The 71,720-nt window shown below is 51.4% G+C and overlaps 1 protein-coding gene across 1 annotated transcript; it reads right to left on the reverse strand.

Annotated features, from left to right (window-relative positions):
• Positions 1–13,930: 13,930 nt before the first annotated feature.
• On the reverse strand, positions 13,931–42,577 carry IRS2 (insulin receptor substrate 2). Its single transcript, XM_052650124.1, is given in 3 exon segments — positions 13,931–14,631; positions 38,585–39,353; positions 39,355–42,577. Coding segments are annotated over 3 exon segments (3,963 nt in total). The 5' UTR covers positions 42,544–42,577; the 3' UTR covers positions 13,931–14,626.
• Positions 42,578–71,720: the final 29,143 nt, after the last annotated feature.

The following is a 71,720-nucleotide window of genomic DNA, read 5'->3' on the forward strand; positions in this document are numbered from 1 at the left end:
AGTGATGGTGGGGGTGGGCTAGTCCCCAGCAAGGTGCCACTCTGTCCCCACCCCCAGACCTCTAAGGAGCCACCTTTCCCAGGCGAGGGATGGTCCCAGAATGAAGCCATCTTCCCTCAATATCCCACTTTTATTCCATATATTTTATGTAGAATATAAAGGCAGGCAATGTGCTGACTGTTTTAAGCAGGTGATATTTCTAATGACCCTGAGATGTAGTGTTGTTGAACTAACTGGGGTGATATTTCTAATCCCCACAATGACCCTGGGATGTAGTGTTGTTGAAAAAAGTGGGGTGATATTTCTAACCCCCGCAATGACCCTGAGATGTAGTATTGTTGAACCAACTGGGGTGATATTTCTAATCCCCACAATGACACTGAGATGTAGTATTGTCGAAAAACCTGGGGTGATATTTCTAACCCCCACAATGACCCTGAGATGTAGTGTTGTTGAACCAACTGGGGTGATATTTCTAACCCCCACAATGACCCTGAGATGTAGTATTGTTGAACCAACTGGGGTGATATTTATAACCCCCACAATGACCCTGAGATGTAGTATTGTTGAACCAACTGGGGTGATATTTCTAATCCTCATGATGACCCTGAGATGTAGTATTGTTGAACCAACAAGCTGGATAAGCGAGGCTCCTGGAGACTGAGTATCTGGCCCAGCTCAAGACACATGGACACATGTAGCATTTTGCTCACCCCAAGTTCCTTCCTCTCCCTAGGATTCTGAATGCAGGTGGACAGAGAGCTGTCCTGTGGGGTGGACTCTGAGCCAGGCTGCAGAACCAGGTCCTGGTGTGGGTCTGGTCGACCAATTGGGTAACAGTTGCAGGGTTGGGCTTGGGGCCTTAGTTCCTGTCCTGTGTTATCTCCAACCCTCAAGCCACCCCAAATATATATTGGATATATATAATCTAGAACATAGTCCTTTCTGGGCTTCCCAGGTGGCGCTTGTGGTAAAGAACCTCCCTGCCAATTCAGGAGATGCTGAGAGATGTGAGTTCGATTCGTGGGTTGGGAAGATCCCCTGGAGGAGGGCACAGCAATCCTCTGTAATATTCTTGCCTGGAGAATCCCATGGACAGAAGAGCCGGGCAGGCTACAGTCCATGGGGTCTCAAAGTCAGACACGACTGAAGGGACTTCACATGGCGTGGCACGTGGTCCTTGCCACGAAATTCAGCTTCAGGATAAGCGCCCTCCCCAGCTCACCACCCCCCAGCAGTCCTTCCTGTGGAAACCTGAGGCTGCCCCTGCCCTGGCCGGTCCTGAGAGGAGGGCCCAGACGACAGAAATGGTGCCTGCAGAAGCCCAAGGTCGAGGGCAGAAGGCGCTCAGCCACCAGTGAGAACACTGAGCAGCGTAGGAGGCTGACCGGGTGGTGCTCCGGGGAGCACGCGCGTCCCTCGGAGCAAGGAATTCCCAGAGGGAGTGAGAGAGGCCCGCATTTTAGACAAACCGGGGACTCACACGGGGCCAACGGGAAGTGTGGGGAGGTCAGGAGGGCCGGGTGGCCGAGTGTGGGAAAACCCGAGGCGCTTGGCACACCCAGAGGAGGGGAGGAACTCAAGGGGCTGTGCTGCCAAGCTGGCGCTGGGGCTTCATTGTAAAGGCCATCAGGGGCCCTGGGGCTCAAGGCAAGACACCGGCCAGGATCTCGGATGGGAAGCTAACAAGTGCCAGGGCTGGGGGCAGGGGGTGAGAGTAACCATCCAGGCAACAGCCAGGTGGCGAGTGGAGTTGCCAGTGGCAGCGGTGACCGAGGAGAGGGGACAGAAAGCTGGTGGAGACACCTTAACTGGGCTGGAACCGGGCTCTGTGAAAAACTACCTGGACGTGGGCAAATTTTGCACACAGGCAAAAATATGGTTTTCTTCCTGGGGGCGGAGCTTCAATTATGAAAAGATGTCCATGACCCAAGAAAACGTCCCTATCTGACTTCGGAGACGAGCGGCGTCCAGCGGGCAGGACGGGGTCCTTGACCGGATAACGAGAGGTAAGTAGAGGCCATCACTTGTGGACAGGCTTCTCCTTTCGGGGGGTAGCCTCTGAGGAGGGCGGCCTACAGACGCGCCAGAGAGCCGGCCGAGCCAGGAGGGCACACGCGCCCACTGGCCCGCGCGTCTCAGCTACGCCTGCTCTTTAATTGGGTTAAGCGGTCCAGCGCCAGGGCAAGCGGGGCCCGTCCAAGCCAGGGAAGGCTCCAGCTCCTTCACACACCTCTCCCTGGAGGGACCACGTGATGCTCAGCACAGGGCGGACGTGACACACTCCGCCCAGGATTGGACACCTCCGCGGGGGAATGGAGCTCCCCTCTCAGCCCAGACAGGGAGGGCCCCCTCTGCACATTCCGCAGGTAGAGGCAGCCGCCGAGAGACGCAGGCAGCAGGACAGAGAACGAAAGGCCGCCACTCTCCCCCCTCAACGCGCTTTCAGGCTGGTCCTAGCAATTGCCAGCAGCCCCTGGGAGAAAGCGGAGGGCGCGCTGCAGATGAAAAACAACAGGCTGCCCGGCCGAGGCAACGCTGCTGAGCTCGAGAAGAGGAATGCCACGGTGGGGGCAGATCAAAGGGCCCCGGGCACCTCGGAGGCGGCTCCCACACTTACAAAAGCACCTCTGTGCCTTTAACTGCAACCCCGGGAAGGGTCCCCGGGTTTCACAACCGGAATGCAGCCGGCAGTGATGTGGTTTGGAAATTAACCTGGCTGCGCTTCCCACTGCTGTTTTACATATTAATTAAAGTGTTTTCCCCGATCAGGAATGCCTGCAGGCTGGCAGGGTTCAGCAAAGGCCCTTCATGCCTGCCACCCCGTGGAGCCCCTGCCTCCCTCGTGCAGAGTTCAAGGAGTAAACCTCTCCCGAGTCTGCCCTGGGACCCTGGCCGCCCTCACTGGCATCATGCTGGAGGAGACACACCTCAACACAGCTTTTCAAAATTCATCCATCACCTCCTCCCCCTCCCCCACCTACTCCCCTGCCAAGACAGGCCGTCCAGTGCGATTTAACGGAGCTAAGTTGCAGAAGGACCGGCCGGAAGGGCGTCCATCTCTTCCCGAATCCGTAGGCATCTCATCCACGAGCTGTTCCTTTCTTCTTGTTTCCTGTTCCAGCAGTGTCTGGAAAATTCACAAACAACTCACATTTCAAGAATAAGGGGACTACATTGAGCTGATTCACTTCGTTGTACAGCAGAAACTAAAGCAACTATATCTTTTTTTTTTTAAGTGAAAAAAAAGGAATAAGTTGACTTGTCTAGATGATATATTTTTAGGGAATCACAGTGGCTCAAAGTTTGAAAACCACAGAAACCTGAACCCTCAACTTATAAAACTGTAGGACAGACTCAGCTTCCAGCAGCCTGCTCCAGTCTCTGACTCTGCATCCTCAGTTTGCAGCTTCTAATATTATAGTATCACGTCTTTAAACTGAAGATTCGTAGTGGTCCTTAAGATATACAATAATGCCAGGACCTCCTCGTTACATACACGTGGTTCATATATCTGCCACCAGGATAACAAAGTTAAGTCATAGTTATTGCCTTAGGTTTCAGATAGTTTAGCCTAACACATCCTTTTCAGTTCTGAATTACAATTTGGACTGTATCCATAAACTGTTTGGATGATGTTAAGGATACGTCTTTCTTTGTGATTTTAGAGAACTTTGTTCCCTATAAAATCAAGGGTCAGGCGATTTAAATTCAACAACTTAAGATATAAGGCTAATTGGTCATCTGTAACAAAGGTGATTCAGTTTCTAAGCCAAAGAGCAGCTTACTCCAAAATTTATGTAACGTGTGGAAGTAGACAGCAGTATAAATAAGGAAATCCAGTTGATTTACTGAAAATAGAGCTACTCTATTTCCTCACTTGGGATTCCCAGGTGGTTCAAGTGGTAAAGAATCTGCTTGACAATCCTTAGGTCGGGAAGATCAGCGTCTATTTATAAAATTCAAAAGACATGAGTGAAGGTCGAGATTCATTGTAATGAGCATTTAGGGGTGCTCATTCACCCCTAAACACAAAGTGCCAGCACAAATTCCATCACTGTCGACTTATGCTTTGAGTATATGTCTACAGTATATGCCCCTCCCCCAGCCTGCCTGGTTAGCGTGAGCCAGTTAGGGCCGCAGGAACCCTGTACCAAACTAGTTTATTTAAGAAGGAAACAGTGCAGAGGCAGGGCCCCTACGGCCTGGAGGGCCCATCAGTCTCCAGCCTCAACCCTCCGGCTCATCTGTCCTGCCTGGCACCTCTTGGAGTCCTAGGCGGACGGCCTGAGAACATACCCACATCCACTAAGGCCTGCGTGGGCATCAGCGTTCTCTTAGAAGTGTCTGTGGACTGCAGCTGGGGCTCTGCAGCAGAGGAACAGGCTGTGTACTGTTTCAAGTCCCTAACCCCCAAACAACGCAAGGGGACACAAGCTCATCGATTACCCGGGATTTCTGCACCGAGAAAATAGGACTCAAGCACTCTGAGGCTCCTTCCAACTCCAAGAGCCTGTGACATTACACCTGTTTGAGATGGTCCCACTTTGCCAGGATGGAAGATTCACCCAGCATTTATTGAATGCCTCCTGTATCCACGGTCTGGAGAACAGGTGTGAACAGGCAGACCTCACCGCCCCGGGTCACTTACGTTCTTGTAGGAAAGATGGACGGCACACGAGATCAATCAGGGAAACACACGGCCTTGGGAAGAGGGACAAGCAAGAAAAAGCAAGACAGAAAGGTGAATATGAAGTCCTGAGGCAACGCTCAAGTTTCCATTCTAAACAGCAGCCAGGGAAGCGCGGACGGAGCTAATAGTTATCTCAGTCTCCCGCCCCCAGTCTTTGAGGCAAAGATCTGGGTTCAAGCCCTTCATCCGGGAGACAGCTCCAGGGAGCCCAGCGGGGAAGTTGGGGGGCGGGGAGCAGGCCCAGGGGGCTGCCCTCCGCGGTGGGCACAGGCAGGTGTCCACGGGCACCAGCCCCTGCAGGGAGACTTCGGGAGATACAGGGCTGGAGTCAGGGGCGGGGAGGCAGAGCCAGCGATGGAGCCGGAAAGGTTTCCAGGACATAGACACTGCCTCCAAGTGACGCAGGGACGCATCTGAGCTGTTTTCTTAACAGGGTCACGATGCTTCGAATGAAGAATGAACGGAAGGGCAGAGAGAGCAGCGAGCGGGGCAGTGTGGGAGCAAGCCCGAGGCCAGGGCGGGGGGGCCTGGGCAGTTCTGGGGACCACGTGGAGAGGTGCTGTCAGGGGAAGGGGGGCCAGGGGGTCCAAGGCAGCGTTAGGTCAAATCTGCATGATTGAAAGGTCCACTGAAAGGTCACGCAGGAAGAGCAAGAGCTGGGGACAGGAGCAGGGGAGAGAGAGAGAGATGCAGGGAGGTGGAGAGCATGAGGAAGCTGGAGGCACGGGAAAGGGTGGACAGAAAACCAGCCTCCTCCTGCGCCTTGCTTGTGCGTCCGCCCTTCCGACGCCAATCCAGGACAGCACACCTAAAGCACAGAGGAAGAATACAAAGTGTCCAGATTACTAGAGTGAGGAGATCCTTGTATCTGCTGCTGATGGGGGAGGAAGCAGGTTTGGGGAGTGATGTCCGTCGATGCATCGGCTTCAGGGAGGGAACACCAGGCCTGCTGCCCCCTCAACCCCAGCGCAAACTGATTTCTTTCCCCTTCAAGTCTCCGCACCTTAAAAAAATGAATGTGCATGTTATGAGTTTTAACATAATGTTCAATGAATGAAAGAATTCAGGGAGAGAGCTTCTCAAACGGCCAATATCAACTGGTTAGATGGTCTAACGAAACATCTAGGAGTTTTCTTACGGAAAGGTGTGTCAAATCCAAACGCCCAAAAAGAGATGATGCGTGCTTACGGTGTTTGTCATAACCCTATCCCCCAAGAACAGACCTGCCCGAGCAGAGAGCAGAGTGTAGCTGCTGAGCAAACTGGGCATGAATGTCGTTTATCAAGCCCCAGACCCTGCAGAACGGCCTCTTCACATCAACCCCCCAGTCCACAAATGATTCTGAAGACCCAAACGTCCACATTCTCTGAGCTCCAGCAGCACAGGGGCAAACTTCTGGCCAGGGAGAGGCCGGCTCCTCGGAAGGCTGAAGCTCCCCTCAAGCTGCTCGTTCCTCCACACCCACAGGTCACTGCTCCATCCACCCTTCTAGAGAATGTTCACACGTCTACAAGGACTATCCCTGAGTTAGGAAGCCACAGTTACTTCCATCCTGTTATTCTGAGTCAATTTCCTGAACATATACATCTGTTGGGGCCGGGCCAGGGGGCTGTTCCCTACACGTAAATGTGTAGGGATGGCCCCTGATTTCTTCTTGTCCCTGGACCACACGGCCCCAGGGATCCTCAGATGAGAAGCTGGACATGGGGCTGAATCGTGAGGGCCTGGAACCCTAAGGAGCAGAGCTTGGACTCCGTTGGGTACCAAGAGGGATCTCCTGAGGGTCTGTGCATCGGGCACCGACATGATCTGAGCTGAGCATCAGAACGACAGAATCTGCAGACACGCAGAGGTGAGGACCGGAGACAGGCTGGAGCAGAGAGTCCACCGGAGCAGATGGAATTAGCGACGTGTTAGGGAAGGAAGGGATGGAGCCGAGAGAGACCCCAAAGACAGAAATGGATGGGACATGGGGAGGGCCACGGGGGCTGTCAGAAGAAAGTGTCAGCCTCATTGACTCAGAGGAAATGGTCAGGAGGCAGAACTGGTTTTCAGGGAAGACAGGGATATGCTTGTAGGCATGTAAGATTTAGGATGCCATTCAGAAAAGCAGGGGCGCGGGAGGAGAAGGGGGTGACAGAGGATGAGGTGGCTGGATGGCATCATCGACTCGATGGACATGAGGCTGAGCAAGCTCTGGGAGTTGGTGATGGACAGGGAGGCCTGGCGTGCTGCAGTCCATGGGGTTTTGCAAAAACTCAGAGGATAAGACTGAGCGACTGAAGAAGAAGAAATGCAGATGAAGGCAGCCTGCAGGCCTGGCAGTGTGCAGTTCTGGCTTGTGGGCTGGGGAGCAGTGCAGAGAGGCGGGAGCAGAGGCCAAGGAGGAGGCCACAGAGCAGGGAAACGCAGACCCAGGAGGTCACGGAAGGCACGCGGGGGTCCACGAGGGCAAAGGGCAGAGGACGCAGGGAGGGCTGGAGGAGGCGGCGGCCAGCTGGGCGGCCGGAGCCCAGGGGAGGCGGAGCCCAGGGGAGACAGAGCCCTGCGTGCGGAGGTGTGGAGCCTGACGATCCGTGCCCGTCCGAGTGCTCTTCAGAACTCACACACCTGGGGAAACGGGGGCAGCTGCCTCCCAGCTCCCCCGTCGTGTTCTCAGGAGAGCTGCGTGAGGATGGCCGCAGACCAGAGGGTCTCGACGTGAGAGGCAGGCAGAGAAGGGGCTGCGGCTCCATCGCCGGTGGGCAGGGCCTGGGGTCACCGCGGGTCTGCCCTGCTGCACCCAGAAGAGAGGGAATCCATCCTCCTTCCAAGACGGAGCTGACGAGTTCTCTCTCAGAAGCCCTCCGTGACTGCAGAGCAGCCTGGGGGGCTCCAGGGTCCCGCCTCCGCCGGTCTTTGCTCTCTACAAGAGGCCCAAGGGGGGCTCGCTGACTCCCTCACCCCAGCCCCCCACCCCAGCTAGCCTGAGAGTGCTTCAAACAAATGGGTACGACGTCCCAGTCCCAGAGCAGGGTCAGCTCGCCCGCTGATCGTCCAGCGAGAGGAGGAAGGAGGGTGGGTGTTCTGCATGGGGGATGCGACCGTGTGGAAACGGGGACGCCCTTCCTGTGCTGAGACAGGGTGCTGAGGGAGGAGGCCGAACTGGGGGAGCATGAGAAAACCCAGGTGGGCATCCTGGGGGGGGCAGGAACAGAGGGCGGGTGTCCCCTGTAGGAGGCCCTGATCGGGGGATCCCCTGGTCAGGAGGTGAGCTGTGTCCGGACTTTCCGGGCTGACCGCTGGACTCTGTAATGCGGATGGAGAGGCAGGTGGGACCACTGGGGTGGAGGGGGGACGGGCTGGGGGCCGGAGGAAAGGGAAGTGCAGCGGTGACTGAGGGTGGGGCAGGGCTGGGGGGAAAGGGGGAGGAAGTGCCGGAGGAGAGCCCCTGCCCCGCGACGTCGCCTACAGAACCAGCAGGGACGCCCAGGGGTGCACACACTCTCCCTCCGCTCCGAAGGGCAGGCCCTGAGTCTGTGAGTCAGCGGGGTGACTCCTCGTCTAGCCTGGGCTCCCGTCCGGGGTGGGGACAACCGGCCTGACCGGTGTCTGCTCCATGGGCTCCCCCGTCAGCCAGGAGACCAGCCCAGGCCTGCTCCACCGCCAGGGCCGGCCCCCGGGAGAGCAGGCAGGAGCTGCCGGGCTCGTGGAGGAGCAGGCCCGGCGCCTGCCACTGGCTCCACGTTCCCCGGACACAGCGGGCCACAGCCAGGCCCAGGTCAGGAGAGGAGGCCCACACTCCCATCACATCTCGGGGGCGGACACAGGGCCCCGTGAGACCTTGGCCGCGGGTCATTTTCAGCTCCCGATACCAAATGAGTAGCTTGGTTGACGTGTTCGTCCGTCTCACAGAATGTTGTTTAGGGAGTCAGGGGAAGCATCTCCAGTGCTTCTTATCTGACTTATCTCCATGCTTGTCATTTATTATAAAATTAGTGAACTTTATGGAAGACCTGTGCCTGCTGCAGTCCTTGGGGTCGCAGAGTCAGACACGACAGCGCGACTGAGCCACGCCTGCTGCAGGTGGGTGCTTAGTCGCTCAGCTGTGTCCCACCAGGGCCCTCCATCCATGGGGTTCTCCGGGCAAGAATGCTGGAGTGGGTTGCCATGTTCTATACCAGGGGATCTTCTGGACCCAGGGATCGAACCCGCATCTCCTGTGTCTCCTGCATTGGCAGGCGGGTTCTTTACCATCTGGGAAGCCCCCAGAGAAAGAATGCAGAGTGTGAAACCCCCTTCCCAGAAGAACTGAACCAACCCGCCGCCCTGCAGCCTCTGCCTAAGCCACTGCCTGGCCCTGCCTCCCGCCTGAGTCACCGGGTGAGCCACGCTGGGTGTGGAGAGCGGCAGGCCTGGCTGTGAGCTGCCCTCAGGGGGCAGATACTTACTCCAGGGCTGGAGCAGATTTTCAGCCACACCTGGATGCCTCCTGGTGATCAGGAGAAAACACCAAGCAAAAGGCAAGCACCTCTTTCACTGAGGGGAGTCTGCGAGCAGGAAGGTTGAGTGGGGGGAGGGGTCCGGGAGTGGCTTTGCTTGCTAACTGGAAACATTTGCTGCGGAAAGCTTCCTCCAGGATCCAAGGACACTTTGGAGGAGGCCTGACAGGGGCCGTCTCCAGAGCAACTCTGGAGTTCCTGCAAACCCTGGAGGGCCCCCGGGAGCCGCCAGCCTGCACGCCCCGGTGGGTGAGGGCAGGTGTGAGAGGCAGGCAGATGCACTGTTTTCCCAGTATGACCCCGTGGCCCCAGCGGGACTCACCGCCCTTTGGGCAAGTCTGCAAAAGTCACCGAACTTAGCGAGCAACCCAGAGCAGAGGGGATGAGGTCGCCTGGCCTCTGCCCGGCTCTAGGTTCTCTGCTGCCCTGGGAAGGGCTGCCCTGGCCGCGGGCTGGACAGCAGATGAAAGCAGGAAGTGAGGTCTGCCGGCCTGGAGCTGAGTGTTTTCAAAAACTAGACCGGACGGGAGGAAGGAGCTCAGGTCTGGGAGGAGCTGACATCTCCCACGGATCCTGCGAAGCCTGGAGTCTGCTGAGCCCCTTCGGGGGATGCTCAGAGGGTGGTGGGAGGGCTGCGGGCCCAGGGCAGGGGCCCCTGCTCCCCCCACCCTCGGAAGAGACAGAGGAGCCCAGGCCAGCTGTGGAGCTCGGAATAAACCCACTGGGGCTCAGCTCCCCGACAGAAGAGGACGTGGAGACTGGCCAGGCGGCATCTCCTGGCTCTGCCAGGACAGGACTCCTGCACGAGGAACCACGGGGTTCCTCAAGCAGCGCCAGGCTGGGTCCCAGCCCGGGCCTCCCTCATCCCTTTCAAGGAGTCTGAGAGGGCTGCGACCACATCCATAAAAAATTTTGTAAAGGTAGGGCCTTTCCTGGGTTATTGCCGTGTGATGCCCTCGTAAATTACTAACAACCTGGCCTCTCTCTCTCAATTTTTAAGGGGGAAAGCGGTTTCCGCACACCAGCATGACACTTATCAAGCAAATCTCTACTGGTGTAAAGTCGCTGCGGGCGTGATGGTTTCAGAGTATCCTCTGGCCTCGCCGGATGGTGGAGGGAGGCAGCAGGTGGAACACGTGTTGAGAGAGCCAGCATCACTTGATTAGAAGCTTATCTTCAGTTATCTTAACGGAGGTGCCGATCTCCGCTCCCCAGCACGCCCAGAAGCGCTCATACCCTGTGAGAAGGAGGGTCATGAGTCGTGTGTGTTTCGCTTTGTCTGGACAGCATGGGGCTTACTGCACTGATGGTCATCGTAACAAGATCACAGCAGTGTGGTAACAATTATACCCACGGATGAGGAAATTACACTGGGCCGATGATGCCATTCAGCCGTGGACAAAACACACAACCCGGAGATCTGGGATCTCGTGGACTGATCCCACGCACGGTCTAAACGAGGGGCGGTGGAGCCAGCGCCGTCAAGGTCTGAACAGGCCACGACCCACTCTGTCTTTCAACTGGTGGCCCTGAGGGTGGAATGGATGAGGAAGTGAAATACCAGCACAGCTCACGGTTAGACACACAAAGCCGCGAACGGCCTGCCCAAGCAGCCTGCAAGCCTGCCAAGTGACCTCTAACGTGGGACTCGGGGCTTTGAGACGGGCCAGCTATGATCCTGCCGGTGAGCTCACAGGTGCTGTCATCCTTGAAGGTGCCCATCCACATCCTCCACGCTGCCCACAAACGGCTCAGAATCAAGCTCTCCCCAGTCAACGTGGGGGGCCTTTAGCCTACATCTTGGGATGATACCCTGTTAATCTAGCATTCACCTCCAAGTTCAGAAATTGGCTTCTGGTGAACACTTCTGGCTTCCACGGGACCTTGATAAAACCCCCTCCCTCCTTTACTTACAGTCAACGTTTCTGGGTAAAGACACTCTCTGATTTTTGCCTTGTATGTCTCCCCTAAAATGACAGTCCTCTCATCACAGATTTCAGGGGCATCAAACCCTGCAGATGATGCCTCCTCCTTGGTGTCTAACAGGAACCCCCAGAACAACCAGTCTGGGCACCAACAGGCCACATGTCATCACCAAGTTCCCAGATGCCGCACAGGGCTTACAGGCTTGAGATTTAAAAGCCATCAATCAAAAATCACCTTCCACATTGCTCTGGTTTTATTTGTTCAAAAGAGATGCCACCCCTGTCACTGCATTTCAATTGATATAATGCCAGTGAAGTGGATGTATTAAAAAGTGATTTCTAACACGGAGGTGAAGTTGTCCGCGATAAAAATCACTGGCGGTCCTTTTCCTGTTTTCTGTACCTCCCGGCTCCGATGCTGACCACCCCACACGCTGGATGCTGTCTGTCTGACACCTGCATCTCAGGAGTTGGGCCACAGCAGGCACACAGGGGTGTGTTTCTGCACCCGAGTCCTGGCTCTGCCCTTCCTGAGCTCTGTGCCCCACCCCCCAGGAAGTCCTTTACCCGTTCTGTGCCTCAGTCTGCTCATCTATAAAATGGGACAGCAATCCCTACCACCCAAGGTTATCAGGAGCCACGAGGGAATTAATGTTTGCCCAGCATTTAAGCAGCATCCAGGACTCCCCTGTGGTCCAGGGGCTGGGGCTCTGAGCTTCCACTGCGGGGGGCTGGGGTTCGATCCCTGATGGGGAAACTATGATCCCTCATGTTGCACGGCCAAGAAAATAACTAAAATCAAATAACAACAACAAAAAAAAATCAAGGCAATAAACAAAGAAAATAACAAAACAGCATCCTGTATGCCTGCAATGATTCTACGCTTGGTAAAGTGAATTTTTGTTGTTGTTTTCTTAATACATTGACTTTTCATGCAGGTTGTGGCATGGGGCAGTGAGGGGGGCGGGTGGCGGGTGTTTTCTGGTTTCCAGAATACAACTATTAAATGAAGATGTAACAAAACGTTTTTAAAGAGCCAAATATTTACTTAATGGCTCCGAACACCAGGAGAATGGCTTGATGTCAAATTCATTATCCACACAGGAAAAAGCATCGCGCAGGCGGTCTTCATTTCATAAATAATGCATTTTATTGTATTGCATATGGCTATTAAGGGGAGCATCCATGATCAGTACAGGCTGAATACAATGCACTAGCCGAGTTCCGTGGAGTCCGGCGCCATGTCGGTCCTTATGTACAGCGGGGGTGGTGGAAGACAGCAGAGGTCAGTCTTTCGTCATGTCACGATAGCAAGAAATATATTTAACATCTCGAGCTCCAGAAACAATGCGTACCCCTGAAAAGAAAACACTGTGTCCTAACTGTTAGAGTTTATATAGCAAAAAATATTTTAAATTTAAGGTAAGTCAGGCAAAATGTACAAAGACCCAATATACATTGTGAAGTTTTAACAAACCTAACATTTATACATTTTGGTTCCATTCTGTAAACTAAATTAAAAATGTAAATATTGCATATGCCTTTTTTTAAATTTTTTTTGAAATGTACAGAAGAAAATTTAGTATATTATCAACTTTTTTATGTCGCTCGTTTGAAGCGGCAAGAGGAACATGACCACGGGGAGGGTGGCAGGACCACGCGGGGAGGGGAGTCTGACGCTGCATCCGGCATTGTCCACAACCAGTCCTGCGGGGAGGGGCGGTTTCCATAGCGACTCCATCCATCCCGAGTCCCAGAACTAAACAAAACTTTAGGACACTTTATACATCTTTTCCATAAAGTCTCTCTATATTACACGCTGAAAATGACCTTCAAACCAACATCAGACGGTCTGTGCACGGTTGCGCTGTGTGATTCCAGAAGCGTGAGACGAGCGACGTTCAGGGCGGCCACTTTACATTCAACTTTGTCTTGCGATACAATCCTCTGTTCTGAAAGGTCAGCATGGAAGGAGAAAGACGTTTGCATTGCGATTAAATATAGGTTTAAGACATTGAATCTTTTTGGTCTTCCTCTAGAAAAGCCTCATTTTATGAATGCATTACTCTATACTGATATATATCTATATATTTATATATATTTTTTTCTCCCCCTACCACCCTCCCACGAAAAAAAAAAAAACACCCCAACTCGTATCTCCAACGAATTCGTGTAACGTCTACAGGACTCTCAGAGAAGAGGCACTGAGGATGAGCCCGTGGGAGTGGGGGGCCCCTGCAGCCCCCTCCCCCGTGCGTCCAGGGAGCACGGAGGTGACCTGACACTCTGCAGCTCAAGGGCGGCGGTTCTTAGGGACACCCTCGGCGATCGCCACAACACTGGTGTTTCCGGAACCCTGAAGACACACAGCAAGAGGGGTCGCCTTGTCGGGAACTTCTCTGACAAGTGACATGCGCTGTGAGATCGCTTTGCTTTCTCTGTGTCCCAGGATGCCTTCTGTGTCAGTTCCTTTTCCTTTGCTGCCTCTTTGTCGTCGTTTGGGAAAGCCTCGCGGCCCGACACGAGCGCGTTGTCGTCAAGATTATACATTTTAGAAGAGGCCTGCCAAACCCTTGACCCCCCCCATCTTGGAACGGCTCGCATGCCTACGTGAATTTTTGGTTAGAGAAATGCAAGCTCAAGGTTAAGGACGGCAGAGACGTTTGAGCTTGTCAGTAGGATCGAAGGTGTCTGCAATCTGAAGTGCCTACATAAACATCTACAGAGAGAAGCTTGAGCAAGTCTCTTAAAGGTAAAAAGAGATACTCACCCCCATCCCCCACCCGGCCTTCCCAGACCCTGCCCCTCCCACCCTCCCCCACCCCGTACAGTTGATGATTTGCAAAAGTAGCTTGCTTCCGTTACATATAATAATTATTATTTATCCATCCATTCTTCGGAGTCCAATCTGAAGTTGCATCTCCGTGGAGAGATGTCAGTCCCACGCGGGGCTCTGTGTGGGAGTAAACACATGGGTCCCTGGGCTGGACTTCGATGAGCAGCTGTGTCCGGGGCTGGGGGATAAGGCAGATGACCGCACTGGAGACTCAGCCAGCAGAGGGGGACTCCCCCCCCCCACCAACCATGCCGACCCAGCTTCACCTGGGACTGAGGTAGGACGGTGGTAGTTTTGAGCGGATGTCCGTAAACACCAGATTTTACCACTTGAACGTGAGCTGGGAGAATCTCCTAGCATGCTGCGGGATACATCTGCTGCGTCAAAACGAGGGCGAGGAGAAACAGGCCACAACCAAGACTGTCCGACCTTCTCGTGAGTCGCTCCTTCCGCTCACGTCGTCGAAAACCAAACGAGAGGAGGCAGACTGCACCCCCAGCCCCCGGAGACGGGGGGAGACGGGCGCGTCCACATCTAACTGGGTCACAGGCGCGTCCACACTCGACGATCGCTCAGATCCAAAAGGAAATGGCAAGCAGCTTCCGATGTGTTTTAAAAAAAAATGCTGAGCATCTTCCTCCCATGGTTTTCTGTGATGCGTGTCGTCACGGGAATGAAGCTGGACAGGTCTTCACTCTGTAAGAGGAAGGAGATCGTCAGTGGGCTTCTGTGCACAGAGCCACCCTGGGTGGGGAGCCGAGGGCCCCCTCTCCACCGTCTTTTGCCACTTTTCAGGAAACGATCCTCTTTGGGAAGCAAAGTTTATTCACTCCATTTTTCCAGAGACAAGCTCGCTGGGTAAACCTCCCACTGTTGCCCCTGGAAGCGGGGCTGATGGATTCCCAGTGTGCTGGTGAGACCCATCAAGTGAGGCTCATGTTTTCAATGCAAGAAAACTAGCCGGGATTCTCCCCTTGGCGGGGGCGAGGCCACGTGACCTGGCCACGGCCCCCTCGCCGCCCAGGGCTCAGATCATCATGTGGATAGTCGGGGGAAGCGGGAGGAGCCACTGCCTTCCTCAGGGGGCTGCGGAGACAATGAAAACCCCACCAGGGTCACAGCGCACTGCCAACCACAGAGGACACGAACATGTCACAGTAAGAAAGGGGGAGAAGTAACAAGTCCTCACATCTGCCCTCAAGGAAGCACTTCTCACAGGATCCTCTACCCTGTTCCTCACTCAGTTCAGGTCAGTCGCTCAGTCGTCTCCGACTCTTTGCAACCCCATGAATCGCAGCACGCCAGGCCTCCCTGTCCATCACCAACTCCCAGAGTTCACCCAAACCCATGTCCATTGCGTCAGTGACGCCATCCAACCATCTCATCCTCTGTCATCCCCTTCTCCTGCCTTCAATCTTTCCCAGCAGCAGGGTCTTTTCAAATGAGTCAGCTCTCCGCGTCAGGTGGCCAGAGTATTGGAGTTTCAGCTTCAACATCAGCCCTTCCAATGAACAGTCCCTGTTCCTAAAATGACCGTAGATTTCAAAACCTCCCATTACATACTGCTTCCTCTGCCGACGACCCCCCCTGGCGCTGACCTGGCAGGATGCCCACCAGCTCCGACTGCTTCCTCCCTAAACTTCCTCAGCTTATCCCGAATTCCCTCAGCTTACTTCCACTGGATGTGTTTGCTCTTTCTTCAGGGGACACACCGACCAGGAAGGCTGACGTGTCGCAGCGCACAACCTCTTTCTTCTCCAGCCTCTTGGCTCTTAGAAACGCCAGGTGGAGCACCCTCCCCACGTTGGTAACTACTCGGCCACATGAGTGCCCAGCGGGTCACGAGCCATCGTAAACAGAACAGTGTCGTCCTGCGAGGCTGCAGGCTACTTAACCAGCATCTCTGCATATTATTCTGAAATCACTTCGAATTCTAATGATCAGTTCACACTCTCAGATTTACTTCTTTGCACACCTACTGTTTTCTGTTTACCTTGAGTTCTGAGTGCTAATCCCAGTGAGACGGAAACGTCCAGGGTGTCCCACGGCCGAGACTGGGCACCTCCTCTGTAGCCAGGCGGTGCCCAGGCCAGAGCCAGCATAGATGTGGGCTGTCTACCCACAATGTAAACACTGTCATTTTTCATGACTTCAAGTTCCCAACCATGTGGTATTTTGAGACAGTGCCACTTTATCTTTACATATTAAAAGACATATCTTTTAAGAAACTTGATACATAAACTACTCAGAACATGAAACAGAGAACAGGGCCCCAGAGTTCCTCCAAAGCAAAGACGTGGCTCCATCTATTTCAGGTTCTCAGCTGAGAACTTGAAGGGTTTGCATCCCTTAATTACAGAGGCAGTTGTTACATCTACCTGAACTACCGAAGAACTGATGCTTACGAACTGTGGTGCTGGAGAAGACTCTTGAGAGTCCCTTGGACTGCAAGATCAAACCAGTCAATCCCAATGGAAATCAACACTGAATATTCACCGGACGGACTGATGCTGAAGCTCCAATCTTTTGGCCACCTGAAGTGAACAGCCAAGTCACTGGAAAAGACCCTGGTGCTGGGAAATATTGAGGGCAAGAGGACAAGAGGGCGGCAGAGGATGAGACGGTTGGATGGCATCATCGATTCAATGGACATGAACTTGAGCAAACTCCAGGAGATGGTGAGGGACAGGGAAGCCTGGCGTGCTGCGGTCCAGGGGTGGCAAAGAGTCAAACGCGACTGAGCAACTGAACAGCAGCAACCGGGACTGAGTCTCCCCCAAAACGAGCCCGCATTTTGTCAATCTGGCCCTGACCGTGGGAAGAGTCCTGTGGCCGCCGCAGAGGTAGTCACCACCCTGCGGGTCACACTTACAGAAAGAGTTCCATTCAGAGTTTATTTTTATACTAATGATTAGCTAAATTTGGCTAAATCATCTCGTGTTAACACTCAACCCCATTACCTTGAAAACAGCTAAGCAAAGAAGTTCTCTAACCCCTCAGGCTCTACACACAGTCACATACATGAGGGTTAATACTTGCTGAACAGCTCACTCGCCTTTACCATCTTCAGGCTCACAGAGCCATGCACACTTCTGCTCTGCTTCTAAGGATGCTCTACGGCTATGAAATAACTCCTACCAGTAGAACTCCGCCACTGCTAACCAAGCTGGCTGTGTCATTTCTCTGAAGCACAAACTGCGTAAGTGTCAAAACTTTTAATTTCTAAGCAGTAGCATTATGAAAGCTGAGAGCTGCTGAGAGGCAAGAAGTGAACTGTGTATTTATTCCCGGTGACCTTCCGGCCTTCTTCCCAGTTCTGCTCTCGAGCAGCGCCTCTGGGACGCTCGCGGGAGGGTGAGGGAGGCGGTTCCCGCCGGAACGGGAGTCACAGGACGGCTGTTTTCCCGGCCTCTTTCACAGGTGCTCTGCTCTCTGCAGACACCCGCGCCCTGCAGGACGCTCAGCTGTGGTCACCAGCAAAGGGAGGAGCAATCCTTCCAAGGGCACAAGCATGGGCCGTCAGCAACCCGGGGACACAGCCAGACGTGGGCACAGTGAGGGACAGGGCTCCCCAAGGCGCTGAGCCGACGGCTAGGCAGCCCCAGGCTTCCAAGGAAAGGCAGGGGCAGGGGCGTGGCCCCGCACGCGGCGAGGGAGCCCCGAGGACAAACACACACACCGCACTCAGCCATCACAGGGAGCAGGGTGTGCTCACGGCACGTGGGGAGGATGTGGGCAGGCTGAGGCCAGAGAGAGGACAGGCGTCAGCTCAGAGATGGGCGTCTGGGCCAGAGGTGTGCGGCGCTTCACACGCGGATGCATCCAAGCGTGTAGACGTGTCCTGGACCGACACAGCGGCACCACGTGGACGCCAGCTGTCTCCCCCTGGAACACCTCGGGTCAGGGCAGGGAGCCTCCACAGGCCCCCCCCCCCGCCGCCCCCAGAATGTCAGTCCAGGCCGCCCACGTCACCTGCCACTGAAACCCCCGAGGTTCACCCCTGACTCACAGGGCGATCCCCCTGCATGTGCTGCGGCAGGAATTCTGACCAGGATCCTCAGGCTTCAAGTGCACTGAGCAAGCAGCCCCTCTGCAGTCGGTGAGCATCCAGAGCCACTCTTGGTCCCGTCGCTCCATCCGACATCCCGGGAAGCAGGGGCCAGAGCAGGAGCTGGGACCTAGGACCAGAGTCCACTGTTTCCTCGCATTTGTTTACTTTTGAAAGTGAAAGTGTTAGTCACTCAGTCGTGTTCAACTCTGCAATCCCATGGACTGCAGCCCGCCAGGCTTCTCTGCCCATGCGGACTTTTCCAGCAAGACACTGGAGTGGGTTGCCTTTCCCTTCTCCAGGGGATCTTGCTGACCCAGGGATCGAACCCAGGTCTCCCACACTGCACGCGGATTCTCTACCATCTGAGCCACCAGGGAAGCTTAAAATCACTCCTCTCCCTGAAAATTAGCCTGGTTCAGCCAACTAGGAAAAAAAAAAACCTCCTAGATCATCACCCCTCAACTTTATTAACAATGGATTCCAGCAAAACTGTATCTTATTATCTATGTTAATCCTACTAAAGGCAAAGAACAAACGATTAATTTTCTGATCTCTCCGCAGTGCCGATCTCTATGATGTGAGACGTTCTCTGCACTGAGGGGGTGCCGGGGTAACATGAGGAACAAACGTGGCCAGGACCACGTGCTGCCCGTGAATACAATCACAGAGCAACATAGGCTAATTCTGACTCTGCTCCTCGAGGTAACGCGTCTAGAAACAGTGGAAAGTTACTGGCGCACGTTGAACTGGTCGCATAATTACACTCTGCACTGCTCTGCAGCTTAGACACTGCTGTGTAAAGAGACCCATTCACAGAAGCATTTATCGAGAGCTACTTAATTTAAAAAAAAAAGTTTCAGCAGAAAGACTGAAGCACACCACACAGCCCAGCCACGCCCACCTTCTTCTTCTCACTCTCATAGGTGACACGTGACATCCACGTGATGGATACAGTCCTTTGTCAGTTACTGTAACTCCCTGGGGACCCGGGCTAATTCTGCCCTTTCTCTTCCATTTAAAAGATCAACCAGAATGCAGATGAGCACAAGTGTTGTCAGCAAAGGCCCACCTCCAATTTGCTCTGTTTTTTAGAGAAAGAAAGAAAAAGGAAACACATCACTGAAAAACTCTGTGCTTGAGATAAGCAGGGGAGCCACCAAGCCTCAGAATAGGACACATGTCACACCACCACCGAGCTGGCCTCCAAGATTTCAAACACCGAGGCGGAAAATGTGGTGAGCGGTGGGTCAAGAAGGTTTCAGAAATAAATCGGGGAAATGTGCTCTGGCCAAAAGGAAAAAAAAAAAAAAAACTCAAACAGCATTCTGGAGCATGTTCTGACTCACGGCTTTTTAAAGTGATTTCTTATGATTATTTGGGTTTGAATGTAGACAAGAGTCCCGTGTGGGGCTCGTGTAGGCCTCCCTGCCTGGGAGGGACCGGGGGCCTCCCAGGGCTTTGGCAAACAGTACTGCATCAGACAGAAAGCAAACCCAGGCAGCAGGTACACACGGTTTAGTATTTTCAGGCAGATCTGAATAAGGGGCAGTACAGACACTTGTCTGCATGACAAAAAGGAAACATTATACTTCTTAAAATAAACATTCATATTTCTAGTAGCAAACACGATTTAAAAAAGAGCTAAACCCTCTGGTGAGCCCAAACATGTCCTACAGGTTCATTAAGACTTCTTATGTCAAACACAGAATGATGGGAGAAAATAAACTTTTCAGTTACATGAGAAATTCCTAGAAAAGGCAACCTGATAATTCAGTATCTCCTCACTTTACTAAAAGCAAAAACACTCTTAGGATATACAAAAAAAAAAATGTAAGGTTGGCTGTGATAACAAGCAAGCCAAGGATTCTAAGAAAAACGGTTACTTAAACTTTGCAAGTGGAAAAAAAAAAAACCTCACAAGGAAAATACGGAAGCACAGAGTCCCCAGGACAAAAGGGTGCGGCCAGTGACTTGACCAACCCAACTTGTGGAGGACCTAAAACCTTCTGGAGGTGAGCTCATCACGGACAATTAAAATCATTTCATCCCGAATGCTTGTGATTAAAGACATTTCCTGGCATCAAGTTGCAACTTGATGTTAATGACAAGACAGGAGACAGGATGAGACACCCGAGTGCTCACAGGAGGCTGGGTTAATAAACGGCGTCTCTGCTCCTCCAGCTCGTGTTTAACCCTGCACACAAGACCTGAATCACTGGAGACGAGAGCAGTCAGGTGTTCTAGACTGTTGTGTATGTGTGTGTGTGTCTCTGTGTGTGTGTGTCTGTGTATGTGTATGTATGTCTGTGTGTGTGTGTGTGTCTGTGTGTGTGTGTCTGTGTGTGTGTGTGTTAGTCACTTCAGTCGTGTCCGACTCCTTGTGAGCCCAGGGACTGTAGCCCACCAGGCTCCTCTGTACACGGGATTCTCCAGGCAAGAACACTGGAGTCGGTTGCCCTGCCCTCCTCCAGGGGATCTTCCTGACCCTGGGCTCGAACCCAGGTCTCCCGCATTGCAGGTGGATTCCTTACCAGCTGAGCCACCAGGGAAACCCAGACTGTTTGTTAACACACTTCAAATCCCACCCATGCCTTCCCAATCATCCACAGCAATTCTCATGAACTTTACAGTGAGTAGCCTGCACTGGCTTTATGGCTTAGTACTTAAGTATTCATTCCTTTCCTGTTTGTTATTTGAAAGCCTGATGTGTGCATCCTATAAGCTACTCTTTTAAGGCAAGACATTTCCATCATGACAGGATAAATATTACTGATTCTGCTCCAACTCTGGTGGCGCAGATGGTAAAGAATACGCCTGCAATGAAGGAGACCTGGGTTCTCCAGTATTCTGGCCTGGAAAATCCCCATAAACCGAGGAGCCTGGCAGGCTACAGTCCATGTGATCACAAAGAGTGGGACATAACTGAGCAACTAAGCACTTGCTTCAACTCAAAAGACCCAAAAGGCAACAATGCCCCTAAAATGTCAGCGGGCCCTTCTCCCGCGCGTGTGCGTGCTGAGTTGCTCAGTCGTGTCTGACTCTCTGCGACCCCATGGACTGAAGCCCACCAGGCTCCTCTGTCTGCAGAATTCTCCAGGCGAGAACACTGGAGTGGGTTGCCATTTCCTCCTCCAGGGGACCTTCCCAACTCAGACCAAACCCATGTTTCCCGCATGGGCAGGTGGATTCTTTACTGCTGAGCCTTCTGGGAAGCCCAGACCCTTCTCCTATAAATTATGAAAAGTGAGGCCTTTTCTGGCTAAAACCAGATGAGGGACCCTCCGTGACTTGCCAGCCGCCTCAGGGCTAATCGGCAAGAAAGGATAAGCCGTAACTCCTCCCAGAAGCTCCATCACTGCAGCGCTGGGGACGCTGCCACCCCTTTCTGCAAATAAAAGATGGGAGGGACTCGAGGAGGAGTGAGGAGGACTCCTTTTGGGTCCTGGAGTCTAAATCTTTACCCGTGACCATCAGCTGCATCTAAACTCCCCCAGGACACGGAGCCCGGCGGATGGTGGATCTCTGCTTGGCGCGCCTGGACCACCTCATACCTGGCACTCAGCACGGGCCTGTTAGTCCTTCACGAAGCCCTGATGAGTTCAACAGAAACCAAAACCCACGTGGTGGGTGTCAGTTCTCACAGGCATAGAAGTGGGATGAAAATCTTCTCAAGGATCACAAAAGCAACTCGGGACTGTCCGAAGCCCGGGAGAAAGCAGCCCTTTGTCACCTCACACGAGTGGCCTTCGGAGAGAGAGGCCAGTGCAGCCCTTGCCGTGCCTGGAAATGGAGTTCTATCAGAACGTGGCCCCTGCCACTCACTCAGATGCAGCTGTTTCTCACTCTCAACAGTGGGGCTGAGGGAGGGGGACAGAGACCTTGAGGCCCCGGAACACGAGGAGGAGGAGGAGAAAGGGTAAACCCGTGAGAGTCACAGCGCATTTCCCTCTGCGTGTTACACCTCGAGACTCACGGATAGCCCCTTGGAAAATTATCTGCGAGCCTGCATGCTCTCGAGATCTGATCCCACCCACTTACAGCCTGCTATCCTGTTACAGACCCTCCTGAGAAGGAGGAAGCAAGTCATGGAGTCACTTATGAAGCCACCACGCTCTTTTGTAAGCGGTTTTCCTTACACGTCTATTTGATGTTTCATGAATAACATAGCAGGATCGAATAAATCGGATTATAACTAAATATATCCTACAGTACTGCTTTTTCAACTCGAAAAGAAGTTACCTACATTAGACCTGCAACTCAAAGAGGGTCTAAATCTCTTCTCTTTCTTGGGTCATTGGAAAATGCAACTATAATTATGTGTCTGCCCCGAAAACAATAAATGTTTTGGGGCCAAATGATAGAACATGCATTAAAATTCCAACTATGCTATGAATGATACAATTCTTTCCTTAGCTGTATATTTCGGTACACTATAAAAATGTTAATACCGTGTCTAGGTGATGTTCTCAAGCCTAAATACTACACTTTTCTCATGAAGTGAAAACTTTATATATATGTATATATATCTCAAACCTAATAGTTTCCCTGTAAAGGGCTTTCCTTGTGGCTTGTCAGTAAAGTGTCTGCCTGCAATGTAGGAGACCCGGGTTCAATCCCTGACTGAGGAAGATCCCCTGGAGAAGGACATGGCAACCCACTCCAGTATTCTTGCCTGGAGAATCCCACGGATCGAGGAGCCTGGCGGGCTGCAGCCTGTGGGGTTGTAAGAGTTGGACATGACATAGTGACTAAACCTACCTACCTATAAAGTGAAAGGAATGTAGAATAGCAATTTATTCAAAATATAACCATCCCCAGATATCCTGCTGTTAACATTTCACATGAACCGCTCTTTCCTTCGGGTACTTAAGTATGTAAGAGTTTCTATTAGATCTTTCCTGTTTTACAGTTTGATTCATTTTGTTTTTATTATTGAAACGGAAATAAGCATTTTCCGGAAATCTGTAATTATGCCAAACACAACTCAAACCCCCTCTAAAATATCACTGAATCGGAAACATACTTATGAGTATAGTCAGAAAGATACACCTTCAGGAATCTGAAACTCTGTTTTTTCTACTTAAGGATGATGCAAGAACTTGGAAATGTATTAAAAATAGGAGCCGTGACAGACTTATCATTATATGGGGGAAGAAAGAAAGGATTTCAAGAAAAAAGGGGGAACATATTCTGACCCACCACCAACCCCCAGCCAGTGACCTGAACCGTCTTCCAGCACTTGACACAGACCGCGGGGGCCTCAAAAGCCTCGGCGTCCAGACTGTGGGTCAACCTCCCCCTGACGACACATCCCTGACTGGGCGGCCGGCTCCCCTCCTTGGGGGAAGAATCCACCCGGCCTTCAGGCTGAGATCTAGGCTCTGCCTGCAGAGGGGAAGCCGCGGGTCCCCAGCCGGGCAGCCCCGCGCTCCAGAGTCTCGGGGCACATCTGCCATCACGGCCTTTGGTTCATTCAAACCTCCGCCCGTGCGTGACGTCACCAGCAACTGCAGCTTCAGGCAGCAAGTAAACAGGCCATGAATGCACAAACACATGGGCAAACAGCTCCCGGAAAAAAATGAATAAACTTGTTTTCACTGGAAAGGAGGAGAACAGAAGCAGAATTGTTTTTTGATAGGGTGCGGGGGCGGGGGGGGCGGGGGCGGGGGTAAGTCCGGGCCGTTTGAAGCGAACGTTCTCGGACGCAGCACAGAACGCCTGGCTCGGGCGCCTTCTGTACGCCTCGGGCATGGCCCGAGCGTCTGGGCGGAGGCCCCCAGCAGGTGGGCCTCGGGGCCCAACACCTCGATTCCCTCGGGCTCACACACAGCCGTGCCCAGTGCAGACGGACGCTTCAGTTCCCCTGTGGCCGATGAGAGCCATGCACAGCCTGATCAAAGCACCCCTGATGGACATTTCAGTAACAAACAGTGGGAGGTCCAGAGTCCCAGACCACCTTCATCAGCTTCATTTACTGGAAGCAAAAAAAAAAGTGAGGGGAAAGACAGCAGCTGATGGCCATGCCTTCCCAGGGAAGAGGGGCCAGGGGAACCCAGACCCCAGTACCCCCTGATGTGCAGATGACCGCCTGCTCCCCGCCCAGCTTCACCTGCAGACATCCGCTGCCTGGCCGGCCAGGTGAGGCTGCCGGATACCCACGTTCAGCCCACACCCGCAGCGTCTTTATATCTTCAGAACTGGAGCCTCGGCTGGGCGAACCTGCCGAGACAACTGTGGAGCCTCGGCACAGCCTGACCTCGGCACAATTCCTCCGCAGCCCACTTGCTGGGAGGAACCCCACGCAGCCGGGCCCCTCGGGGGAGCCGTGGGAGCCTCGAGTTGGAACCCTTGGCCCCCGGCCCCTCCTGGAGGGCCCAGGGCCGCCAGCTGTCAGACACGGAGCAGGGAGGTGCCTCCAGGTGGGAGGACCGCAGACGCGAGACGGAGGACACCCAGGCCTGTCCGGACGGCACTCAAAGGGGACCAGCTGGGAGGGCCTTGGTCACAAACCCGCTCCCCCGCCCCTCTCCCCTGGAGAGAAGGCAGAGGGCAGGAACTCAACACTCAGCCATGCCAAGACAGCTTCCCAAGCTGCTTACAGTTAAGAAAAAACGCGGGGAGGCGATCAACTCAGTGTCAAGACATTTCTTACAGTGAAAGGAAGTGTCGACTGACAAGAACACATCCCTGGGCTCCAAAAGCTGGGCGGGAGTTCTCTACGACTCCCGGGAAGAGAGGCGGCCCCTACCCACCTCTTCAGGACTCGGAGTACGCACACAATGACACCCCAAGATCACACAGAGGACCGTGCCCCCAGCAGAGCACCGCGCAGACAAGGATGCCCCGACCCAGGAGATCCCTTCTGCCTCGTCACACTCCACAGCTTTACGACTCTGTGACACTCGCTCTGCGTGAATTAAGGTAACTTGTTTCCTCCATCATCCATAGAGGGCAGCTGGCCATTTCGCAATTTCTACTTGTTGTATCGAGCTGAACGTGAATGGGGCAGGCGGCTTCACGGTGTCCTGAACCGTAACTGAAAGGAACAAGAGTAAACCTCACACGTCAGACATTTTGGACGGCTCTGACGAGACGACGCGTGAGTCCAGTAATTTCCAAGTCTACGCAAGCCATCTGCCTGCAGGGCTGGGGAGACAGACACCAAGAAACAGGCACAGCCCCTGGCCACATGGCCCCCACCGAGACCCCAGGCACTGGTCACAAAACGCCCGACGCACAAACATGCAGCCTCCTGCCAGGACTCCTTACCCATCAGATTCTCTAGACTGACTTTATGAACCAGAGACATCAAGAGACCCATGGGCGTAAGCGTTTTCCTAAGATACACACTTGATAGAGAAAACGGGATTTCATCCTTCCCATCTAGGACAACGCCACGGCAGCCCCTAAGGAAAAAAATAACAACTAATACAGATGAAATAAATAATTAGGACGGCATCGTCGCTTTTCTCTTGTTCAAATGGACGAAGTTCACTAAGACACTTCACCCAGACCATCGCTTTCTTATGCATTTAAGAAAAATTAAGTAAAACTCAGCCTACATTCTAAAGACAGACTTAAACCCATGTTAAGTCCTTGAAAGTCAAGGAAGTTACAAATAACCACACACCAGTCTATGTATCAAGTGTGCGGTTTCCTCGAAGACAGGCTGAAAGGAGGGGAGGGTCTTTCCCATGGGACTCACTAGCTTTTCTTGGGCTCTGACACCCTCAGCTCCAAAATCACCCCATCAGCCCTTTCCTATTGAGGTCCCATCCCCAAGAAATACAGGGAATACTGACTTATCTCTCCCTGTAGTTTCCCAGTCAGCTGAGGAAGGAAATCCATCTGCTGCAGAGCCTGACCTGGGGCTCCTTACAGGACAGCACCCCTGGCGGATGGATGCCCTGGGGAGGGAGAGAGGAACTGACCCAGCTTTTCAAAGGAAGGTCCCGGGGTGCCCAGAGGACATGGAGCCCCAGGCAGCCTGAGCCTCCCAGAGCATCGCTCCCCACAGCCCAACAGAGGCTCCCCCAGGCCCGCCGAGCACTGAGCCCCTTCCCCCTCGGGTGGTCCCTTTAAAAAGCAAGAATAGGGACTCGTCCTCCTTGGAGGGCCTGAGGATGAAATACCAACTAAACGCGTGTTACAAATCACAAGGCGCTTTCCAGATACAGATGTATCCGTATAGTGGGGTTCGCAGTTCTGGGGCTGAACACGGATGCCCTGACGCCACTGTTCACCCTGCGACACGTCCCCCTCCGCCCTCCCCACTCCAATGACACCTCAGTGGCCTCCTTCCCCCAGAGAACTCTGGGGTCTCTCCACGTGTGATGCACTATCTTTCAGAAAGAAAGTCCAGAGGAGACACAGACCACGCTAAGTGGAAGAAAAAGGATGCTACGGGGAAATGATACGAAAAGCTTTTAAAGGCTTTCATGTGGCTCCAAAGCAACTACGTTTTCTGCCTGTCCTGTTTAGTAGCAACACAGTCTTACGCCGGGCTCCACGTGCCACGGGCGGTTGCTCATGCCTTCTCAGCAGCCTCTGCTCTCCCCCTGCTCCCTCCCGGTCAGCTACATGGGCCTCCTTCTGGTCCTGGGGCACACCAGCGACTTTCCGCCGGGGGGCCTTTGCACCCCGAGTCACTCCCTTTGCCCACAGGGACTCTCCCCATAAATATCTCCAGACCTCGCCTCCCGTTCACGCTCTGCCCCCCCTCCCTTGTTTTAGTTTCTGGAACACTTGTTATCTACTTCACGCTCTGAACACAGGTCACTATTAGGCTTATTTCCTCAGTTTCAAAGGCAGGCGTGAAGATTCGGTACTTTTGGCTTTGGTGGTGGGGGGGGGGGTGGGGGTTGCTTTTTCTTCGTCTGTTTTTCCACTTGGAAGTCAAGCCTCTTTCATCCCAGCTTGCACTCTGGCCTTTCTCAAATGGGGGTGAGGGTTTCAAAGTGCACAGCACGCCACAGTCTTCATCTCTGCCCCCAGGGGGCACTGGTAATAAAGAACCTGCTTGCCAAGGCAGGGGACGTAAGAGACGTGGGTTCGATCCCTGGCTCGGGAAGACCTCCTGGAGGAGGAAACGGCAACCCACTCAGTACTCCTGCCTGGAGAATCCCGTGGACAGACGGGCCTGGCAGGCGACTGTCGATGGGGTCACAAAGAGTTGGGGACACGACTGAATCAGCTTAGCATGTGCATGGCGAGCTGGCTGAGCCTGGATCTGAAGGCAGGAGGACCCTCCCCAGCCCCCGTCGCTCCTGCTCCCAAGCCCACCCTTCCCTCTTTCCAGGAGCCCCTGAAAGGAAGCTCCTGTCATTTGTTTGCTTGCTTTTTCGAGGGAAAAAAAAAAAAAAAGATAAAACACACACTTTTTTAAAAAGGCTCAAGTCAGGGTGTGCCAAGCAGTTTCAGGAGTGCCTAAAGAAAACAGAATTTGCTTAGAAACTGTCCAGACGTCTAAAAGCTGAGCAAGGTTGAAGCCTGACCTATAAATAGAATTGTGATTATGTGAAATGTTCACGGATCGTTTATGAGAAAAATAGTAACTGAAATCGAAATGCTGACTCCTCACGGACAGCCAGCAGCCCGGAACACACCGCGCACTCACGCTCGTGGCTCTGAGAGGCGGGGACAGGTGACCGGGGTGGGCGTGGGTCCAGTCGCCCCTCGCACGGACCGCAGGGGAGCGTCTCTCTCCAGCAGCCGTCATGGGCGAGCAGAGGAGACTCAGAAAGCAGGGCAAGGGGTCCCGGGACCTAGCAAAGTTTCTGGGGCTGGACAGCAAAGATAGACGCAGGGAGTGATGCTGGGAGTTGTGAGGTGAGACGGCCCAGAGCTGAGGGGATGGCAGCTTGGGGCTGGGACCGCAGCAGATCAAACCTGGTGGTTCTCAGAGAAGAAAACTGGCGTGGAAACTCCACTTCCTTGGATGGACCCCAGGTGAGTGTGTGGGGCGGAGCAAGGGTGGGTGGGGCACCCTAAGTTGTGGTCCCACCAGGATTTTCCAGCAAAGGGCACCTGCAGACCCAGCAGTGACGGTCCATCCTGCCTCTCTGGCCAAGAACAGCTCAAGCAGGAGCGCAAAGATGAACTCTGAGCATCCCAGCTGAGTGGCGAAGATGCATGCTCATCACCCAGAATTATTCTAGGGGCTGAATGAAACGCTCCACGCCGGGGAAACGTGGGTATTTTACTAGGGTGCATATTTCATTTGGAACCAAGTCTGTTCATAAACCAGCACGACCCACAGGCTAAACTGCTTCTGGCAAGAGGCAAGAACTAAAGCAGCATTCAGTTCTGTCCCTGATTCTGCGTCTTGACAGCTCTGATAGGATCCTCAACACCAGAACATCTATCGACTTGGAAGCTACATGAACTTTCACCTTGGAAAGAAAATGCTCATTTCAAACAGCTGTCAAAATAAATGAAATTGAAAGAAAGTTTCAAAATCCATGAATGCTATTTATAGGAGCGTGTTGATATTTCATATTGAATATATTCACATCATTCACTATTAAAGTTTATTTTTTTTGTTTAATAAACCAGTTAAGGTGGGTTTTCTGAAACTGACTGAGCTAAACATCCACCCGTTTTATAATATTTGAACGAAGGAAGAAACAGATACTGCAGTTTTGCTACTAAGATATTTTGTGAAAATCCATCTAAATATTTTCAACTGAACTGTACATTTATTACCAGTTTAACTGATGAAGTAAGAAGAGTTCTTTGTAGTAGTTTCGTCAAGCCTATTTGATAGAAATATTTGATTAGATATTTGTTTCTTAAATTTGGTCATGAGTATAACTGAGCTTGTGAGTTAAGGGCATATGACCAGTTTATGGCTTTGTTTCTGTTTCACTTGCATAACATGGACAGTATTATTTTAGGTCTCTTTCACGCTGGAAAACAACTTTAAAAAAGTACCTGCAACATATAAGAGGCTTCCCTGCTGGCTCAGACAGTAAAAGCATCTGCCTGCAATGCGGGGAACCTGGGTTCAATCCCTGGGTTGGGAAGATCCCCTGGAGAAAGCAATGGCAACCCACTCCAGTATTCTTGCCTGGAAAACCCCATGGACAGAGGAGCCTGGCAGGCTACAGTCCATGGGGTCCCAAAGAGTCGGACATGACTGAGCGACTTCATTTCACTTCATATAAGAATAGAATGGTAGCATGGCACCACCACAGATCACATTAACAATTTATCTTTGAAAAAACGCAGGCAGGCTGTGGCATAAGAAATGGACCCCGTTCCCCTTCTAGGAGTTCCCGTCCTCTTAGCAGCTCATGGGTCCTGAGCTGTACCACCCCATCCCTCACCTTCAAACAAAGTCAACCTGCACCTCAGCCTCTAACCCACTCCCTGCTCAATCCTGCTTATTGCCTGGAGTTTCTAGAGCACTACCTGCACAGTCTTTAAATTTAGGGAGAGCATCCTGGCCTAATTTCAAAACTTCTCCCCCACCTCTCAACTCCCCCATCATCCATCCATCCCCCCACCCACCGTAGGCTCCGGAAGCCCTATGACAGGGAAGCAGCAGGGGCTGCATGGGGCCTCTGCTGGGCCTGGCAGGCCAGGGTGTGTCCCTCCCAGGGCAGGTCGGGTCTTCTCCACGGTGGGACATGGCCACTGAGCTCAGTCTCCACGTTCAGTGGCTTTCCAGCACCAGCACCCAGCCAGGCAGCCAGCGCTGCATCCCAGGTCCTTACAGGAGGACATTTTCAGGGGAGGCGTCAGACCTCCTCCAGGGAGATGCTGCGGCTTTAACTTGCATCTTGATTCCCATCCGCTTTCCATCTAACTGGGGAAGTGCTCCCCAGAGCCAACGCCCCAAGACAGGGCCCCTGAACTCGGCTTCCGTCTGATCCCAAGGGGCAGTTTCATCACTCCATTCACTCCCGGCCTGTTTACCCCGCGCCGGCCAGAGCGACGCTGCGGGAATCGCTGGTGCACACGCTCCTGATGGCAGGCACCTGACCCCCAGGCTGCATCTGCCAGGAAGGAAGTGGTCTCTGCTCGATGCTGGTCAGACTGACAGCTCGTGTAAACACAGCCCTGGACCACTCCCCAGGGCGCGAGGCGGAAGAGCCCCGACTACCCTTTCTTCCGGGCGTGGAGAGCTGCTGTGGGCACCGTTACACGTGTTTACATCTTCCTTTCTGCCATTTGAAGGGGGCTCGGAGTCACCCCTCAGGAAGGCAGTGCCTTCTGAAAATTCATGTCTCAACCTGTAACAATGAAGATAAGTAAATACATTCTTTTCCGCAAAAAAAAAAATAAATAAAAGAAAAAGATCTCAAAAACAGCAAGGGCACTGGTGAAATGATCCCCTCTGGAGAAGATCACCACTCAGCCCCACTGAGGAGTTACTTACGGGTCCTCAGGCAAATTCTAAAATTGCTCGTTTTCAGACAGACTCATCATCCGAGACAGTGATAACTCATTTCTTAGGAAACTGCTAATGGACTTATCCGTAATGAGGAGTAAATGATATTTCACTTAGAAAAGGAATGCATCTCAAGCACCCCTCCCGGAACGACGGAGACCCCAGACCCACTAATGGTGGCTCAGTGGACCAAGGTGACCCACCGACGAAGAAGAACCTGCAATTCCCCAGATCGTAGAGGCCTTTTGATCTGAATTACCCCAAGAACGTTCTTTCTTCCTTCTCTCTTTTTTCTTACAAGGAAGCACATGAGTTTGACTGACCGCTGAGCCCTTGCCCTCTGCACCCCCGGGAGACGCTGCCCACATGGGTGTTGGGCCATCACCCTGATTCCAGGCTGCTTCCTCATCTACGTGTTTCTGCTTTCTCTACTTCTGTCCACCATCACACCTCGCAGCGCATGCACGAAGCCATTTCCTGAGAGGCTCCAAAACAAAAAAGACTAGTAAATAGCACTTCTACACACAATACATCATTCCAGAGGGGCAGGCTGTGTCAGAGAGCAAGGTCTTCATCACCACACAGAGGCCCGCAGAGACACAGAACATCCCATTCCTTCCTGAGAATGTTTACAAACATCTCCACAGCTAATTAAATCAGTGACCTTGCAGAAGACGCCCACCTCCCCCGCCTGTTTTCACAACCTTCAAATGAGTTTCATCAGACCTGAGGGTTCTCCACCCCTTTTCCTCAAAATGACCTTGGATCATTTTTTTTTTTTTTTCTGATTGTCACCACACTGTGTGGAGAGAGTTCTCAAGCATTTACAAGGGGGAGGTATCTTATGAGGTATAATATACAGTTTGTTTCATGAAAACAAAGATAGCTGAGAAATATAAGTGTCCACTCTGCAGGTCACTGGAAGTCCAGGAAGACAGCCTGGGATCCCCAGAACAGATGACCAACCAACAATCTGATTCAACTCTGAAATCCACCAACACCACCAGAGCCTTGAAAATAATATTGAATCCTGAGCTCTTCAACCTAGCAGGTGTGGAAACCAGTTTAAAAAATTAGGGAGCTTTCTGAAACTAACACAGCATTATCAGTCAATTACAGACCAACAAAACTGTAAAAAAAAAAATTAATACATTAAAAAAAAATGAGGGTGCTTTCCTTTACCATCCAGTCTTCCTGCCTAGCTGTCCCCATCTTACTTTGAATGAATAATGTGTGGAAGGAAAGACAGGGAGATTCAGTTAGCAGCACCAAGTGAAACAACAACCCAGCTGTCAACTTGAAAGCTGCCTGAGGCGAGTCTACAGAAAATCCCAAGATCACTACGGCACATGAACTTCCCAGTCAGTCAGTGTGTAGGGCCTGCAGAAGACGGGATACACTGGCCGGGAGTCAGGTGGTAAGACGGCGTCTTTGTGAGGTTCAACCCACCACCGCCCTTCCTGGCTCAGGGATTCCGAGACAGGTTGCTGGGACTCTCTGAGCTGCTGGCTCCTTAGTCCAAAAACGGGGACCCAGGCAGCTCTGCTCTGAGGTAGGGCTTTTGGAGTATCACGTGAGACTCTAGGTATCAAAACCTCTGAATACTATAAAGTGACAAAAAGCCTACTCTTTGCATTTTAAACACTTCTTTTGGCTGAAAGGGGAGAGAGGGAGGGACATGCAATTATCTTTCAGCACTGACCAGGACAACGGTTGCATTTTCATCATCTCAGCTTCCAGTAGCATTCTTTCAGCCTCATTCACTGCTCTTCACGTTTGGGGGATTACTAGTTACACTCATAATTTGGAGGCAAAAAAATGGGCAGATGTAAGTATGGACTTTTGAATTTGCATTGCAAAAGTACCAGGTCACGTTTATAAATACTAAAGATTATGCATTGATTCTATGCAAAAATAAGTCCTTATTAGATACACATATGGATTTTAAGGTAATTATTAAAATCACTAATATAATGAACTGTATATAGTCCCTATTTCCTTCACATTGAAAGAGCTGGGATTTAACACTGTACTATAGTAACTCACTCAAGTGTCTGCACCAATACCTAATGGGCAGACTAAAGTCACAGTCAACACTGTAGGTATGCTTGAGGTATAGAGCTTTAGCATGATTAGAGAACATTATTATTCAGCATTGGAGCTTGCATTATGAAAAAAAATCCACATCAAGCCTCTTGGAGCACAACTGGATGAAAAATTATGAAACTAAACACATATATGCACACACACGTCACCCCCAAATAATTTTTATGGAAAGTTTGGTACTCTTTAATTAAAACTGATACTAAAAAGCCCAGTGTTTACCAAATGCTATGCAGGTAATCATTTTTTAATGTGTGTTGTAGGCCACCATATTTGACCAAATATTCCAAATTAAGTACCATAAGCAAAGAATATTTTCTAAGTCCTGTCTATGGGCATAAATACCACACCTGGCATGAGAGCACAGGGCCTCGTTTAGAGACACCTTTGCCTGATCGACTTTTAAAAAAGTCTCCGGACAGGTAAAAGTCACTTGATACACACTTAACATTTCCTAACCCAACAGAAAAGAAACCAGAACCGCTGACTCGACTGTTACAACACTTGTAAACACGCAGCCTACAAATTTTAACCCAATTACATTTCAGCCGAATTCAATGAATTCCATTCTGATGCAATGAATTCAATTAAATGAGACCCCTACCCCCAGCCCACCCTGCAAGCACACAGAGCGAACGCTCCTTTCCAACAGGGGCTCCAGCTCTCCCTGTCCACACTTTCTTCTCTGCTCTTTAATTCCACGCACAGTTAATGCAAGTCTGTGCCAGCCAGCCAGAAAGACATGGAAGAGTCAGGAGCAATTACCAGCCTCAGCATCTCCTCCATCTTGACTGATGACTTCACCAGTTCTCTCCAGAAACAAATGTACAAATCTATTGTAGACGAGCTCTGTCTACAATATTCAACCTTGAGTGATTCAGAATAATCGCTGCCATCTTGAAGAACACATCCAAACTGATGAACTTAACATAGAAAGAATCTTTGCACTGAAATGTGAAGAGCGCTGTTCTCAGGAAACCTACAACCTGATCGGTAACAGGCTTATAACCACTGATTTTGCAGGTTCAGAAAATTGTTCAGCAGATGAAAAACGCCAGCATTAAAAGCCTTCCCCAACTTGTACGGGAAAACATTCTACTCGTGTCTGCAGTAGCTGAAGTCCACAGAAACTCAGCTATTACAGGGGCCCTGGTGAAGATCCAGCTGTTGGGGCATGACACCATGGTCTCCTTCCCGCTTAGTTTTTCCCCTACTCTGTGCACTTGGCAAAGCAGATAAAAGAGTCAGGGTGCATTTTCCCTTAAGCTTCTAAGGTGAAACGGGAACACTTGATTCTACCCCAAAAAAGCAAAACAAAAAACCCCTCTCCCCCTGCCAAATCTGATGCCAAAAGCTACCTGGCTCTCGGAACTCCGCTGCTACAGAAGATGCATTAGTGGGGATTTAACAGAAAAACCATCGTCCCCGTGCTGGTCCTAAACCTTTTGCAAGTTCTTCTCAGAAAGAGACTCGTTTTAATACTAAGGTCTAAAGAAAATAAAGTATTAATTATCGATTAAAAATCCTTTTCAGGAGGGTGGCGGGCCCATGGAAGAATGAAAAGATCAAACCCTGGAGGCTTTCCTGACCAGCTGGGACAGCCGGACCAAAACCAGTGCAGGTGTGGCCGCGCTCACAGAGTCAACCCCGAGAAGCCAAGTCCCCGACCAACAGTGATGACTCAGCAGCTAAAAGTCTCACGGATCCCTCTTTCCCTTGATGCTCCCCAGATGAAGGGCCAACACTGTCAGTATGAGAAACCTACATTCCAGTTACACATTTTCATCTTGCCAATATACGGCCACATCATAATAGGTCATCAGAAAGTGCGGTCCTGATATAGTTTCAGGATTAGAATGCTATTTTCCTTCGCTGTTACTCTACTAGGTAATTTAAAAGACTACTATGTGACAATTGATAATTATCTATGGGGAAAAAAAAAAAAAAACACTCCAGTGAAACAGAGTCGGGAGAAAACAAAGGCTCTCAGAGACTGCAGTGACACCAAACAGAAGAGGCGTGCATTTCTCAGGAAGGTACCGGCTCCACGTTCAGACAACTATGAGGATTTGGGGTTTTGTTTTTAATTGAAGAACACACATCGACAGAAGTGTCTTTCCTGCGCATACTCGCGGTTTCAAGCTAATAGGTATCAACAGCATCGCGGGATTTATTGGCATTCTTCTTTAGAGGAGCCGAAGCTCCCTGGATGTGGACAAGCTCCCGCACAGAGAAAGTGAGATAGAGGGACTCGTCTCGTACGTGACTCACTGAGATCAGCAACTAGAAACCTGGTTTCCTGATTCCTGGGTTGGTGTTCACACACCCTGCCTCCTTTCCCGAAGTACTATTTTGGTAAAGGTTTCTCTTTCAATAAAGGAACTAGAACAACGCACGTGACGTTCATTCAGGAAAGCCTGTGTGTATCAGCACCTTAGTTGCCTGCTCCTGGAACAGGGTGGGAGCCGGGCACACGATTGGCTTATTACGATAAGAGCCGGCCAACCAAAGCGGAAAAGCAAGCACCACAGAGAAAATAAAGTATGTGTGGTTTGTCAAGCCATCTCCTTGGAGTTCTAAAAATATTCAGGTCCCCTGCTTGAAGACTTCAACAGACAACACTTTTAAACATAAATGGTGATGGTGTTGCTCTCTTATCCCACGATTCTTTCTGTGGGATGTGAATAAATAGTCCTTTTATCAAACAAATTTAAATACAGATGCTTTCAGGGTAATTCTTATCTAATCCGCCTTGTACATACACACACACCAATTTTAGAACAAAAACCTCACCAAAGAGGAATACTAAAATAGCATAGTTTACAGTATAGGACAGTCTATAATCCTAACAACCAAACATACAAACTTAATTTTTAAAAGCGGCTTGAATGCTCAGTAAATTCAGCAGGAGCATGTCTGCTCCCAAACAACACGGTAAAGATGGCTTAGACTTTTCCACAGACACACCCACAAAACACAGAACAAGCACCTTCTCCCTGCTCCCAAGTGAGAGGCATAATTTAGAGTTAAATTTTCAACTTCTCTGGACGACCTACGAAAACATAAACACATGTCTGGGTGTCGGACACAACTGAGCGACTGAACTGAACTGAACTGAACTGTTTAATTGGCTCCAGCACTGAAACTCCGCCCCCAGCCCCAATTCTACTGCAACCGACCAATCAGCAAGCCCGTTACTGGAACCTTAACTCTTTGTTTCCGCTTATCCAAACGCCAAATGCTACCCAAGCGACCCCGGAATAATGCCAACTCCGTGGAGCTCATGGAGTTTTTCCACGCACAACCCGAGGAGCTGGGTGTGGAAACACAGCCCCTTCTGAGGGTCCGAGCATGCACCCAATGACTCAGGAAGCTCACTTTCCGTTTTATCTTCAAAGAAGTGCTTTGCAAGTCTTCCCTCCATAAATCATGTTCTCAAAAAACACATCTCCTGTGAACTTTTTATTTATGAGCATCACAAACCAATGTCTCTGCGCAAACAAGAGTTAAATAAAGGTGGATTCAAGGTTTCCCGACAGTCCCTTTCTGGCTCCACAGAACACAATTAAGCTTCCCCCCACCACCACCTCGTTAATTAAAATGAGACCCTCCTCTTTCCTCGTCCGCTGTTCTCTGTGCTCAAATTAGCCTACTAAAAATCCATTTAGCGTGTAGGCCTTTTCAAAAGAAAGGAGGAAAAAAAAATGGTTTGGACACAATGCATCAATTGTAGTTATCTATTTTGTTTAAAAATAGTCTTTTTCCGTTCTTAAGAGGGTGTTTACTGTAACACCCACAGAGACTTTGGACAAACAGCAATCCAAAGTGATTTCAGTGACCACAGAACTTAAAACAGCTTTGATTTCAGAGCCCTGAATCCTATAGGTTGAGAAGAATGTTATACTGGTGGGAAATCGGGAACAAAACAAGGCGGACCAGGCCTCTCACTAAACTTATCTCTTGCAGTTTAAAATTTTCCCTCATCTGAAAAGGGCATTATATCAGCCGTGAATCACGTTTCTGAATGTATCTACTTTATCCGAAAGGCCTTGGATTCTTTCAGGCCCAGAGGCACACATCCCAGCTCACTGTTCCGCTTGCTGCGAGAACCGCCTCCCAGGGCCCTCCTCAATCCAGTCCGGGTTTTTCCTGCCTGCTCCACCAGAGGCTGTAAAAGGTGTTGTGTTCTCAGGCTGTTTTTTTCTGATGAGAATCAGATTTCAGCAAGATGTACTTCGGTGTTCACTATGGTCTGTACCCCTTCCTGTGCGTGCGGATTTTTCCCCCAGTTAAGTCTACTTAGGCTGCTGTGTTTATCTGGCCTGTGTCTTGGACGGCACCTAATAATCCTTCAACTCCCAGACACACCAGCAATTTTTCAGACGCACCTGTAGGGCTTAAGTGCCTCCAAGAAAAGCGACCTTCAGCTGAGCGTCACCATTTACGGGGCACATCCTGACGGCTTCCAACTGGCGTCATTAAATGCCAAAGGGCCGTGTCCCTGAGAGGTCACCGTGCCTCTTTTCATCTTGTAGTCCATGATTTTAGGAAAAAAAGCAAGTCGCTTTCCTCTATTGTATAAGAATAACAGGGTATCCACCCTACAGCTATAACTTTTCTTCTTTAAACTTATTTTTATTGGGAGGATAATGGCTTTACAATATTGCGTTGGTATCTGCCATACATCAACATGAATTGGCCACAGGTGTACATATGTCCCCACCCTCTTGAACCCAGCTGTAATATTAAATCCCATGGATGTGAGGAAACACATGCTGAATTTACCCCGCATCAGATGCGTGTTTGCTTTCAGAACACAAGGTGTACAAATCCCCAAGCTGCGTCCATCATCACCCTGTAACCCCCGCAGACTGCTGACCTCAGGCCAACATCTGAGCACCGTTCACTACTCTGTCCTCTGCGGTTCCCACAGCGCCTCTATCTTCCTGCACGGAAGCAGCTATAAAATTAAGAAACTCTTTGAGCCCACCCTCCTCTCCTCCCCCTGGTCATTCAGGGTCTGAGACAACCAGGTCAAGGCAAGCACACCTCTGTCCTTGCCAATCTGTGAGGAGACAGGGAGGGACAGCACTGGGCACCCCCTGTGACTACTCCTGAAAAGACCCATGTGGTCATCTTTCACTGTCTTCTCTGAGGCCCAGATTCTCATCGCCTGGGCAACCGGGAAAATGCTGGCGCCTGGGCTCCGCCCACTGGCCGCTTTCCTTGACTGCGGCTGACCCCACAGGTCATTTCTCAGACCTGCTCCAGCAGTCTAACTGGGCAAGAGCCCCCAACTCCACCCCCAGCCAGGGCCCCCCCGACCAGCAGCACCAGCGCAGCAGGGGAGCTTCTTAGGAAGGCACACTGGGAGCCACATCCCAGACCCACCGCATGGGGCCACTCAGCCCGGCCAGCGCCGCCTCAGACTCTCCAGGTGACCCCCAGGTGGGCTCAAGCTCCAGAGCGGGTTTAAGCAGCGTTACCCTTTCAGCCCCCTAGAGAACGGGCACGCCTCTGGTGGAAAAGCTCCCACGGTCCGCATGTAAACTTGAAATGGCTCAGGGCTCCCTGCAACCGCCAGCCAAAATGGATGCTAGTTTCCTAAACAACTTTGGGGCCTGTTTTCATAAACTTTGAGGCTCAGCAAAAATCAGCCTGTCCAGGCTCCAGGAAAACAAAGAGAAAGGTGACGCCTGCGGGCCTGGGAGCCGCCAGCGGCCTGTCCCTCCAAGTGGAGGTTTCCCACCTCACAAATGGGAGGACCCCCCTGGGCCACAACCCGGGGGGAGTGGCTGACCTGCTCCCCCCAGACCCGCCCCGCGCCCCCCCCCCCCCCAGGTGTTCACAGACGGGAAGAGGAGGGGGGCTCTGGAGCCAAAGAAAGCAGGTCTGCCTCCCTGGTGGGGAGACTCACTGTTTAACTCAGACAACTTGAGCGCTCTGGCGAGGTCTTTGGGGAAAGACCGGCACTGGCCCAAAGGCAAAAAAACGCGAGAGCCCTGCGCCGGAACGTGGGCACCGAGGTCAAGGTGCCCCCCAAGGGAAGCTGCTTCTAGCCGCCCCGCCTGCCCACCCTCCTCCCGGCCCCGGGCCCTCACCTTTCACCACCGTGGCCTCCTTCAGGTGATGCGTCAAGAAGTCGATGCTGGCGTAGGCGTTGGCCGCGGGCAGGGCGCCAGGGCCCGGCCCTCCGCACACCGCGGCAGGGCTGCCGGCGCCCACGGCGCTGATGAGACCCCCGAGGCTCCGGGTGCGGCCCCAGGCGCTCCTGTCGCCCGTCTGCGCGTGCGGGTGCTGCTGCAGGGGCGGCGACAGCCCCGGCTCGTCCCTCACATCGATGGCGATGTAGTTGAGGCCGTTCTGGAAGCCGGTGGAGGTCTCCCGGCGCATCGGCGAGCTGGTGCCCCCGGGACAGCCGACCAGGCCGCCGCCGGGCTGAGCCGGCGTCCAGGCCCGCGCCTGCTGAGGTGTCGGCGGGGGCAACTGGCGGGGCGACGAGGGGAGCTCATCGCACCCACCCAGGATGCCGCTGCTGCCCCCGCCGCCGCCTCCTTCGCTGCCTTTTCTGAGAGAGACGTTCTCCACCGAGGCCGAGTTGTGACGCTTGGGGGTGTGAGCGAAGGACGGGGACACGGGGGTCACAGTGGTGGTCGAGGAGAAGGTCTCGGAGCTGTGGCGGCGGCGGCCCCCCTGCGGGTCCGCGCGGATGACCTTGGCCCCCCGGTGCGGGTCTGGGGGCTGGCCAGCCTGCAGGAAGGCCTCGACTCCCGACACCTGATCCATGAGGCTCAGCCTCTTGAGGCCTGACACCGGGCTGCTCACGCGGGCACCGTCGGGCTTTGGGGGCGCCACAATTGGTTGTGGCGGGGGTGGCGGCCACGCCGAAGGCCATCTCGGTGTAGTCACCGTTGTCCCCCGTGTCCGAGGACAAGGAGGAGGCCGCGCCCGGGCCCTTGGAGGCGGGTGCCGCAGGCAGGCGGTACAGCTCGCCTGGCGGGGGCGGCGGTGGCGGCGGCTGCAGGGCCGAGGAGGGGGCGGCCGGGCGCGGGGGCAGCGGCGGGTACACGGAGGCCTCGGGGGACAACAGGGCGTCCAAGGAGCCTACGGGGTCCCGGCCCCGGGCGCCCGGCTGCGGCGACTTGGGCGAGCTGAAGTCGAGGTTCATGTAGTCAGAGAGCGGGGAGCGCTGCCGGCTGTCCCCGCTCGTGCCTGGGGTGCCGGAGCCCAGGGACGACGCCGGGCTGCTGGCGGACAACAGCGAGGACGACGAGGCGGCCGAGGCCAGGAGTGGGCGCGCGCCGGCCTCCCCGAAGTCGATGTTGATGTACTCGCCTGGGCTCCTGGGCTCGGGGGGCAGCGGGTACTCGTGCATGCGGGGCAGGGCCGGCAGCCCCTCCAGGGACAGGCGCGTGGGTCTCACTGCCCGGCAGCGCTGGGCCAGGAAGCCGTCGGGGCGGCTGCCTCCGCCACCGCCGGGCCTCCCGGGAGAAGGCACGGCGGGATGAGGTGGCTGGGGGTGGCCGCTGCCAGCCGCCGCGGCCGGGAAGGCACTGGCCGGCTGCGCGGGGCCGGGGGCCGGCTCCAGCTGCTCCTCCTCCAGGACCCGGCCCACAGGCGAGCTCATGAGCACGTACTGGTCGCTGTCGCCGTGGCAGGCGTGGGGGGCCTTGTAGGAGCGGGGCAGAGAGCTGTAGCAGTAGCCGGGCATGCCCCGCAGCGTCTCCCCCGCGGCCGAGAAGAAGTCGGGCGGGGTGCCCGTGGTGCCCGCGTCGCTGGGGGACATGTTGAGGTAGTCCCCGTTGGGCAGCAGCTTGCCGTCGGCGCTCTCCACGGACAGCTTGGAACCACACCACATGCGCATGTACCCGCTGTCCTCGGGGGAGCTCTCGGCCGGGGAGCCGGTCTTGTAGCCGCCCGCAGTGCCCGGGAAAGCCCTGCCGGCCGCCGACGCGGGCGTGGGCACCGCGGCCCCCGCAGGGGGCAAGGCGGCGGGTGCGGGGCGCGGCTGCAAGATCTGCTTCGGGGCCGACACGCTGGTGGGGCTCATGGGCATGTAGTCGTCGCCCTTGCAGCTCCCGCCGCCCGTCCCCAGGAGGGCCACGCCGGGGGTCATGGGCACGTAGCCGTCGTCCGTGCCCAGGTTACTGCTGGAGCTGCGGTGCGAGCCGATCTCGATGTCGCCGTAGTCCTCAGGGTACGGGTGGTAGGCCACTTTGGGAGAAGACGCGGGGCAGGATGGGCACAGGCGGCCGGAGCTGCCCGAGAAGGTGGCCCGCATCAAGGTGTACTCATCCAGGGACGCGGAGGATGGCTGGGGCGCGGGCCGCTGCCGGGCAGGCGTGGTCAGCGAGTAAGTCCGCTTTCTCAGCCCTCGGTCCAAGTCTGGGGCGCCGTCCCCGGAGACCCTGCGGTAGGCGCGGCCGCCGCAGTGGCTCAGCGGCCGCTCCATGGTCATGTAGCCGTACAGCTCGCCCGCGCTGCCGTCCCGCGCCGGGGGCGTCTCAGCGATGGACTCGGGCGTGTTGCTCCGGTGGCCGCAGTAGACCCTCAGGTCCCCGGGGCTGGAGCCATACTCGTCCAAGGACATGAAGCCGGGGTCGCTGGGGGAGCCCGAGGCCGAGGCGCTGCCGCTGGAGGGGCGCTGGGGGTGCAGGGGGTGCTGCAGGTGCGGGTGCGGGCCGGGGGGCGGCGGGTAGGAGCCCGAGCCGTGCCCGCTGCTGGACGACAGGCTGCCGGGGCTGGTGGCCGCCGGGGGCGAGTGCGCCACCGGCATGGACATGGAGCGGCTGTGCTGCAGGCCGCCCCCTGCCGGCGCCAGCGCCGCCTTGCCCGCGCGGCCGCCGCTCAGCGTGTGCGAGCGGCTCAGGGGCGCGCGCACCGGGCCCGGGCTCAGGGGGCTGCCCGCCGCCGCCCCGGCCCCCGCCCCCGCCCCCGCCGCGGCGCCGCCGTCGCCCTCGCTGGCTGTGCGCACCCGGCACGCGCTGCACTTGGCGGCGGGCGGGGTGGCGGCCAGGCTGTCGGTGCGCGAGCGGCGCACCAGTCCCGTCTGGCTCGGGGGCAGGTTGACCAAGTGGTGGTGGCGGCGCGCGCCAGGCACGCTGATGGGGTGCGTGGCCGACGAGCCGGACGACTGGCTCTTGCTGCGCGGCCGGAACTCGAAGAGCTCCTTGAGCGCCTTCATGGCCTCCAGGATGGTCTCGTGGATGTTCTGCGCCACCACCGAGTCGTCCGCCTGCATCCACAGCTCGCCGGGGCCCGTCACGGCCGAGCGGCCCACCTCGATGAAGAAGAAGCTGTCCGAGTGGCCGCAGCGGCGGATGCTCATGAGCTGCAGCGTCACCGACGGCTGCTCGCAGTTGAGCTTCACGAAGCCGATGGTGCGCGCCGACAGGCACAGGCGGTACACGCCCGTCAGGTTCTTGCTCTGGCCCAGGCCCTTGGGCTTCAGGTTTACCTGCCACACCTCGCGGTAGGCGGCCGTGGCGGGCGCCACCAGCCCGTAGCTGTCATCGGCCGCGGCGGCGCCCGCCGAGCCGCCCAGGGCGCCGGGCAGGGAGGCGCTGCAGGACCCGGAGGTGGCGGCGGCGGCGGCGGGGGGCGCGTCGCCGGCGCCCGCGCGGCCCTCGCTGACCAGGTCGGTGAGCGCGCGGTACCAGCCCTCCTGCTCCTGCTCGTTCTCGGCTGCCACGGCGAAGTACTCGTCCTTGGTGTAGAGGGCGATCAGGTACTTGTGCTTGGCGTCGGCGCGCTTGTTGATGTTCAGGCAGCAGTCGAGCGCGATGACCCGCTTCGGGGCGCCCGCCTTGCTCCGCCACTTCTTCTCGCTCTCGTAGTACTCGAGCCGCGGCGGCTGCGGCGCCGGGCCCCCGCCCGCGCCCGCCTCGTCGCCGCCCGCGCCGGGCCCGCGCAGCACGAAGAAGCGCTTGTGGCCGTGCTTCTGCTTGCGCAGGTAGCCGCACTTGCGCACGCTGTGGTTGTTGTTGTTGTTGTTGTTATTGAGGTTGGGGCCGTCCCCGCCCGCCGGCCCGGGGGGCCCGTGCTCCGGCGGGCTCGCCATCGCGGGCGCTTCAGGCCGCGCAGCTCGGCCCGGCTTGGAGGGGCCGGGGGCGGGGCTGGGGGTCGGGGTGGGGGGGGGCGGAGTGCAGGGGGGCGCGGGCGGCTCCCCACCACCCCCTGCTCGCCCGCCGGAGCCCGCGTCCCTCGGGCCCAGGAGGTGGGGAAGGTTCGGCACGGGAGGCCCCGCGGGGGCAGGCACCCGTGCGGTGGCGCAGCGCCCTCCGCGATCCGGGGCCCCAGAAGGTGCCCGGCGCGGGCGGTGGCTGCCGCCCCCCCTTCCCCGCGGCCCGGCTTGCCCGCGGCCGCTGCCTCCCAGGCTCTCGGGCGGCGCCTGGGGGACTCGCTGGCTGGGCCGAGAGTCGGGGTCCCCGAGCCGCGGGGCCGAGCCTACGGCGCGCGCGGCCGAATGGGTCCCGCCGCCGCGCTGCGCTCCGGGGTGCCGGGGTGTGCCCGGGGACTCGGGGTCCGCGCCGCCGCCGCCGGGGCTGCCGCTGCCGCCGCTGCTGCTGCCGCTGCCAACGGCGACCCGGGCTCGTCGCGGTCCCCGCCGCACAGTGAGTAACACATCGCGCACCGAGTGACTGAACTAAGAAGAGCAAAACAACATGTGACTCGCCGTTACGCAGGCACACACGGCGCGGCCGCCCCGCCCCGCCGCCCGCATTGGCGCCGCGCCCCCCGACGGACGGCGCGCGCGGCCAATGGGCGCGGGCCGCGGGGAGGGCGGGCCGCGCGTCCCCACCCCGCCCCCCTTTCTCCCGGGGCCGCGTTTCCCGCCGTCCCCTCCCCCGCCCCCTCCCGCGGGGGGCCCGGGCCGGGGCGGGGCGCGGCGGGGCGGGGGCGGCCGGGCCTCGTTAATCAGAGGCTCGTTGCGGAGGCCGGCGGAGGAGATGCCACCCAGGGCGGGAAAAGGGGCGCGCGGGAGGGGCGGGGGCCGGCCGCCGCGCGCAGGGCCCGGCCCTCCCGCCTCTGACTCAATTAATTGGGCTCGGAGCTTCCGCCGGGGAGGGGACGCTGCAGGGCGCGGGGGCCGACCGAGATCAAGGGGCAAGACCGCCAGCCCAGGCTCGGGGCTTGGGAGGGGGCGGCGGCACCCCCCCCACGCCCGGGCCCCGCACCGCCTCGCCGCCGCCCCACTGGCTGGGGCCTGGAGGAGGCAGTGAACTCGGCTGCCCCCTCGAAATTCTCTCCCGCCGCAGCACACACTTCGGCGCGCGGATCCGGTGCCCGGGCTGGGGGTGGGCGCGCGCCCCCCCCCACCACCACCCCCGCCTCTGCGGGTTCGCGCCAGGGTGGTTCCCTTGGTGCCCGGCCCGCGGCTTGTTTACGAGCATCCCATTAGTCACCGGTGAGCTCAGGATCGATAGCAGCTTCTAGCCCCTTCCTGGAAGGGGAACCGTGGTCGGCACGGGGCGCGGATGGGGGCGCCCCCAGCCCCGGGCCGCGCGGGCCCCAGGCGCTCCCGGGGTCCCACCGCTCAGGGCTGCCCTTCCCCCGCACCCGATCGTGGGCCCTTTCCGGGGCGTCATCAGCGCCATTCACTTGCATGTTCTCGGGAAGTTGAAATCGTCTGTTTAGATGTAACAGGAGAAAGGGGAGGGCGAGCAGGCGGAGAAGACTGCAGTATCCATCGTGCCGGGAAGAGGGCGGGCTCCGGCGAGCCGAGCCGGGTCCCCGCGGCCGGCCAGCACCCCGCCGACCCCCGGCCCCGCGCGCCGAGGCGCGGGAGTGGGCGTCTCCGGACCTACGCGCCCGCAGCGGGTGCTGCGTGAAAGATCTCCTTGGATGCTTCAGATATTTCCATCTACGTGGCGTCTGTGACTTTCAAAGTCGATTACAAATTAGGACCCACCATATAACGCGTCTCCTAAATGACTGTGAGGGCTGCTGTTGAGGGTGGGAGTCCCCGAGTTCAGATCCGAGCAGGCTACGAATCCTGCGGAAACGAAAAAGGCTATAGACACAAGCCTTGGTCGGGTTTTTTGGTTTGTTTTTAATTGCGTCTTCATGAAATGATGTGAAACAAAAAAAATTTTTTTAACTCCTGAAAGTTTGCCTTTGAATGCCGTCTATACCTTACAAAAGTCTTCGTTTCCAATGTCATGGAGTCTTACATTGAAGAAAAATAATTTAAGATTGTAATTTTTGAAAGAGCGATAACTATTTTAACATGTTTGTAAAAAAGTGACCTGAAAATTGTGCTAGTTAATATTATGGGCCGAGAGATCCCTACTTACCGAAAGATCGTAGTAGTTTTGTTAGTTGCTATATAAATTATAAATTATATAAATTATGGTTACTGATGAATAACATGAACAGAAGAAGGATCAATGACACAAAAATCATCAGAATTTGCCCCAAAGAGGTGTGTTCAAAGTCGATCCTTCATTTTAAACAAACCATGCTTTACAAAATAATACTTCTAGGAGTGGTGGGGTGTGTGTGTGTGTACGCCTGCGCGTTTCTGTGTGTGGGCATGGGTGTGTATGTACACATTTGTGTGTATGTGTGTGATTGTGTGTGTGTTCTATTACTTTTAGATCTTGCTGTCCTTTTTATGGTAACCGATGTTGCCTAGCAAGCTGTCCACCCAGCAAGGAGAGTTGATGGGGCTTCTCATCTGGGAGCTTCAAGACCATGTGGCCCAATTTCGTTGTCTGTGTGATCATTTCCAGTAAACCGACCTGCCTAAATGTTCAGTAACCCTAGCAAGCAGAGGGTGATTGTGGGGTAACCTCTTTCTAGCATCATGCCATAATAATTTATTCAAAGAAAGGATTTTTCCGCTTGATTTTGGCTTTTCAAACAAAATAAGTTTTCAAATACTCATTGAATATTTAGTTGCTGTGCCCTTTGGATGTCAACAAGACCATCTTGGGTTTTGTTTTTTTTCCCCCTCCTTAAAGCTGTTCCAGTGGGTGTTCAATACCAGCGTTCCAGTAATGGTGTCAGAAGTTCTGTGCTGGCAGCTGACACCCCCCCGTATACTAGTCAGTCGGTCCCTGGTTAGGTAGAGACAAGCCAGGGTGAAGAATTTATCTTCTCTATCAGTGGTGTTCTCATACTCTAGGATCACAGAGCTGCAGCAAAACTGCAAACTAATTGTCATTCTGAAGTCCTAGAACCTCTAGCTGCAAGTGTGGGAGTACAATTTCCCTTCTCATTAAGAAGTCAGCCCGTGAAGCCAGCAGAAAGGAACTCTGTAATTAGAAACAGCCCAGTCTTCCTCAAGGAAGGAACTGGTTGTCTTTCTCCCTTTCCATTGCCAAATAAGCTATTTATTTATTTAAAGCTTGTTTGACACCTTGTGATTTTTCCAGCTGTTCTCCAGCAAGAGTCAGCTACTAACATCTGCCAACCTGTCCCCTGTGCAGGGCTGGGTGTTGCTTTCGTGGCCTGTCACCAGCTAGAGCCTGGATGAAATGCTTTCCCATGGCCCGGAATGGATGACAAGATGGCCATATCTTCCAACGAATATTGTTCTTTGGTTGGTTGGTTTTGTTGTTTTAATATAAAATCTTACACAGTGATTTTTTTTTTTTTTTTTTTACCAAACCAAAAAGTCCTTTTTGGGATAATTTAATTACCTTTCATAGAGTAGTCAATTTTGTAAAAGTGTGATATTAAAAATATACAATAATTCATAACAAATAATAGTAATAATAATGTCTGTCAGTCGCTCAGTTGTGTCCAACTCTTTGTGACCCCGTGGACTGTAGCCCACCAGGCTCCTCTGTTCACGTAATTCTCCAGGCAGGAATACTGGAGTGGGTTGCCATTCCCTTCTCCAGGGAGTAATAATAATAATGACCATTAATTTGCTTCTCTTTCACATAAGGAAGCATATATAGCAGGAGAACAGTTAACATGAGAGTTTTTTGGTTTTTGTTTCTAATTCTTAACCCTGTAGCTGTTTCACAGTACTTTTGTCTTGATGGACTCTTTATTTATGAACTGACTAAGCTGATCAGTCCATCCTAAAGGAGATCAGCCCTGGGTGTTCATTGGAAGGACTAATGCTGAAGCTGAAACTCCAATACTCTGGCCACCTCACTCGAAGAGTTGACTCATTGGAAAAGACTCTGATGCTGGGAGGGATTGGGGGCAGGAGGAGAAGGGGACGACCGAGGATGAGATGACTGGATGGCATCACCAACTCGATGGACATGAGTTTGGGTGAACTTTGGGAGTTGTTGATGGACAGGGAGGCCTGGCGTGCTGCAGTCCATGGGGTCACAAAGAGTCCGACACGACCGAGCGACTGAACTGAACTGAAGGTGATCAGTCAGTGAAATATTATATGAGCAGTTAGAGTGGCTTTAACTTAAAACGTATTTTAGGAGTAGAGATTTTAACATCAGAGGTGTGTGTCCCAGTCTTTAGAAGGAGCGGCAGCATTCCATCAAGTTTGCTATATTAAATAATGTATTTCAAAAAAAAATTTTTTTTAATAAATAATGTATTTCAGTAGCTCATGTAATACATTACCCTTTCTGTGATGAATGAACTCCAAGGACAGACTTTCCCACACGACTGAGCGAATTCACTCTCACTTTTCACTTTCATGCATTGGAGAAGGAAATGGTAACCCACTCCAGTGTTCTTGCCTGGAGAATCCCAGGGATGGGGGAGCCTGGTGGGCTGCTGTCTATGGGGTCACGCAGAGTCGGACATGACGACTTAGCAGCAGCAGCAGCAGGATCCATATGGGGGCTTCCTACACTTTAGCTGCTAGTTTTTCCTCACAAATATATTTGCTAATATGTTTCAACTGAAATTTCACAAGGGTTTCGTAATATGCCAGTGCTGTGCAACAGAGTGTTTTACATGAAAGAATGTAACTGCTGTTCAGATCATTTGCTGTCAAGGGGTGGCTTTGCAAATGTTTGAAAAAGCAGGATTTGTTCATAGGGTGTATCGTTTTCTTGGAAGTGGTAAAGCTTTCCACTTCAGTATTTATTTTGCTCTTTAAAAATCCTGATGCATTTTAAATAATCCTTTTTTAAAAATATTCTTTTGGGGAAGAAGAGTTTTCTAAAGTAAATGATTTCTTATGTGCATATATTCTTGAGCAAACTACTCTGACGCTCAAGAATTATTCTGAAAAGTGTATAAATTGAATTAATACTGCTCAGAATAATGTTCAGTTATGTGGTAAGCTCCAGGACAGCCAATCCAATATGCAGAACATTTTCATTTTTAAAAGAATTATATTGAAGAAATATTAACATATAAACAAGCAGTTACATAGTGACTGCAGTCAGTGACTTAGACTTCTTATTCATTCATCTCTAAATTCTGTTGTGTTTGAGAATATGTTTCTATATTAAAACACATACACACTTTTTTCCCCTAAAGACTTTCCAGGATGGAAATTAAAAGTTTACATTAATGGCTATATAATAACATTACTGACTCATCAAGACAAACAAAAACTGTTCCTTCTCAGAAAATCCCTCTTCCTTGGAATTCTTGGCCCTGAAATATAACTTAGGTTTTGCATGACTAAACTGATGTCCTGCGATGTTGTAGCTGCTGAGTTAAAGCCTTGTTTATGTTCTATGTGTTTGTTTTGTTTTGTTTCTATCAGATCAGAATTAAAGTGTCTACTTCTCAATATGTACTTCCTGAGCAGATGACATTAAAAAAAGGGGGGCTGTAAAATGACACAGCTATATTTTCTGGGAGGGGAGAGGGGTGGGCAGTGAGGCCAGCTGGGAGTGCCCTTGAACACAGCCCAAATGTTAAGGAAGGAGAAATATCAGCTGGAGTTCATTGATGCCACTGTCTCACTGCTCTAGGAGCCAGCTTTCGCCCTGGTTTTGCAAAATTGCTCAGGAGGTAAATAGGACAGCGGCTGCCTGCTTGTCGCCAGATGCGCTGGTGTTTGGGGCTGTAGTCAGAAGCCTCCCACTTCCCTGCAGTCGTTCACGTGCCGTTTCCAGCTCGCCTTTCAGTCTGTTTTCGAGAGAGCTGTTTTGAAACCCAACCTACAGATAAGAGAGGAAACATGACCCGCTCTTGTGAATGCTGCCACCAACTGGCAAGGCTTCCTCCCAAGGCAGGACCAGCTCCCCTGCGAGCTCTCCCAGCCAGAGAGGTGCCTGCTTTTGTGCAAAGCTGCTTGCAAGCTCACCGACCCTGGCTAGGCATCATCTTTACACTTAGAGTCGATAGAAACTGCTTGAGATAAAAGAGAAATAGCATCAAGGAGTGACTAAAAACAATGTCAGATAACAAATGAGGGGTGACTACGGTAGTAAGCTTCGCAATTTTTCCCCTTCTTTTTGGATTGGGTATCAAGCTAATATGGTCACATTTCCTAATACACGTTATATCTCAATTTGCATCTTTAGTTACCGAGAACAGCTATTATATAAAAAATGTATGTCGTTGTCCTTTAAGATTTTAGAAAACTACCTAACCAACAAATTAAAAATAAGAATCTAAACAAGATTATTTTCAAATATTTCCTGGAGCAAACCTCAGGGTTACAATCAGGATACAAACTGTTGGTTGTATTTCTCCACAAAATTAACCTATCAGTTTCTTTTCTTTTTTTTTTTTTTTTAGAATAAGCCGAAGTCATCTCCAGAGATTTTGAAAAGTAACATTTGAAAAAGTATGGAGGAAAGAAAATACATTTTCAGAACTATCAATAACATTTTAAAAGCTACAAAAGGCAAATGGCAGTGAAATGTCAAAAGTGCCTACCTTTTTGATTAATTTGAACTTATGAACTCATAGCTTATTTATCAGTTAAAAGTATAAATTATACCCTCTTTCATAATTGCTCTAGTCACAGTTTTTTGGCAGTGCCAATGACAGAGATATTCAAATTAGTGATGGTATTTGAGCTAAGTTATCCAAACAGTGTGAAGGGATCAGAAGACATAATTTATTTGCTACCAAATTTGTTCTTCAAGTACCTTTCACCTGGATAAAAGAGAAAAGCAAAATAACAGCTTAATACATAATAGCAATGATAAGAATAACAACTAATGAGAGTGGTTTATCAGTGTGTTTACATGTTACGGTGTTTGATGTTCACCAGTCTGTGAGAATCAAATCAAATAATATAATTCTTGATATTAATATAATTAGTATAGTTATGTCTATGCTCAGTCGCCAGGCGTGTCTGACCCTTTGCGACCCCATGGACTGTAGCCCACCAGGCTCCTCTGTCCATGGGATTCTCCAGGCAGGAATTCTGGAGAAGGTTGCCGTGCAGTCCTCCAAGGGATGTTCCCCACCCAAAGACTGAACCCAAGTCTCTCATCTCCTGCACTGGCAAGCAGGCTCTTTACCACTAGCAGTATAGTTATATCTATATTATAATAACAGTATATCAACATATTATTGTAATATAATAAACATGTATAACTTTCCCATAATGCCAATATTATAAATATATGATTCTGACACAAGCGAGCATCCAGGTCGATCTTTAATTCCCCTTCTGGGTCCTATGAGCCCATATACAATGTTTAAGAATGACTAGCTATTTTTATGAATAGCACTTTTTTTTTTTTTTGCCTTGTGTAAATCAGTTAGAACACAAATGATATTAACTCAACTGAAGTAACTGGAGGAAAGAGGGATTCGTGAGGTTCACAAGAAAACAATTAGAGCAACAACTTGTGAAGTTAAAGCAGATGCCGCTTATCACCATTTCCCGCTGGCTGTTGCATGTTAAGTGGAGATTTCGGTTCAGATAAACGCATTCTAGGAGTCACTGCTGGGTGTGCTGGGCACCAGCTGGCATCTTCCTGGCTACTAGTTCTTCACCGAAATGTCAGCCTATCACCTTGCTCAAAGAGAGAGAAAACATAAGAATTATATGCTGAAAATTTCTTGAAATTACATTTGATACTACAAGAATATCTTTTTAGATAGTTAGTAGTAAGGATTAAACAGCCATATTTTTCACTGCTGTTGAGCAGCACACAGAAAATGAAATATATTGGTATTTTATTTTATTATCCTGTTTTTATTTTGGCAGGTAGGTTCCTGGTTTGAAAGCTTCTACACGCTAAAAGTAGGTTCCAGTTCCAAAACGGCAACTGTATCCCTCATGATATAAATTTAAAAAGAAACGAACATGCAGATTGTTACTGAGTGTCATTGTTGAAAGTTACATTACTCTTTACTTATAGAATAATAGAAAAGTAGGATTATTCTTTATTATGCAGTTGAATTTATGTCTTTCTCAATTCAAGAGATAAAAATCAGCAAGCATCGAATTAGTAAAGGTATATTGACTATCTGTTTAGGCATCAAACGTGTTAGGAATTATCTGGAACATAGGTTTTGCCCCTTTTGTTTACTATCTGAATAATAAAGTGCTATCTTTCTTCAATGATTTACATTGGAGGAGTTTTTTTTTTTGTATCTTTTGTTATAATATCGTCACATGTAATTTGGAAACAAAAATTGTCTGTTATGACACTGATCATATGGCATTTTTCTTAATTTTCTTAATGCTATATTTGAGTTTGTAACGTTGCTATTTTAGCCTCTTCTAACTAATAAGATATGGTAGATAAAGTGATTTTCATCTTTAAGCCCAGGAAGTTTCGTAAAGTTCCTCATATCATATCTGATAACATTCAGGAAAATTCCAGGAAAAGGTGATATGAAGATGTAATAAGAAAAAAAAAACAGAAATGAACTTCATCTTGGTTACTTGGAACAATCTTCTGATGAAAATCCCGTTTGCAGTTAGAACAAAGAAAGGGGATACACGGGAAGAAATAAAAGGTAAACCGAGGCAACTTTAGCATTAATCTTGTTTTCAATGGATGTTTACTTTCTTGATGTTAGGTGTCGAGCAGTTAACATTTAGGCTGACTTGCAGATGGCCCTGAGCCGTCAGAGGGCTTCCACCTGGTCACACAAGCACCTCCGAGTACTCATCCGTGTTCAGTTAGAGTAACAAGCCCGATTTTCATGGCACTGAAGTTCCTGTGCTTCATTCACAGTCTTTCCTAACTATGATGAAACTGCTCACTCCTGTGGCTCACTGCTGTTTTCCACTGGTTCTCTTTTATCCCCTTCTTCTAAATTCTTCAGCAGGCTCACTTTTCTAAGTGCTCTTTGCAACCTCCAGCTACTTTCAGAGGAGGCGGAAACACGTTTTCGTCTCCACAAGCTGACTTTCAGCACACTGTTCTCAGTCCTGACTGGACTACAGTTTCACACGTAACAAGGCATCATTAAAACATTTTCGTTGTAATAACAAGGAAATGGCAACCCACTCCAGTATTCTTGCCTGGAAAATCCCATGGATGGAGGAGCCATGGGGTCGCAAAGAGCCAGACACAACTGAGCGACTGCGCTTCACTTCACTTCAACAAAATGCCCATTTTATAAACAAGGCACATCTGTTTAAGAGTGATTTAGTGTGCTTAAACCCACTCCACTGGGAATGAAAATAGGGGAAAAAAAGAAAGAAAAAGTCTCCTTCATTTAGTGGAAATTCGTTTCAACTAGTCAAACATTAGTAATTCTATCAAGCATATTTTTAAGTTAAATTTTTAAGCTAATATTTTGGACAATGATCCCAAAGGTCTATAATATGAGGAATTACCTGCTTTGTAGGAAATACTATTAATAATAAATGGTTCCCAGTTACATCATCTGGTGATAAATTCATATTAACCCAATAAAGTAGTTGATTCTATCAGGTTTATCAGTGTCTTTAACATCTACTTTGTGCTAAAGTGTGTGTGAAACTATTGACTCCGAAATGCAAATCTGTATCAGCCGGCGAGCTATGCCTCCTGGGAGGGGCTGCCTTCCAGGGCTGTCTCGGTCCCCACACCTCTGCTGGGTGAGTTGGATGTGCAAGCCCCTGGGTCCGCTTGGCTCTAGCCCCTTCTGGGCACTGAGCTTATAGCAGTTGCCCCAAGAGATGAGGGCTTCCCTGCTGGCTCAGTGGTAAAGAATCCACCTGCCAATGCCGGAGATGCAAGAGACGAAGGTTTGGTCCCTGGGTTGGAAAATCCCCTGGAAGAGGAAATGGCAACCCAGTCCAGTATTCTTGCTTGAGAAATCCCATGGACAGAGGAGCCTGACAGGCTACATCCGTGGGGTTGCAGAAGAGTCAGACACGGCTGAGAGACTCAACAACAACAACAAAAGGAATAAAAAGTGATGGTTGGCTCCCTCCAGGACAGACAGCAGGCTTGCTTATTTCCTGCTGCAAAGAGGTGGATCCCCACGCCCGGTGAACCAGCCAGGACACCCAGGCCCACTGCAGGGACAGCCACTGGGATGCTCCATGTTACCCCGTGATGCTCAGGGAGGGGACGAGAGGGGCAGAGGCAGGTCTTGCTGTTTTCTGTGGCACAAGCCAGGGACCCCCAAAGCTCACCTCCTCTTCCAGCAAGCATGTCTCTAAGGGATCAGCTCATAAAGAAATTGCAGTGAAATCTCAGCCCCCCGGGGAAGCTCACAGACCAGGGGGAGAGACAGCCTGTGTGTACACAGGCAAAGCCAAGGGCCAGTGGCCTTTAGTACAGAAATAGATCCAGCTTCACAGGGGGAGGTTAGTGTACTCCAATGCTGGCGTTTTATTTCATGTCTCAGGAAGATAGAATGTTTGATAAATGATGTTGGCATAACTGGAAAATATATCTGAAGACACACTAAAATTGCATCCCTGTCTCCTTCCACGAAAATGTCAGGTGAATCAAAGATGTACATGTTAAAACATGAAACCACAAAATGTGGGAGAAAGGGAAAAATGACAAATTTAACTTTTTGAAATAGAATTCTGTACAGAAAAATAACAGTAAAGGCAAAATCAAAGGACAGACAGCGAACTGGAAAGAAATCGCAGACATTATCACAGAGGAAGTGCTAACTGTGTGTTTATTTCGCACGTTCAAGGCTCCTGTAAAGGCAGTAACAAAGAGACCACAAACACAGTGTAAAAAGGGGTAAAAGGTCTGGACACAAAGGTCACAGTGATGAAAATAAATTCAGGAAAGTCTTAAACCAATAACAGCCTGCTTAACCTTTCTCACAATAAGATAAATGCAGACTAAACCCACAGTGTGCTGCAGCCATTTATCCATCAGACTGGCACCGATCAAGAAGTTGCGTTACACGTGAGTCTGTCGGGATGTCAGGAAGGGTTCCCATACAAGGCAGCCTGATGGTACAGACCCAAGCAGCATCCACGCAGGGCAATCCGACTGTGTCTATCAAAGTGACAACTCTCCGTGCTCCTTGACTGACAATTTCATGTCTAAGAATCACTGGTACGTATGGGAAATGATCGCCTTACAAGAGTATTTATTGTTGAGAACAGAACCTGATGTGCATGTGAGAAATAGTATGTACTAGAGGACCTTCATTCCCTCCATTCTCAGCTGGAACAGCAGAAATTTGGAAGCAAGTCAAAGGTCAGCAATTTGCAACTAGTCAAACCATATATGAATGCAATATTATACAACTGTGACATGTCAAAGCTTTATTCATACCATAACATCCCAAGATGTGGTTTAAGCAGAGAAAATATAACACAAGAAATATATTAAATATATTATAAGAATATATTCTTATAAGAAATATATTAAATATACTAAATATTTATTAAATATATCATATATTAAATATATCAAGAAATATATATATAAGAAATATATTAAATATATTTAACAGAGGTTAAATAATATTTAACCTCTGTTAAATATGCAGAGGTGTAAAAGTAATGTATTTTAATGTTTAAGGGCTCTGTAGGCCTTAGTGAGTTTGTGGTTGTGATGTGAGATGCTGAAAGATTTGCTGGGTAGGCTGTCATGGAGGTTTGGACTGGAGGTATCGGTTTGGGAGTGCAGGCATATAGGAGTATATATCCGTGGGATGCACTAAAACCTAGACATCATATTCAAAAACAGAGACGTCACTTCGCTGACAAAGCTCTGTATATTCAAAGCTATGGTTTTTCCAGTAGTCATGTACGGATTTGAGAGCTGTACCATAAAGAAAGCTGAGTGCTGAAGAACTGATGCTTTTGAACTGTAGTGTTGGAGAAGAATTTTGAGAGTCCCTTGGACTGCAAGGAGCTAAAATCAGTCCATCCTAAAGGAAATCAACCTTGAATATTCATTGGAAGGACTGATGCTGAAGCTGAAGCTCCAATACTTTGGCCACCTGATGCAAAGAGCTGATTCATTTGAAAAGACCTTGATGCTGGGAAAGATTGAGGGCAAGTGGAGAAGGGGGCTACAGGATGAGATGGTTTGACGGCATCACCGACTCAATGGACATGAGTTTGAGCAAACTTAGGGAGATGGTGCAGGACAGGGAAGCCTGGCGTGCTGCAGTATTTGGGGTCTCAGAGAGCTGGACACGAGTGAGCGGCTGAACAGCAGCAATGCGCTGAGCTCGCAGCGAGAGAGATGAGACCGGGAGGAGCACCCAGATCATGCTCAGGTTTCGAAGTCAGGGTCAGGGAGGGGAACAGCAGAGGACACTCGGGAGAGGCAGCCTTTGAAGCAGGGAAAAGAGCAGGGTTCGGGATCAGGAGAAGGCGTGGAGGAGAGCCTCGGGAATCGCGATGCTGAGTGACCCAGGGAGGCGGATCTGGCAACAGGGAAGCCTCTGTGGGTCCAGATGGGAGTTGGTTCCTCTGGTGAGGTGTTTGTGGAGCAGAGGAGGTCGGAAGGCAGCCCAGAGAAGACAGGGAAGGTGAGCCTCGTCCCTGAGGATGAACGAGGGAAGCTCTTCCATGATGGGCTGCAAATGCCGTCCTGGCAGGAGCGGCGGGGACGAGGAAGGACATGGAACTCTGAGCGAAGCCGAGGTGGACAGCCAGCAGCTTCCTCGGAGGGAAGGGAGGTTCGGGTGATGCAGACTCGGGTGGACGGCGACTGGGAGCTTGAGAGAAGCACGGAAGGCTTCAGGAGATGCCGGAGGAAGGCAGGGCTGGTGGGAAGACAGCTTAGCAATTTCTTACGAAGTGAAGTCGCTCAGTCGTATCCGACTCTTTGCGATCCCATGGACTGTAGCCCACCAGGCTCCTCCGTCCATAGAATTTTCCAGGCAAGAGTACAGGAGTGGGTTGCCATTTCTTTCTCCAAGCCACACCCAATCATAGCGTACCTTCCAGGAGTCATGCTCCTTGGAATTTTCTCAAAGGAGTCGAAAACTTATGTCCATGTAAAATGCAAGCACAGACGTTTATAGTGGCTCTCCTCATAATTGCTCCAAAGGGAAGCAATCAAGACTACCATTCATAGGTCAATGGATGAATAAACCATAGTACGTTCACACACTGGAATATTGTTCACTGATTTCTTTAAAATGAACTCTCAAACCACGAAAGGTGTAAAAGAACACGAGATACACGTTAGTAAGGGAAAGAATGTGATCTGAAAATCTATGTACTGTATAATTCCTACCATATGTCATCCTGGCAAAGGCAAAACTATGCAGTCAGTGAAAATAAAGAAAGCAGTGGCTGCTGGTGGGGAGGAGAGGTGGGCAGGCAGAGCAGAGAGGATTCTCAGGTCAGTGAGAATAAAATTGCACTTGGTGTGAGGCCGGTTCGTTGTCATTACACATTTACCCAAGCCCATAGACTATTGAGCACCCAGAGTTAACCTAAGGTGATCAGTGTACTTCGGGTGATTATAACGTGTCAATACGTGTTCGCTAGTGGTAAACATGTATCACTCTGTTGAGTGATACGATAACAGGAGAGGCTATACGTGGGGGGCGGGGTGGGGAAAACCTCTAAACCCTCCTCTCAATTTTGTGGTAAACCTAAAATTGCTCTAAAAAAATAAAGTCTTAAATTTTGTTTCAAAACTATGTCCCATGTATTTTAACATTGCTCTTTTTTTTTCTAGAACTTTTCTACATTTATTTTTTTTGATACTTCATTTTTTTTCTTTTTTTTTTTTTAGTTTTTAATTTTTTTAATTTTAAATCTTTAATTCTTACATGTGTTCCCAAACATGAACCCCCCTCCCACCTCCTCCCCATAACATCTCTGTGGGTCATCCCCATGCACCAGCCCCAAGCATGCTGTATCCTGCGTCAGACATAGACTGGCGATTCAATTCTTACATGATAGTATACATGATAGAATGCCATTCTCCCAAATCATCCCACCCTCTCCCTCTCCCTCTGAGTCCAAAAGTCCGTTATACACATCTGTGTCTTTTTTCCTGTCTCGCATACAGGGTCGTCATTGCCATCTTTCTAAATTCCATATATATGTGTTAGTGTACTGTATTGGTGTTTTTCTTTCTGGCTTACTTCACTCTGTATAATCGGCTCCAGTTTCATCCATCTCATCAGAACTGATTCAAATGAATTCTTTTTAACGGCTGAGTAATACTCCATTGTGTATATGTACCACAGCTTTCTTATCCTAACCCTAACACTGCTCTTTTATGTTGTGTGAATTCTACCTACAAGAACGCACCTGGGTTACAGCTCTTCACCTCTGCCGAGAGGGTTTAAGTAACTCCGTGGTTACCCTACAGCACTAAAGGGACAAGCTACAGCATGATCTTGCTGCCAAAGGATGTTCTTCTGTCAAAGAGAGCAGAAACGGATGGAGAAAGTTAAAGAAGGGAAGGCGAGGCTGAAACGCAAAACGCTGACCTTCCCACATGAAGGAGAAAAGAACCAGGTAGTACCCTAATCCCGCCAGATCCAAAAAAATTTTAGCCAACCAGCCTCTCCTGGGGGGGTTCTGGGAGGTGCCAGGCCCTGACTTTGAATCACCCGGGATGCCCTTGGACAGAAAGCATCAGGACCCACGATCCAGCGTAAACAGTGTCTGGGGGAACACCCTAATTTGATTGCCCAAAGAGGCTTTTAACCCCCAACCACGTAATTATTTCATAACAAACATACGTCCGTCTTCCCCGTCGACCTCCTGCAGCACACGCCCACTTTCACATGAGGCTTTGCCCCCCCCGAACCTCCGCGTGTGAACACGAGTTTGCTGAGACGGTGGATGATCTCTGCTGCCGTGTAAAATGCTACTCTGTACTCTGATTAGATTGTTGAGGAAATAATTGCTTAGGGGAGAAAATCTTTAGGCTACAGAGGAGTGAATAGGGGAAAACCAAAAGGCGACATGCATGTCCTCCCAGGGGCGGTCGTCGTCAGCAGCACTTTCAGGACATCTTTTTGTAAGCATGTGTGCTAATGTGCAAAATGGAAACCATGCTGCTTTAAAAGGTCCCGAGTGGCATCAATGTCTTATGGCTACACACCCTTCCATTTTTTCACCGCAATCACCTGGTCTTTTCACCGGCCTGCTGCTGCCCATGGGCCACCAAGCTCAGCATGTCTGGAAGAACCAGATTGGCCCGTGAGCATCACCACCGCTGTCTGACGGTCAGTGTCCCTGAGGCGCTGTGGCCTCAGCAGATGCTGTCCGTGGACGTGGACAGTGGTCCACACATTCTGCTGCGCACCTGTGACCCTCCTGCACACAGGAGCCCTGGCTAATGAAGACCCAAAGAGGAAGGACAAGGAAATAGAAGATACAGCGGGGATGGTCCCCAACACTTCAGCATCCCCATTTGATAGGTGGTGAAACTGAGGCACAGACAGCGCTTCATCTGAAATCCCACAGCTACTGAGGAGCACAGCGGAGATTCAGGGCCACCCCACCCCCAAAGCTGTGTGGCCACTGGCGGGCTCAGGATGCACGCAGCCGCTGTAGCTCTTTCACACTCCCACCATTAGCTGAGCAAAAGGCCGGTTGGGTCCTCCTGTGTGCAGTGTGCTGAGCCGTGTGCTGGGAGAGGCCTCACGGTCATGGTGCAGCGGTGCAGCTGTGCTTACACACCAGGGGGGGCTTCCCTGGTGGATCGGGAAGATCCCCTGGAGAAGGGAATGGCAACCCACTCCAATATTCTGAAAAATCCCATGGAGGAACCTCGTGGCCTACAGTCCATGGCGTTACAAAGAGTCAGTCACTGAACGACTAACACACACACCAGGAACCCAGGTTAGGGTCCTGGGTCCCCCTCCCTTCCTTCCTGGGGAGAAGCTCTGGGGGAGGAAGACGGGGGATGAGATGGGAAGGAACAGTGACCTGAGACCACCTTCAGCCCTCAGATTCTTTAAGGAGCTGAGTGTGATTTGCGGAGTCCTCTGAGTTTCATCATTCCGCATTCATCTGAGTACCCCATCGTTCCACAGCCCGTAACATTTAAGTGCTGGCTTCAAGAGCCTGGAGAAGTGGGAGTGCAAGTCGGGTTGAAGTTTTGCTGAACGAATTCCACAGGAAAGAAAAGGGCCAGATGTTGAAGGGGTTTTCAGAGGAACGGATTGTCCAGGTGTGAACACGGAGACCCAGAGAGGTGATGTGATTTGCCCTAGGCCATGCAGCTGGTGGCAGGGCCAGGCCTAGAAGCCAGGTGTCCTGGCTCCCAAGACATTCCGCTGCCCGAGGAATGGAACAGGGTTTCCCTGGTGGCTCACGTGGTAAAGCGTCTGCCTGGAATGCAGGAGACCCGGGTTCGATCCCTGGGTTGGGACGATCCCCTGGAGAAGGAAATGGCAACCCACTCCAGTACTCTTGTCTGGAAAATTCCATGGACTGAGGAGCCTGGTAGGCTATAGTCCATGGGGTCACGAAGAGTCGGACAAGACTGAGCAACTTCACTTGATTCACTGAGTTTCAGAGAATGACCCAGAGACCCTTCAGCCACCAGAGCGGCACACGGAATCCCCAGGGAACCCCAGAACTCAGCCTGCCTCTCAGAACCCCAACCCACTGGCTGTTCGCTGTTCAGATGCTTCCAGTCGGCCCCTGTCAAGAGCCACGCTGGAGAAGCCCGTCTGGTGCCTTGCTCGTGGTGCCACCAGCAAACATGGGCTTGAAGGATCTTGCCATATTCAGAAATCCCTGGCTATTCCCTAGCCCTGAACCCTGGGCTCAGCATGGCGCTTCCAATGTGATGCTAAGAGGGTTCCTGGAAGTACCTGGCTGCAGATTTACAAAAACTTGGCCCAGGTAAAAAGGTCTGTAAGCTATTGTTGTTTGTAGATCTTTGGAACCGTTGTTATGTATTCTGCCTCCGACCTTTTGACAAGGATGGGAAAACATTACCACGAGGTCCAGGTGGAGCCCCAGAGGGGTTCTGGCCAAGAGAGGAGCAGGGGAATCAGCCAGGCAGGAAGTTGGACCCCCTTTGAAGAGCGAAGACACCGACTCCTTTGCATCGGAAAGCACACTAAAGAAAAGGAAAGGGGGGCTCCCCTGGTGATCCAGTGGCCGAGGCTGCATGCTCCCAACACAGGGCTGCAGGGTTCGACCCCTGGTCTGGGAACTCCGATAGATCCTCCTGCTGCAATAAAGTAAAAGGCCACAAGTGCTGCAGCCAGGAGCCAGCACGCCCAAACAAACGCAGAAACAAAGATTAAAGTAAGAGAAAGGGACCCCCAGCAGCACCGACTCGCTGACACTCCCCTGGGGGCGCGGCTGTGCGTCCACCCCTCCCCCGCCCTCCACGGAGTCCTCTGCCAGCTGTGGGGATGCTCCGGTTTGCCGCCATCCCTTCTCCCCAGCTTCCTTCCAGCGAAGCTCCTACCATCCGCGTCAGGACTCGCCTCCTCCCTCCCTTCTGTGGGGTCACGGTGGGCTCAGTGGGCTCACGACCTCCCTCTCTCCTTGGGGGCCCGAGGTCCGGGAGTCACGGGCTCCCAGCCAACGGGGCGTGGCTGATACGTTCTGGACATGCCCTCCCGGGGAGCAGGGCACGTGTTCCTGAGTTTCTGCACCTTCTGGAGCCACCGAGGACCCAGAGGTGGTAGGGGAGTGTTGGTGATGGCAGAGCCGCCTTATCAGCTCCGTATCACCAGCTCCTGGAGCAAGGCAGAGCCCAGGCCAGCCCCCCCCTCCCCCCGCCCCCTCCCTCAGATGAGTCTGTGCCAAGCCTCTCAGCCCCCCACCCCCACCCCCCCGCGCCTCAGCTCCGTTTCCAGCTACACCTCTGTTTCTGTTGGTGGCGGCTGTGCATTCAGGGAGTCCGCAGCTTACCTCGTGCTGACTGCACCTCAACTCGAATGCCCGCCTCTCCTTGCTTCCTCTTTCCCTGCGCTTCTCTGATACTGAAGACCCCGGGAAACATCTTAGCGTTCAGGCTTGCTACACGAAATCCTGGGGAATTAGCACGCCATGCAGCAACCCTCAAGCAAAGCGGGGTTGCCCTTCGGCAGGTGGCACCTTCCTGGACCAGGGGTTGAACCTGTGACCCTGGCACTGGCAGGTGGAGGCTTTACCCCTGGGCCACCAGGGAAGCCGCTAACAATGGCTGAGCCCACACACCTAGAACCTGTGCTCCACAACCGAAGAGGCCACCAGAGCAAGAAGCCCTTGCAGGGTGACCGAGAGTAGCCCCTGCTTGCTGGAGCTGGAGAAAGCCTGTCTGCAGCAGTGAAGACCCAGTGCAGCCGAAAATAAACAAAATAACCCCCCCAAAAGCTATTTAAAAAAAAGGAGGGTGAGAGCAGGTGGTTATGTGTGTCTCCCTTTTCTTTACACACCCTAGGTGGTGGTGTGCACACGTCCTTACAGAAGAGACGCAGAGACACGCAGTGGGAGGGACGATGGTGTGATGACCCCCGGGGAGGAGCCACCTGAGGATGGAGGCAGAGACTGGAGCCGCAGGTCTGTTAGAGTCAGAACAGCAAGGATCACAGGGAACAGAAACCAAGAGGAATGTGTGGAGCAGCTTTTCCTGGTCCTTTCCGTCACAGCTCGGCTCTACCAACAGCTCGATTTCAGACTTCTGGTCTCCAGAACTGGAAGAATACGTGTCTGTTGCTTTAAACCATCCGTCTGTGGTACTTCGCTATGAAGCCCTGGGAAACTACCACAATTAGCCTTAAACATGTTGTAATTCCTGATAATTACGAAGCAATAAAAGACGACTGGGTTTATTTCAAAAGAACTAATGAGCCAGCTTGACAAATACCCCCTTGGCCAAAAGGGTGCAATTTGAGTTTGAATAAGGGTAGAAATGACAAAGACTGCTGTATGTCACACTGGCTTCAAGCCTTGTGATCATAATGATATTCTGAAAAACCAAATTGGTCACTTCTTGAGAGGCATGAATAACGAGTCTATTATTTTGAAACCTCAGTAAATAAAAGGGTAGAATCAAGCACTTTTAATGCTTATCTGCCATCAACTGTAGACATTTAACAAAAGACTAGATGAGGAGAACGCTCTTATAAACTTATTCTAGCTAAGAAATGGAAACAAAATGATAAATTTTGACTCGAACTGTTTACCAACCCCCAGTGAGTCTACTGGACCGAAGCATCAAAAAGGACAAATAAACAGGCCTAACAGACCTTCTGAGGGTTCGGTTCAGTGTGGCCTCACTAGAGGAACTGAACCAAATCTGAACGGACCTTTGAATCCAGCCACACTCAGAAGGCACAGGATAACTGCTGGACTCGATCCGTAAGATCTAGTCTTTAGAAACACAACTGGACGAATGGCCCACATTCTTCAACAGACGAACAGTAAGCCAATGAATTAGATGATGGGGAGTGATGTGTGAGTTCAAAACTCAATCAAATTTAACTATTGGATTGACCAAAACATTCTTTCCAATTTTTCCATAGCGTCTTTGAACTTTCTGACCAACCCAACACAGCACCAACCCAATACAACAATTCAAACTGTGGAGCTGGAGAAGACCCTTGAGAGTTCCTTGGACAGCAAGGAAGTCAAACCAGTCCATCCTAAAGGAAATCAACCCTGAATATTCATTGGAAGGACTGATGGTGAAGCTGAAGCTCCAATACTTTGGCCACCTGATGCAAAGAGCCAACTCATTGAAAAAGACCCTGATGCTGGGAAAGATGGAAGGCAGGCGACAGAGGATGAGATGGTTGGGTGGCATCATAGACTCAATGGACATGAGTTTAAGCAAACTCCAGAAGATAGTGAAGGACAGGGAAGCCTGGCGTGCTGCAATTCGTGTGGTCACGAAGAGTCAGGCATTACTTATCCACTGAATGACAGCGATACAACAATAAAGAAATGTAAGGAAGCAATTAGTGTCAAAGCCAGGATAGTGGTGACTTTGGGGGAGGGGTCAAGAGCCCGTGATGTGGATAAGGACACAGCCAGGGTTTCTGGGGAGGCTGGCATCATTGAACATGTTTACCTGGTTGCCATTACAAACACACTGGCTTCGTAGCAGCTGACTGAGGCCGGCCTCATTAGTGCATCATCAGACCCGCGCTTTACGGGCTTGGCCAGAGGATGCCCTCTTCCCTTTCCGTTGTTCTCAAGCTGATGTCAACTCATTGCCCTTTCTTTGAGAGCCCTCACTGTCTCTGAAATCATTTAATAGGGCTTACTTCTCTAGGCTGGACAAGCCTCTACAGAGACAGAGGTGCACTCTTCTGTGGGGGTGGAAAGCCGTCTGACGTTTTTGGCAGTAGCGAACCCTGGTCATGAACTTTAACGTGGAACGTTACTGGCCCGACACACCGGGGTGATGGCGGCGGGTCCATCTCTGCCCTGACTTGCCTGTTTGTACATCCATCCAGTGCTTGCTGCCAAAGAGTGAGAAAGAGAGTATTCGGGACATCTGTGTAAGCAGAGGGGAATTCCCAGGGGACGCCAAGTGGATGGGAGGGAATTGAGACATTAATCAGCCCGACATTTATAGGAACCTTCCGGGGAGAAGTTAGTTTCTATAAACAGTGGACCCCAAGGCCTCAGGAATGGATGAGATATAGGAGGTGTACCTGTCAGGACTCCTTTGCTTGCTATGAACTCATTCTAAGCTGAAATCACTGTCTTGGGATGTTATTAATACTTTGAACTTCCCTCATGCCTCAGAGGTTCAAGACTGTGGGACAGGACTGTCCCTCATCAGTGATGGGAAAGGCCACAGCCTTGCAGAAGGTCCTCTGAGACCCTTCACCCTCACGTACCACCAGCCAAAATGAAAGAAGACGAGCAAGTCAAGGGGACTGGTGGCCGAGCTTGTGGTCCCCGGAGGTTCTTGCTGGTCTACTTTGGATTTTGTGCTCTCAAGTCAACTGATGGACATCCAGGGGAATCTTTGACCACCAAGGATGCACTTTCATGAAAAGGGGGCACCCTCGAGACCCTCACAAGACCTGCACTGCACCCAAAAGTCTGCCTCCAGGAGCCCCAGGGGGCCGCCCGGCTCTCCTGGAGTTGGCGGGCGTATGTGGAGGAAGAGACTCTAGACTGGCTCTTCCTTGGAGGAGCAGAAAGGCTGAAGTACCCACAGTGGCAGAAACAAAGACGGGCAGTGGAGGAGAAACACGCTCTTCCAGGATCGGGGTGGAGAGGCCAGGGCGCCAGGTTTCCCCGGGGACCAGCTGGGGACCAGGAAAGGTCGCTGAGTGGGATGGAGCCCCAGGATTTCTCCCAGGAAGGTGGAGGGGGTCGGGGTGGGTCTCCTGACTCTGCGGTGTGGAAACACCCTGCGTCTAGACGATCGCAAACAAGGAACAGTCAGACCACGACAGTGTTCAGGCAGGACCGTCTCCCTTCCCTTCTGTGGAAGCCAGTGTACCCAGGGAAAGCCACGGCACCGAGACCTGGAGGACAAATGCCAGCCTTCCTCTCCTCGCCCATCCCCGCACTTCAGGGAATCTCTGAGCTGGACAGAAGAGCTGCTTGACCAGGAAGAAAGGGGAAGTCTTTGATCAGGCCGGGAGCAGGATCTTTAGTGTCTGAAAAAGTGAGTGTGCCCATGACGAGGAGGACAGAAAGGTCACGGGGCCTGCTCGAGTATCTTTAGGAGGCAGAAAGGGGAAACGATGTAGAATGCATATGAAGCCCGTTTGGTGTCTGAGGACGGGGGTCCCAGAGGTAACCATCCAGCCAGGGTCACATGTGATGGAAGGGAATGTTCTTAGCGGAAAGAGAAGTGTCAGGACCCACAGAATAAGGAACTGGAGAGTGAGGGGCCAGCAGAGGAACCGCAGAGGCAATCGTGAGAGAACAGGCCGCAGAGGCCCCTTGACTCTCCCCCAGAATTGGTGAAAGCCCTCGGTCTTTTGGCGTGTGCTCTGCTGCCATCTTCAGCGGAGCGGCAGTGAGGTCCCATCCCCTCCCTCGGCTTTGTTGCTCGGTGCCTGCAGCTTTGAGATGCTGCTGCTGCTAAGTCACTTCAGTCGTGTCCGACTCTGTGCGACCCCACAGACGGCAGCCCATTGGGCTCCGCCGTCCCTGGGATTCTCCAGACGAGAACACTGGAGTGGGTTGCCATTTCCTTCTCCAATGCATGAAAGTGAAAAGTGAAAGTGAAGCCGCTCAGTCGAGTCCAACTCTTAGCAACCCCATGGACTGCAGCCTACCAGGCTCCTCCGTCCATGGGAGTTTCCAGGCAAGAGTACTGGAGTGGGGTGCCATTGCCTTCTCCGTTGAGATGCTGAGTGGAAGGAAAAGAAGGTTCTGTGCCTGCATGAGCATTCTGAAAATAGGTAAACCGCGGAGAGGGCTTCCCTGGCGGCTCAGGGATAAGGAATCCGCCCGCCAATGCAGGAGATGCAAGAGACGCAGTTTCGGTCCCTAGGTTGGGAAGATCCTCTGGAGTAGGAAATGGCAAGTAGCTCCAGTATCCTTGCCTGGAAAATCCCATGGACACAGGAGCCTGGTGGGCTACAGGCTATGGGGCTACAAGGAGTAGAACACAACTCAGAGACAAACGACAACAGTGAGGAGGAGAGCAGCGACCTGAAGGCCAACAGCAGACACAGGCAGCCCTGCTGGAGCTCCACCCGCTCCATGCGAGGCAGCGCGCGAATCACCAAAGCGTGCGTGCGAGGGGCCGATGGCACAGATCCTCCCACGCATGACCGATGTTTCCCTTCAACGTGCGACAACCAGGGGAATACAAGGGGGCGCGTCGTCCCTGAATTACCGCCCAGCGTCTAGCATACATTTCAACGTAATTTGCTACACAGGCTACCCATCCGCCTCCAAGTAATCTCCAAGTGACTGCATTTGCTAAACGGCACAATAATGACTTAGGGTTTTTTGTTTTGTTTTGTTTTTAATGGTGCAGTTTAGTGGGAAAAGCAAATGGGTGAAAATAGAGCACAAATATAATAATACAGTTACTTTTTTCTGATATTGTTTGATCCTTAAACAGTGTTAAGTAAGCTGTTCTAAATAACCATTAACAGACACATCAACAGAAGTGCACTTCAAAGGCATTTCCAGAGATGGGCATTCAAGGCAAGTGAGCTGTACTTGTGGCAGCAACGCTGACCAACCGACCATCTGAACTCCGCTTCTGTTCCTACGACTTATAGCTGTGTAATTACGGGTAGCACACTTACCCTGAGCAGTGATACTTCGCATCTAAACACACGCAGGTGCCTGGGTTGGATGTTTGCTAAGGCACCTTCCTGTTCTAAAAGATTACTGTCTTCTACCACGTCTAAGGGCTTCTCAGGTGGCGCTAGTGGTAAAGAACCCGCCTGGCAATGCAGGACACACCAGAGACTCAGGTTCGATCCCCGGGTCAGGAAGACGGCCTGGAGGAAGGCAGGGCAACCCACTCCAGTGTTCTTGCCAGGAGACTCGCATGGACGGAGGAGCCTGGAGGGCTACAGTCCACAGGGTCGCAAAGAGTAGGACGCGAGTATAGTGACTTAGCAAATAAGCACGCATGCACCGTGTTTAAAGGGCTTCTCTGGTGCCGAAGAGGTACAGAATCCAGCTGCCAGTGCAAGAGACTCGGGTTCGATCCCTGGGTCAGGAGGATCCCCTGGAGAAGGAAGTGGCAACCCACTCCAGGATTCTTGCCTGGGAAATCCCATGGAGCCTGGCAGGCTACAATCCATGGCGTAGCAAAGAGTGAATATGACTTAGGCACTAAACAACCGGTTTAAACCCAAAGCCCTGATTTTGCGAGCAGACAACTTACGGCTGTATCATTGCGGCCTGTCAGTTTATCGGGGGTTGGGCTTTGGCGTCTCTTTGGGGGACTTGATTTAACCCAGAAAGGACAGCTGTGTCTCTCCATTCCCTCTGCACAGCGGGCTTTCTCTCAGGCAATACTTGGCTCCTTGTTTCATTCTGGGTGAAAAACGTGAAGTTCTTTCCAACGGCGGGCGAGGAACTCCAGCACATGGCACCGTGAGTTTGCCCTGGACTCTCTCCCATCCGCGTCAAGACATTACCCACATGACACCTAATTCTCTCTCCCCTCTTCTACTGTGTTTTTCATAACAAAGTTTTCTGTGTAACTTGCAAAGAATATGTTTATTTATAATTTCTACTGTTTGTACAGCGCTTCTTGCCATTAGAGTCTAAAGTCCACACCCGGCGTGTTCACTGATGCGCTAACTGTCGGGAACCTGGTGGATCTTCATTACTTGGGGACGCCTCCTTCCAAACATACTTTTTCTTGAGTCTGTCAGATATTTTGGAGGATATGCCCCCTTGGAAAAAAAAAATGACGCGTTTTGATTTTTGTTCAAAATGATGTGATGAGCCACAGATTAGGTATAGCAACTAAGGATGCCAGTAAAATACTAATATAAAACAAATGTTGAGAGGCCAAGCTGGGCTATATTATTTTGGCCAAAATTAAAAGACGTGATAGATTTCTGTTCAGAGAATTTGTAGGGAGATGTCGGGCTAATGAAAAGTTTCCAAAGTTCTCTTTATGTTCAGAAAGGGGAAGAGCAATACCGGGGAAGGTGAACTTTCAGGGATAAAATAAGATGCCAAGACAGATTGTACCGCCCAGGGCACAGAAGTCAGTATTTTCTAGTAACTATAAATGGTGTGTATGACATTTAAAAATTGTGAATCGCCACGTTGTTAGTCCCGTGACACACACTATTGTGCGCAGCAACTGTGCGTCAATAAAAGGTTTTTGAGCCACTCTTTCTTGTGACTGAAAACAACACGTAAGATAGAGGATTTGGCTGTTGTTGCTTCAGTTGGTGAAGTCGACAGAGCGTGTCCTGTCGTTGGCACTTCCTGAGAATGCATCACATATGTCTGCGTCTCGGGACACTTTCTTGAAGCCTTTATTTTTCAATCTAAGTATCGTTGAGACATATTGTTAAATATATTCTTAGATATATATTGTTAAATATATTCTTAACAATATATTTATTGTTAGGAAAATTTCTGCTACTCCTTTAAAAATATGAACTGCTGGTAAAATACTTGCTAGTCAAACTTCAAATAGCAAATAGAACTTGGAGAAAGGAGAACAGTTGGCATCTGCAAAGTGGTATCACATGAAGATGGCTCCAGCATCAGTGGACTCCTGTAGGGAAATGTTTTCTCTTGCTGACTATTTGAAGTAAAGATTCAAGTTAATAAATAAAGGATGTGGTTAAAAAATATTTAGGAATGAAGATTTCTTTTAAGCCACACTCAAATAACTTTCATGATGGGATTTATATATATACACTGAGATATTGCAATTTGGTGGGGGTGGGGGGCTTCCTTGCTAAATGGTAAAGAACCCACCTGTCAATACAGGAGATGTAGGTTTGATCCCTGGGTTGGGAAGATCCCCTGGAGAAGTAAATGGCAACCCACTCCAATATTCTTGCCTGGGAAATCCCATGGACAGAGGAGCCTGGTGGGCTGCAGTCCGTGGGGTTGCTGAACAGCTGGATACAACTTGGCAACTAAACAATAACAATGCTGTTGCCATTAGGAACAATTCAGCATTAGTCACTGAGAGGACGACACCTGTGAATGTACGCTTCAGCTAGAACACCCTATGAATCCGCAGGTGTGGAGCGCGGCATTGGAAAGGTGCTGCTCGATTAGGCAAAATGCCAGCCTCACGCAGCACTGAGGTGAAATCCGTGCACTCTGTTCACTTGTGTGCGTCACTGCTGGGACCCCCGCCCTGCACCCCAAAAATGAGTCCTGTGGCTAGAAGAGTCTTATTGAATCCCAGATGCGATTAATCCAGCCCGAAGCTGCTTACGGACTCTGGTTTGGATGGAGCGATGGAGCTGGGTTCACGACATAAACATTACCAGAGGTCAGTTGGTGTCCACTGGGTGTAAGTTTAGAATCAGTGTCTTATACCTGCCCAGTGATCGCAATGGAAAATAAGGTTCTTCTAGCAGAGACGATCAAAATTATTTCAGAGGCGCTAAACTGTGTAACGGTGAGTATACTCAGAGACAGTAGAGCCATACCTGAGAATCTGGGCAGGGAATGTTGCGTACCTGTTGTTTACCCTGGAAACCTCCTTAAATGTAGGCATTTATACCGTTTGGTAAATAATACAGTGGTGTCCATGTGATGAAGTTTCGAGTTATCTTTTTGTTTATTCATCTGAAGTCAGCTTCTCCAAAAGCGTACATGCTTCCCACATTTTTAATCTGAGGCATCCCACAGTCATGGGGAATCAAAATAAGCCCATTATTAGCCAGTGATGGGATTGCCAACACAACTGATTATCTATCTGTTACCCTTTGCATCCATCCAAAGCCCATCACTGCATCTGAGTAAGCCTATGTGCTCACTTGCTTCAGTCATGTTCGATTCTTTCAACCCCGTGGACTGCAGTCTGCCAGACTCCTCTGTCCATGGGATTCTCCAGGCAAGAATGCTGGAGTGGGTTGCCATGCCCTCCTCCAGGGTATCTTCCTGACCCAGGGATCAAACCCAAATCTCTTACGTCTCCTGAATTGGCAGGAAGGCTCTTTAACACTAGCGCCACCTAGGAAGCCCACGTCAATGCTTTATGGATGAGTAAACAGATACAGTCGTCTCCTCTGATGCTCCACTGACTGGCGAGGAAGAATTTCCTTAGAGTCGCGTGTCACTGAAGCCTATGGTAGACATTTCTGGCTGTGCCCCACACGAGGTCTGCAACATGGCGCTTAGGGTCTGGGGTAAATTTTGGAGGTTCGATAACCCACATCTTTCCAGCTCTATGATCCTGAACAAGTGAATTAATCTCTCAAGGTCTCAGCATCTTCAGCTGTGAAATCAGTACACTAATAAGGCACGCTTCTAACGTCAAGTAAGTAATGAGCACAACGCTTACTAGCTAAGAGTCGTAGCTCTGATGAGTCTATAGACTGGAGTTAAAGAAATGCATGTATCTTATTTGTTTCTTTTCATCGGTGGAGAAGGAAGGTAAGCCTGCTCTTTGTATGGTGGCTGCTGGAGATTTTAGTGGTACATGAATGGTCCTCATGTGGCGAAGCTTGACAGTCACAATGCTCCGTGACCTTCTAGAATCCTGGGCAGGGACCTGCAGTCCAGAGAGGCAGAATGCTATTCTCAGGGCAGCAGAGCTCACACAAAGGGAAGGCAGAATCCTTCCCTTGAGGTCTCTGGTTCCACCTCTCAAGACAGAGAAGCTGGTGAGGGTCTACACAGCGTCCTAAGCATGGAGAGCCCAGTGGTGGAACCAAGGTTATGTCCGTTTTCAGATCAAAATTTGCAAAAATGGTGTTGGTCATATTTCTCAGTTACCCTTATGTGTGTTAGTCACTCAGTCGTGCCTGACTCTTTGCGACCCCATGGACTGCAGCCACCAGGCTCCTCTGTCCATGGGATTCTCCAGGCAAGCATACTGGAGTGGGTTGCCATTTCCTTCTCCAGGTTATATGTGTATCACAGTGCTAACATGACAGTAATACTTGTTCAAGCCTGATAATTAATTGTTAAGTTGATATCTTGATAATAGGGTCCATATGGGTTGAATGAAATTTGTCAGAACAGCAATACAATTTTCCAACTTGATTTTGTTTGAATATAAGGTGGTATTCCTGGGCTTCCCTTGTGGCTCAACTGGTAAAGAATCCACCTGCAGTGTGGGAGACCTGGGTTCGACCCCTGGGTTGGGAAGATCCCTGGGAGAAGGGGAAAGCTACGCACTCCAGTGTTGTGGCCTGGAGAATTCCATGGACTGTATAGTCCACGGGATCGCAAAGAGTCGGACACAACTGAGCGACTTTCCCTCACTCACTCATAAGGCGGTATTATCATTTCAGCCTGGTTGAAACACTGGAGATGTTTTTGTTTATCAGCATTACTAAGGTTTTTCAAAATTTACTGCCCCATGTCTTCATTAACTTCCGCCTGAGCTTCTAAGGCAGGAGACTGGGAGCAATCTCAGCCCAAGTCAAACAAAACTCGTCAACAAACAGTCATTACTGCCAGAGCTCAATGGCTGTAACGCTACTAAAAAGCTCATAAATCACTTAAAACTGTGTGTCCTGCACTTTTCCCTCGAAATCTCCACCGAAAGCAATGCAAATGGTGTGTGGCTTTTGATGAATTACGCTGCGCTCATTCCTAATGTAAGGTTGAGTTTCTCATTATTAAACGGTCATGTGCCAAGATAGTTGGTGGCCTAACGGTCAATTAAATTCCAAATGGACTTCAAAGACTAGGATTAGTTATTTCCTTTTACTTTCAATTCTTTAATAATAATTTCCTTAAACCCCTGAGAAAAGTTTTCACAAGCTTCATTTGCTGTCAGTGTTTGAGAATTATTAAATACTGTTTTCCAAAACTTATTAAATAACTGAACCTTTTGAATAGCAGATCTGACAGTCACCACAGTAATGACACAGTTAGAAACAAATGCGGCACAAATGGCCCTGTCCATAGCCGGAAACAGGCTCCTGGACAAAGAGCAGCCTTGTGGTTGCCGAGGAGGGGTGTCGGGCGGACGGCTGGACCGGAAGTTTGGGCTCAATCAGTGTGAGATTCCAGTCCACCCCTCCCCCCACACCCCCCACCTTGGACATGCCAAAGCCTTTGACTGTGTGGACCACAACAAACTAGGAAAATTCTGAGAGAAATGGGAAGACCAGACCACCTGACCTGCCCCTTGAGAAATTTGTATGCCGGTCAAGAAGCAACAGTTAGAACTGGACATGGAAAAACAGACTGGTTTCAAACCGGGAAAGGAGTACATCAGAGCTGTATATTGTCACCCTGCTTATTTAACTTATATGCAGAATACATCATGAGAAATGCTGAGCTGAATGAAGCACAAGCTGGAATCAAGATTGCCAGGAGAAATATCAATAACCTCAGATACACAGGTGATACTACTCTTATGGCAGAAAGTGAAGAAGAACTAAGAGCCCTTTGATGAAAGTGAAAGAGGAGAGTGAAAATGTTGGCTTAAAGCTTAACATTCAGAAAACGAAGATCATGGCATCCGGTCC

This window comes from Budorcas taxicolor, chromosome 12 (genome assembly GCF_023091745.1).
Source record: "Budorcas taxicolor isolate Tak-1 chromosome 12, Takin1.1, whole genome shotgun sequence".
NCBI classification, from domain to species: Eukaryota; Metazoa; Chordata; class Mammalia; order Artiodactyla; family Bovidae; genus Budorcas; species Budorcas taxicolor.